This window comes from Chenopodium album, chromosome 22 (genome assembly GCF_948465745.1).
Source record: "Chenopodium album chromosome 22, dcCheAlbu1.1, whole genome shotgun sequence".
Lineage (NCBI taxonomy): Eukaryota > Viridiplantae > Streptophyta > Magnoliopsida > Caryophyllales > Amaranthaceae > Chenopodium > Chenopodium album.
In genome coordinates this window covers 8645823-8717752 of record NC_137855.1, presented here as the reverse complement: position 1 = coordinate 8717752, position 71930 = coordinate 8645823, and the positions used below count along the sequence as shown (strand labels likewise).

Sequence of the window (71930 nt, the reverse complement as noted above, 5' to 3'; positions counted from 1 at the left end):
GCAAGTTGCCAAGGCTCCTGAAAAGCCTAAGGCGAATCCAAAACCCAAGGCTGCAAGTGAGAGTGAATGCTTTTACTGCAAGAAGAAGGGGCATTGGAAACGCAATTGCCAGAAATACCTTGATTTCCTCAAGAAGAAAAATGGAGCATCAACCTCAGGTATTATGTTATAAACATTTTAACTTTCACTAAGGTATGTGATACCAAGTTGCAGAGCTTAACATTATGATGTTGCGCAGGAACTGCAAACAAGTGAAGCTAGCTTGGAGATGGAGCTTGAAGGTGCACTAGGAGTATTTAAGTGGCCAGAAATAGCTTCATAGTTTTATTTTCTGATTAGTTTATCATGACATTTAGAACAATTTCCAGTTTTGATGAGACAATATTTCGGTTTTCTTGTTTTGAATACTGATTTGGTTTTACTTGGCTTGGACAAATGTTGATCCATGACCAAGGTAATAAATTGTTTTCATCTTGCTAGATGTGAGTTAATTTTATTTATGACATTGATATAAGTAGATCACAAAAGTAAATTTTGATGATTCAAAGCAAACTTACTTAGTAAGGTTAGGTCACATAAACCATTTGCACATCCAAAGTTATGGATGGACTCTTATTCTTATATGATTATGAATCACTTGAGAATTAGAAGTCATACTTGATAAGGTAAAATGACCAAGTTACCTTTTAGTTGAAAGGGTAAAAGAGCTAAAATGACCTTTTGGAACACAAACATATGATGTGAGTGTACCATAAATTCAAGATTTAGCAAAAGGATTTAACTATTTCATTGCTCTTATTAACGATTTAAGTAAATATAACGATAATTACTTAATGAAATAAAAGCTGGAATCATTGAAATGTTCAAAATTCCAAAATGAAATGTAAAATCAAGTTTGAGATAAACAATTTAGCACCACAATATGATTGTTGTGATAAATATTTAACTCAAAACAAATGATCATCTAAAGGAATTGTTGAATTAGTTCACAATCCAGGAACATTACAATTAAAATGTATGTATAAAGCAGGAATCAAACTTTGCTTGCCATGGTTCGATCCAAGATTTAATGATTTACAAATATCGTTTGAGGATATGCATTAGAACAACAACAATTGCGAATATACTAAACAGAAACTTAACCAAAGCAGTAGAAAAGATGTCATAAATGTTATGGATTGAAAATGTTCCAAAGTTATCTTTTCTAACAGGATTGAGGGTTTATGAAATCTATGTAAAATGTTTACAAAGATGACATAATAAACCCTAAATCATAGGTGTTACTCCTACAATCGCGTAAAAACAAAATATTTGTTGCTCGCGATGGTGTCTTTATAGAAAGAAATGTCTTCCTACAAAGCCAAGTGGGAGTAAAATTAAATCTCGATGAGATTCGAGACGAGCAACAAATGGATGTGGATAACACTACATCAAAGACGAATGCGCATGAAATCAGCTAATTTGATAAAACATGTGTCGAAGCAAGCTAATTCAACTAGCGAGACTTCTATCGTCCTACTAGAATAAAAGGCTTCAAAGAGTTGAAGAGAATAATTCTATTGTTGCTCATATCTATCGTAGGTTACTTAGGATCGAAACAAACAGTTTGTTGGAATTCTAGTATAAAGTGGATTCTAAAATTTTCTTATTAGAAGGGTTAGAATCCATGCCTACAAGCAAGCTTTGGACAAGTGCCAACTCAGGAAGTGGCTTAAAGCCAAGAAATCCAGAATGGACTCCATGTCTATAAAGATGTGCTAGTCCATGACAGTTTTACAAATAGGGTCAAACCTATTAGTCATGTAAGCCTATTTGGATTATTTCTAGTTATGGAGATCAAAATCACCTTCATGAAATGTTCTTGATGGATGGCAATGAAATCCAGAAATTCCTAGAAAGTTTTGCAAACTTCAGAAATTCTTTTATGAATTGAAGCAAGCATCAGGGAGTTGGAACATTCATTAGGAAATCAAACAGTTTGATTACCTCGGAAGAATGAAAAGGAATCTTGTAAAGACAAGAAGTTTAGTGGGAGCAATTGGTCTTCTTAGTCTAGTATGTAGTTGACATACATTTCACATGAAATGATATATCAATGCTTGAATAAGTCAAGCAATGGTTAGAAAGATTGTTTATATATGGGAGACTTAGGAGATGTTGAGTACATATTGGGAATCAAAATCCACAAAGTGAATCTTGAAGAATGACTGGACCTAATCAAGAGACTTATGTTGATAAGGTTCTTCACAAGTTCAAGATGCAAGATTCTAAGAAAGGATCTTTTCCCATGCCTCATGGTTTTACACTCAGTAAAACTCATTGCCTTAAAAGCTAGTAGAGTTGAGTTGTAAAGGTAATGTACCTTATGCTTTTGCAAAAGGGTCCATTACATGTGCCATGAAATGTACAAAGCAAGTTGTTACATATGACTTGTGCATGTGTAGCAAGTTTCAAGAAAATACAGAATAAGCATACGGAAAGTTACCAAGAACAAATCCTTGAGTACTTGAGAAGCGCTAAAGGAATTTTTCTAGTTTATGGTGTTAAAGATAAACAAGTTGTCAAAAGTTTTACGAATGCAAGTTTTTTCCAAACAGGCAAGATGACTCTAGATTTTGATCTAGATGCACAATTTTGTCAGTATGGAGAAGTACAGTGAGCTTGAAGAGTTCAAAGCAGAGCACTATTGCATGCTCAATGTCAGAATATGTGTATTAAGCTATAGTCGGATAGTTTTAGAGGAAGTTCGGATTAAAATGTCATATGACTAAAGGGTCACCTTTGCCCAAGAACAAAGGAGCCAGGGTCACATCACAAATCCAAACAAATGGATATGAGATATCGCCTCAGTTATGAGATCATTGACCAGCGGGAGGTCAAGTTCTGCAAAGTTTTATTATGAGTGAGAAATCACTAAACCCCTTCCATAGACAAAGGTATGAAAGTCATATTAAAGTCTTGGATTGAAACAAATTATGTAAATTTAAGTTGTGTATGTTTGTGAAAACATATTACATAAGAAAATACATCAATTTGCAGAATTATGTTTAAAATAGAAATTGTCATTTCTCTTATTTAATTATGGTTTGAAATTAAATAAAATGTCCAAAATAATTATGAATTGATGGGCTCACTAGGTTGATGACCTTTTGAATGAAACCCCACAGGTGAACAAAATTCATATATTATTTAAGTTCCTAGTTCGAAATCATTAAAATGGACATAAATGATTTCAATGAATGGACTAGCATGTAAGATTGATTGGATAGCGCAGTTTCATGGGCTATAGGGGCATAGTGATGCTCGGTCAATCACTTGGATATGCATGAATGTTGCATGATCGAACTATTGACCTACTTTGAAGTTCAAGTATAGAGCTTCCGTATATATTAGTGGATTCCTTTGACATGAGTGGAACATTGATTTCATTCAATGGATGTTATGGCTGTGGTACACTCAAACGTCTGCCCGTAACTGGAGATTATAAAGGGTGTTTCCCGGTCATTTCAGAAGTTGAGTGGGAGGCTTGTTGCCACAAGATTGGATAGAGTCTACCTATTAAATTAGGAAATGTGTCATGGCCGCTTGAAGAGGGAGAATTCAGAAAATACGTGGCCGCGTTCAAATGCATTACTCAGTAATCATTTGGTTTTGTAATTCTAACTCAGATTTCAAGAAACGATTTGTAGATTAATATGATCTCGACATGTGATGCAATCATATTATCAAATCGACATATACATTGACTTAAGGAATTTGAATATTGCACCCTTGTCTCAGACAAGTGGGAGATTGAAGGAGTTATGTCTTCGTCGTGTGCAATTACTAGATATATAATTGGATCAAATTATGGAGATAATTAAGTCCGGACATTTGGGTCGTCGTTTTGCCATAGCTAGAGGTACTAACGATCTTTGGACTAGTAAAATAGGCCAAAGCCCAATTGGACGGATCCTATAAGGTCACACAAAGGGGCTAGATCGAGCATTAGAGGACGAGGCCCATCATGGGCCTCATCACTCTAGGTGGCCGGCCATATGGGGATTAGAAGAGGGATTTGGGCTTCAAGCCCTAGTCTAATTATAATAGGATTATAAATAGACTAGGTGCCTAGGTTTGCAAGTAAGAAGTTTACTGATCATTTTAGATCAAAACCCTAATTAGCAAACACGAAACCAACCCCTCTCATACTCCCTCTCTCACGTCACTCTCCTCCTCCCGGCGCCGGTGGTGTCTCGTGGTGGTGGTGGTTCGTGCGGTGGTCGGTTGTCCAAAAAGGTGGTGATCGCGGTTTTCCTCAATCACTCGACCAATCTAGTACTGGTGGACGGCTCATTCGAATCTCGTGGACTAAGTAGAGGAGCAACACTTGTGGCTCTATTCTCTCCCTGATTTGCCTGTCGAATAGCTTCGTGGAATTCACGCTTCAAAGGTATGATTATGTGTCTTGTGTGTTATGCATGCGATCCTTGGATTAGGTACTTTATTGAATATGATTCATATATATTATTTCCGCTGCGTAGTACCTATAAACTCCTACATATATATATATATTGTGTCACTTCACATAAGAGCCCTTTGAGTTCAAAATGTGGATGTAGCATGAGTCTCCTAGCTCATAACTAGTGCGAAGTGAATGATGAGTTTGAACCCATGACTTTTGTGTCACGTTGGCTCTGATACCATGTTAAAGAATCGTATCACTAAAAAACTTAAGTTGATAGTTGAATTCCAAGATTTGTTTTTATACTTTATTCTAAGTATCAGATCATATTCTAACTAGTAAATGAAAGTTGTTAAATGACTATTATTTCAAACTTACATTTTAAAAAAATGTAGGTTAGCCCCAGGCCTAAGGAAACAAATAAGAAACGACCCCGAAACAAATAAGAAGTAATCCTGAAACAAATAAATTTATCTGATGTATTATTTATCAAGCTTAGCTTATTCCTAGAACAATAACCATGTTAAAACTACATCGATGAGAGATTTAAAGAAAGAGGAGATTTATTGTCTTTCCAAGGATAGCAATCTTGAAATCTATCCCTAAGTAGGCATGGTTCATATTTATAAATGTACCACCAACAAGCATACCCACATACACTAGCATCCCTTTCATCAACATATATGTCAAACCACCTAACACTCTCATTTTCCCATTTGAAAATACAATAGTACAATGTTGTTCTCCAAAAATTTCTACGAAATGAAAAATGCCATGCATCTTGATAATGAATCACTTGCTCACCAAGATCACTATCACCAGATTTGCAATGTAAAGTTAGATCAATTCCATTGCCTAAATAGTTAAAGATGGTTATTGTTGACATGGGCTCTTTATAAATGGGATATCCATTGCAAGTTGATGCAACAAAAATTGTTGCAACTAAAAAGAATATTTGAGCCTTTAAACTGACCATTAATGAAGGTTTTTTTTTTTTTTTTTCTTTTTTCTTTTTTTTTTTCAAATTTTTTATTTTGGGCTAAATTAGATACGATTTTAAAAGCAAAGAAATCATGAAAAAGGTGTATATATTGAATACTCATGTTGGAAAACTTAAGGGACTTTTTATAAAAAGGATAGAGATAAAAAGGATAAAAAGGTAAGATAAGATATGCAATTATTAGATAGGATAATGACAGCTTTTTTGTTTTTTGGTTTTAGACAACCACAAGAATGAGTGATGAAAATCGATCTCAAGATCACATGTTGAAATCGGGAGAGAAACTTTAACCACTTGAGTTATCCCTGGCTCTCAAGATAAACCAAATAAATGTTTTTCTTTTTTTCTTTTTTCAGTAAAAATGTTATACTATAATGAGTATTTGGTATAAGTTAGAGATAAGAATATAAGAAAGTAACAAAATTAATATGCCCTTACTTAATATATTTTTCTCTCTTTTTTCTTTAATATATATATATATGTTTATATATATATATTTTAACATTACTCACCATTATTAATTAATAAGCCCAAGAAAAAAAAAATTAAATATAAACAATGAAACCAGAAAGAATTGCAAATAAAGTAATACTAAAATAGGCGTGGCTGTTCAGTGGAAAGAAGGTAAGATAGGAAAATTAAAATAAGGTTTAATGGAGTTGGGAGAAAAAAAATTTGTTAACCATAGTTAAATGTAAATTAACGTTTAATTAAAAGGAATGGGCATTGCTAATAACCTTAATAAAACTCATGGGCACCATAGAGAAAGTTAAATTTACAAGGGCACCATGTAGAAACCCAAAAAACACAAGGGCACCATGTAGAATAACCCTAAAAAATTTAAGGGAAATTCTCTTTGGTGAACTCCAATTTTCTAAGTGTAAACATTCTTACAATTATTATCAATGATAAACCTAATTTTTTTATTACCATTGATAAGTGTTATTTTAATAAAAATCCTTAATTATTAGTTTTTTATTTTTTTAATAATTAAATTACAATCAAAATATATTTAAAAAAAAAAAAACCCAAACCCTTCCCCACCCAACTTAGCCACCAGCACAGCAGTACCTTATGCCGGTGGTCACCATCTACTTCTCCCTCACCAACGCCGGCGCCCAGCTCCACCTTCGCCGGTGCCTCGGCCATGGATCCCCCACCTCCACCTCCTCTCTTTCTCTCAATCTAGATCCCCTATCTCTTCCTCTCTTTTCGCTTTCTCTCAATCATCAGATTCATCACTGCCCCACTACCGACCACGACCCCACACCAAACCACCCCAAAAACCAGCAAACCTCCCTGTCGACCCTCTTCCCTAGTTCGCAATCCCTTAAAACCACCCCAAAACACCAAGAAATACCCAAACCCGTTTAGGGTTTCGAAACCAAACGCAAACGGGTTTCGATTTTCTGGTGGTTTTGGGTGGGTTTCTGGTGGTTAAAACCCAAATTTGACCCTTACCCACCCTCGAAACCTTAGACGACGAAGTTTCGAGGGTGGGGGAGGGCTTGATTCGGAGTTCAAAGTGGTTGGGGTATGGTTTTTTACGGGTTTTGGGTTGGGGATTTTGGGGTTTTGGTTTGGGTTTTCTGGTGGTTATAGGTAGGGAGGGGGAGGGGTGGGGAAGACTGGGCGTCTCCGACTGGGAGGTGGGCACCTGGACGCCGGCAAGGAGTGGGCTGCCGTCGGTGGTTACAGAATCTGGGAGGAATTTGGGTTTTTATTTATTTATTTTTTTTTTTTTTTTGTGTACATGGTTATTTTAAAAGTTAACCATGGTTAAGGAATCAATTAATTATATCATTAGTGTTACCAATGAATTATTAAAGATAACTAGGGTTTACTATTGATAATAAATTTTAAGAATGTTTACCACTTAAAAATTTAAAAAATTGGAGTTCACCAAAGAGAATTTCCCAAAATTAAAATTGTGTCTCCAATATGTTATTTCACCTCTAGCCTTTTGAACAACCCTAAATCTTATACATTTATCAGGGCCGGCTATTAGGCTGTGCAAACAGCCCAATAGCACAGGGCCTAACAATTTTTGGGGCCCCAAAAGTCTGACAAACAAGCATAGTATAATTATGAATCAACGCCTACAAAATCATGTTATTTGGTATAAGCTCGTTAGAAGATTGCTATGGACCGATTCTCGCTGCCTATTGAATTTTTTTTTTTTTTTTCTTTTTCTTCTAAGTATTACTGCGTATGAGTTTCATCAAAAATTTTAGGCTGTTTTTTCTTTTTTCTTTTTTTTTTTCCAAAATTTGAATAGTTACCTCTACATAATTTAATGTAAAAGTGTCTTATATAATATTCGTATGAATTAGAGTACTTCAAATATTATTTGTGACTTAAGAAAATAGCACAGGGCCCCCAAAATGTTTAGGACGGCCCCGACATTTATAATTTATTAAGCTTACTTATTTCTAAAACAGTAACCAAGTTAAAACTACATCGATGAAGGACCTAAAGAGAGTGGAGATAATTGATCCTCATTCCAATCAAAGCATTCATAGAAATTAGGTTCAAGTAGGCAAGGTTCACTTGTAAAAATGTACCAATAACAAACAAACCCACATACGTGAGCATCTCTTTCATCAACATATATATCAAACCACCTACTTCCCCATTCCCAGTAGAAACTACAATAGAACAATGTTGTTCCCCAAATATTTCTACGAAACGAAAAATACCATGAATCTTGATAATGAATCACTTGCTTGCCAAGATCATCATCGTTAGATTTGCAGTGTACAGTTAGGTCCATTCCATGGCCTATATAATTAAAGATACTTACGGTTGTCTTGGGTTCTTTAAAAATGGGATTTCCATTGCAAGTCGTTGATGTAACGAAAATCGTGGCGATTAAAGAGAATACTTGAGCCCTTAAACTGACCATTAGTTCGAAGTTTTATATTTTTTGCTAAAATAAATACGAATTTAGAAGCAAAGAAATCAATGGAAACTTGAAAATAAAAAAGAAGGGAGGTGTATATAATAGGTAAAGACGTAGAGAACTCATGTTGGGGAAGTTGAAGGTTTATGAAACATGTGCAACCTACTTTTTTTTTCTTTCCTTTTTATTTAATTTTATTTTATTTTTGAAATAATGAGCAACCTACTTAAGCTTAGTAATAAGGGGAAAAAACAGCTACTATACCAATAAGAATTAGTAAAATAATTTGACAAGACATTCATTATTGGCATTGTTACGAAAATTCAAAATTTGAGTAAGTTAAGCTAATTTCTTCGAACTTTTTTGGTTAAAAAAAAAAAAGTTCAGCTCCCCTTTTTTTTTTAACAAACTTGCTACATTTTTACTTGTATATCATACTCTGTCATTCTTCTCTTATAGTCTCCATTCAATTCATACTCACAAGTCACAACTAATATTCATACTATTATTTATCCTCCTTTACAACCTTCACTATTTAAATAACGATTAATTTCACTATTTATGCGCTACAAGTGCATCTATATTCAAATTGTCCACCTTTTGGTCATTAATCCACATATTTATGCAAAAAGAGAGAATTTGATCAAAATTCTGAATTCAAATCAAAATACATACATTTATTATTTATCAAACATATTTCTAAAACAATTGTCAAGTTAAACTACATCGATGAGGAACCTATAGAAAATGAGAACTATAACCTCTCCAAGAGTCTGTAACATGTTAAATCATCAGGTGTAAGTGTAGTGTAACTAGCTAGCTTACGCAAGGTCTATTTGAAAAAATGTACCACCAACAAACCAATTCAATCGACCCACATACTTCATCAGCATCTCGTCCATAAACAAATACTATTCGTATATATATACTTCAATTCGTAAATTGAAACAATCATACTCCCATTTGAAATTATAATAGAACAATGTTGTTCTCCAAATTACCTTCAAATGAAAAAATAAATAAAACATGGGCCTTGAAAATGAAGCACTTTTTTTCTTCCAAAAAAAAAATAAAAATAAATAAATGAAGCACTTTTCACCAAGATCATCATCACTTGTAAAGTAAGGTCAATTATTCACTCACTTAGATAATTATTAAAGATGTTATAATTGTCTTGGTATCAAAATCAATCAATACGTACACAAATACAACATTATTTGATTTTTTTTTTTTTTTATTACGCTTATTCCTAAAATAGTTACCAATAACCTAAAAAGGACTTAAACTAAATCGACGAGCTAAGACCTAAAGAAAGTGGAGAAGTATCAATTTTCCAAGGGTAACATTTAAAATAATCAGGTCTAACTAAACAAGGCCAAGTTGAATAGATATACCACCAACAAACAAACCCACATACATCTTCATCTCTATCACCAACATATATATCGAACCACTTAACTTCCTCGTTTGCCCATTTGAAACTACAATAGTACAACGATCTTCCCCACCAATCACTATAAAATGAAAATTGCCATGCTCCTTGATAATTAAGCACTTGCTCACCAAGATCTTCGTCTTTAGATTTGCAGTGTATAGTAAGTTCAACTCCCTCGCCTATATAATTAAATATGGTTACATGCGTATGAACGCCATTGCAAGTTGGTGTTATTAAAATAAGTGTAATTAAGGATAGTAATACTTGGGCTTTTGCTCTCACCATTATTATTAAAGTGTATATATTTTTTGAAGCAAAAAAAAACAATAGAAACATGAAATAAAAAATAGTGAGGTTTATTGTCTATATATTAAAGAACTCATGTTGGGAAGATAAGGTTTATGAAACATGAACCAACTACCAAAAATGATTATTGATTCTTCATATTAATGATGGGAAAGAGAGAATGAAAAAATCATGTCTTTTTTATCTTTAATACTCTGTATATTATACGTAAATGTATGCCACCTGCAATTTCTAAATATAATATTGTAATATATTTTTCATATAAACTAAATCTTATGGTAATATGTGGTTGTTGTAAAATAAAAGAAGTACTCGACTTTAGGTTAAAAAATAATGCTTACTTAAATTAGATAGTAAAAGTGATTTTATCTATTGTACGAGTATTAATCATAACTTACCATTGTTACCAATGTTTATTACATGGTCTAATTTATACTTGCTTAAGGAAAATTGGAAGGAAAAACAGTAAGACAATACGGTGCTTCTATCACGTACAATACCCTAATTTCAGTTAACTAGATTATGTTTTTTGACACCAAAAGATATTTATGATATATGTACTTCGATCGTATCGTTTTGTCGTGTTTATTGTAAATTTTGTAAATAGAAGGTTTACTACTTTTACGTGATGCTTGTGATGATGGCAGTTTGGTTGTGTGGTGGCATTGGTGTATGGTGTGGTGGGATGGTGGCGTGTTAGGGACATGCAATACGCGGCCTAGCTTAAAGCCGGTTACTAATAATTTAGCAATAGCATAGCTGCATAGTGCTATGTATGCTCGTTACCAAATACTAATTACTTTCGTTATCATCTAGTATCTTTTACCTTTTTAGCTTGTGTATGGTAGTTGCGCGACTAAAAGTATGTTCTATCAAATTACTAATGCATTTTTGTCACTAGTGATGTTCTTCACTCTTCGGATTTGTGATCATATATTATGCAACAAAATGGATTTTTTAATCTTTCCTTGGCTCTATACCAAAGAATTTTTTTCCTATCTATATCATACTCTGAAATAGCTTAAAAATGTACTACTGAATTGATCAAAATTGGTTTTTTTTTATTTTTTATTTATTTTTATTATTTTATTTATTATTATTATTATTATTATTATTATTATTATTATTATTATTATTATTATTATTATTATTATTATTATTATTTTCTATTTATTCTCATTTTATATAGAGTGCTATACCAATAACTTCAATATAACTAATGGGGGTAGGAAAAATTTAAGCACGTTCTGTATAAATCATGTCTCATGTATCAAGAAGAGAAAATAATAATTGCATTAAAATTTGTAATGATTGTCCTCCTTTTATCATTAAGACATTAAAACACATCTTTTACAATGGCTTTCGCATAGAGCTAGAGATAGATATATAGATTGATAAAATATATTTATTACTTATTTGTATATCTTATGTTAAAAAAACAATTGCTATGTTAAAATTACATTGACGAGGGACCTATAGAAAGTGGAGAATCATAACCTTTCCAGGCGTAACAAGTTAAAGCACCAGGTGTAACTACACAAGGTCGATTTGAAAAAATGTACCACCAACAAACCAACCCACATACATTAGCATCTCTTTCATTTACATATATATCAAACCATCTAACTTCCGCATCTTCCCATTTGAAACTACAATAGAACAACGTTGTTCCCCAAAAATTAGTATAAAATTCAAAATGCCATGCATCTTGATAATGAAGCACTTGCTCACCAAGATCATCATCTCTAGATTTGCAGTGTATAGTAAGATCAACTCCTCTGCCTCCTAAACGTATATAATTAAAGATTGTTACAACTGTCTTGAAATAATATTCATCGTGATCACCGTTGCAAGTTGATGCAACGAAAATCATTGCAATAATTATAGAGAATACTTGAGCCCTTAGTCTCACCATTGAATCGAAGTGTTTATTTAGTAATGTAACTTTGATTGTGGAAGTAAAGAATTGAAATCAATGTAATGGAAACATAAAACTTAAAAAAGGTGAGGTCTATATGTACTTCATTGAGAGAGTACTCATGTTGGAAGCTAAGGTTTGTGAAACATGAACCAACTACCAAAAATGATTAAATCATCACATTAATGAATCAATGATGGGAAAAGAGAAAATTTAAAAAGCATGTGTTTTTTCCTTAAATACAATATTGTTTAATATAGAGAAAATACCATCACAATAAAAAAGAATTTCCTGGGCATGAAGGCTGCGAAATATGTATGCAACTAATGCAAGTATATTTGCAACCCACAATTTCCAAGCATATGCCTAATTTTAGAGCCACTAATTAAGCACAAGTCACAGATTTTGTACCAAGCTAAGTCTTCATTTGCCAACAACTTTCCTCAGGTCACTAGGGGAGGTGTCAAGGGCAATCTGAGAACACCCTAAAAAAGTACAAGGGCGGGCACTCGGGCAGGGTGTTGTTAGATTCATTAAATAAAGTGTTATAGATGAGATATTCGATAATTATAATGGAATCAATAACTTTTCATTAAATGTAGGTTCCACTCTTGTAGATTTTATTACGAAAATGTCATGATGATTGGATAATGTTGTTAACTTATTTACAAAACTACCACTTGATAATATATTTTGTTATACACTTGTACTACTTTTCATAATCACAAGGGTTTACGATATTATATATATATATATGTGTGTGTGTGTGTGTGTGTGTGTGTGTGTGTGTGTATGTTAGGCATTAAAGTCACAATACAGTTGAGCTTTAGATTGTGAAGCAAGCAACCAATTACTAATCCCTCCCTCCCTCAAACACGCTTCTCTATCTCTCCTCTCTCTTACAGTACGGACTACCAAGAAAGGTGGTTGCTCGGTCTTCTCCTCTCCACTCTGTATGTAAAAGGTAGATCGAAGCGTTCATTCTAAACTATTAGCATTAATGGAGATTCAATCCTAGCCCGTGGACCAAATAGAGGAATAACGTTTGATATTTCTGTTCTCTTAATTGTTCGTGTTCAATCGCTTGTGGAATCACGCTTCAAAGATATAATTATATACATGTTTCTTTGTGTGTTGTGCATAGATCTTGTTTAAGGTGCTTATGAATATGATTAATGTAATTACGCTTGGTGTACTTATTTCACTACAATAGAAACACTTGGCATTCCAGTTTTTCACCAAGTGTCGAACTACGTAGGCGACAAATAGGTATTATTGTGACACATATGATGCTAAGTAAGTAAATTTTGGATAGATTTTAAAAGATAAAAATGTTGTATAGAGTTTTATTATTGATATACTTTTAATATTTCATATATACAAAATTAATTAAAACTTTTAATAAATATCCTATAACTTGGTTCTAGTTATTTCTATCATAAAATCTGTTCTAAAAAGTTATTTAAAATAAGATCCATTTATAATACATTTAATTTAAATATAAAATAATAAAAAATCAGTAAAACTAAATTTTAATTAATAAAAAAAATTGTAGTTTAATTAAAATAATTTCAGTTCAGTAAAAATAATTAAATTTAATTTTAATTAAAATAAGTTCAAGTTAATAATAACAAAGGTATCAATCTACAAATAAAATGCATGTCCAAATATTTTGCCTTATCAAAAGGGATTATATAGCCGTAACATTTAAGCTGAAAAGTATATCAATAATTTTAAGTTTATCATAAAAAAAATTTAAAAACCACCGCAAACATGCCACTTGTTGAATTTACCACCCGTTTTTTTTTTATTATTTTTATTTTTATTATTTTTTTATTTACGAATTAAAGTTTTTCACCCACAACGTAAACGAATAGATTTCACCACCTCTTCTATATTTTAGCCTGCTTTTCGACTAGGGGCCCATGTGTCACCACCTATTGGTAAAAAAATAATAAAATTAAGAAAATAAATTAAAATAAAATCAATATTTTTTTTTAAAAAAATCCCCCTCTCCCCTTCTCCAGCCACCACGCCCAAACTAGCCACCTGTCGGACCATTTCCGCCCCCAAATAGCCACCTCCAACTAGGGATGGCAAATCAATCCGAGTTTGATTCGAATCTGACCTGATCCGAAGAAAAAAGTCTGATCCGAATCCGAATAGGAGGCTATCGGACTTGGACTCTTCGCAAAGTCCGACGGAGTCCGAATCGAGACAATATGATATAAGAAATAAAGTATATTAGGGACAATACAAGCAATTATAGATATATCATACATTTTTTTTTTAAAAAAAAAGCATTCGGATTATTCAGAGGTCCGAATCAACATATTGGATTCGGATTCGAAATTTACTAGTCAGATCGGACTCGGACTTTTCGAATTCGAATTTGGATCCGGATCTAGAGTTCGTTTCGTAAACAGATCGGATTCGGATTTAGCCGCATCCTAACCGAATCTGATCCATTGTCATTCCTACTTCCAACCATTACTCCTGCTAGGTGGAACCCCACTAATCCCCCACCCATGCCCTCGACACCCCCACACTACTAGAAAAAGGTCATTTTCCGACGGAAATTTTCCGTCGGTACAGGGCTGAGATCTGTCGCAAATCACTTTTCCGACGGAAATTCGTCGGAAATAGGGTCGTATCAGTTTTCGAGGAAAATTCCGTCGGAAATTCGTTTCCGACGAAATTTCCGACGGATTTAGTGTCGTAGGAAAAAAATGTGACTTTGGCTCATTGTCCGGCGTAAATCTCCTACGACACTAAATCTCCTACGACACTAAATAAGTTCGTCGTAAAACCAAAAGAGTACTTTGCAGAATGGTTGCAGTCAGTTTTCCTCCACTTGAGGACAAATGAAAGAAGCTACGTTGGATACTTAAAGATCAGCCATGTCACCATTCACAGGCTGAAAAAGAGGGGTAAACTGAGATGCAATACGAGTAACAACAAACCAGCTTTGACAGAAGCCCATCCCACAAGATAGCAAGATTGAAGTGGGTTTTGTCACACATCAACCCTTCTACTACCCCAGAATGGAATCCAACTTTTGATGACATGCAACATGTAGTACACATAGATGAAAAGTGGTTTTATATATACCCCGAGAAAAGAAGGTTCTACTTGTTACCCAAAGAGGATAATCCATATAGATGCCAAGTATCCAGAAGGTATTAGATCAAGGCTATGTTTATGGGTTTGATTTCAAGGCCAATATACAACCATAATAGGGTGATGACACATGATGGTAAGTACGAGATTTTTCCCTTTGTTTACTATCAAATAGCAAAAAAAAAAAAAAAAAAAAAAACAGCAAGAACATGTGAAAGGAATTTTGGAACCAAAGGCATTGTAGAATGTTAATAGGGAAATTATTTGGGAAATGCTTATTAACAAAGTTATACCAAAAATCAAGCAAAAATGGCCAGCAGATACGGACAAAAACATCTTCATCCAGTGGGACAACGCCAAACCCCATCAAATACCAAAAGATGAAGAGTTTGTTGCAGCGTGTACTGAAGATGGATTCAACAGACAATTCATACATCAACCGCCTCAATTCCCAGACCTGAATGTGCTAGATTTGAGCTTATTCAACGCGATTCAATCCATCCAATATAATTCATTCCCAAAAAACCTAACAAAGTTAATAGAAAGGGTTGAGGAGGCAAATGAGTGGTTTGAACCTCACGTAAACATAATCAGTCGGTTGACTTTACAAGCTTGTATGATTGAGATACTAGGAAAAACAAGGTGGTAACAACTACCCCTCTCCTCATAAAGGCAAAAAATGATTTGAAAATTTGGGATTGTTGCCTGGTAATTTGGAGGTGGAGAAAGAGTTAGTGGAGGAAGCTGTGAAATACCTTAATGAGAGGCTAATAGTAGCCGACCCAGAGAAAACCAACCAAGAAGTGGATGCTGATTAAGCATTTAAGCAAGAATTGACCAAGCAAAGACTGCCACACATAACCATTTTTGGCTTAAGCATACAAGAGGGGCTCAAATATGATTTGGTTATGTGTGTAAACAAAGGTATTTTGTGCATCTGTGTTTTTTTTTTTTTTTAAGTGGTTTGGATATTATGTTTTGAAGCTAAAAGGCAGGCAGTCATGTAGTGATAGCCATGGTCAGATAATTATGTCATTTTGTTCATCTATGTGTTTTTTTTAGTGGTTTGGATATGTTTTGAATCTTAAGTGCAGTAAGTCATTTAGTGATAGCCTACTCTAAGATTATTGTGTCATTTGTGCTAATTGAATGTTATGTAATGAAAAGAGCATTTTGAATTTGATCATGAATGACATTCTAGCACATTCAAGTCATAAGAAAATGGTTTATATGTTTATGTGCATATTGAATCAATCTTGAGTGACATCTTAAATCCATGAGAGAGAATACAATTTAATCACAAGAAATGAAATCCTGTTTGTTACCCCAACAATGTTAAAATTGGAGCAAATCAAACATGCCATTTGAAGATCAAATGAGTCTCCTCATCATTTTGATTTAGTAACAAGATTGATCTCTCAAATTGAATCATTGAGATCTCAGGGACTCTATGTTGCAAAAACAGACCACAACAAAGGGACTCACTTAGCATGTTTAAGATATGGTCCCTCAAAGAGTTTTCATCGAGACCAAATACGAACATTTAGTATTGTCATCATCCATCAACCACCACAATCCCAACAGGGACTCACAAAGCATGTATGTGCTCACAAAGCACAAAGCACAGGGTGTCACAATACCAGTAGCAACAGCAAACTCATTCACCAAAGCAACAACAAACTCATTTACCAAAGCAACAACAAACTCAGTCCACTAAATCAAATCAACAACAAAATTCACATACCCCCTTGGTTAGCAACTACTGTTATCGGCAACCAATCAATCACATACAAACCTCCTTCACAATGCAACCAAATAATTAACATATAACCAAGGACTCAATTTCACAATGCCCCAACAATTAACAATTACTGTAAAATTAATCAAGATAAAAAGGGTTCAGAAATCATTACCAGTGCGTGGAGGGTCAGTTTTCCCCTCATTCGAAACAGTAGCAGGAGGGTTCGTTTTTGCCACATTAGAAGCAACAGGAAGGTCATTTTTTGCCACATTCGAAGCAGCAGGAAGGTCACCAGATCTTTGTTTTTTCGCCCTTTCACTGCTCGTGGGTTTTGTTTCTTCCAAAACCCTCTTTTTTTTCTTCTCCTCTTCTTTAGCATCAATAGATTTGAGAACTTTACCCGCAACGGTAAGGGAATTTTCACTCAAAACATCACCGACTTCCCAGAATTGTAGTATCTTTTAGGCCACAAAAACCCATCTTCCAGCGCATTGTATATAGCATCAAGCAACTCAACCTCCTTTTTATCCTTACTTGCGAAAATAGTATAGGCAAGAGGCTCGTAATCTACCATTTTTGTGACACTCAAAAAACGCAAATCTACTCATTTTTTTGTACCAGAGAAACGGATGAACAAGGAGGCTTGAGAGAGAAAGTGTGAGTGAGTGAGATAATAGATCTGCTCGTTTTTGAAGAGAGAGAAACAAGGAAGATTTGCTCGTTTTTGAAGAGAGAGAAACAAGGAAGATGAAGAACAAGTAGAGTTAGGGTTCAATTTCTGGAAATAGCAATTGAAGGCTTCATGAATTAATGAGTTAGTTGCGAATTGGAATAAATAATTAAATTTGGTGGGAATTGTTAGATAAATAATGTTTGATTAGTAATTCATAAGTTTACAGTTTAAATTCTAATTGGGGTTATTAAAATCTAAGTAAGGGTATATATGTAATTTCATTTAAAAAAACTTACTAAAATGGCAAAAATTGGAAAGTTGCAATAAATGTGTGGCGGATGTTTTTCGGAAAAAGTTGCAAAAAACTTGAAACGGAGGTAGTAGAATTCTTGATATTGGAAGTAGCTAGAATATGGTTCGCGAATTTTCTAGAACGTCGTGGATACAAGAATGATGGAGGAATTTCTAGAATATTCCGGCCATTTCTTCCGTGCTCCATCTACACCTATAAATATAGGTCACGGGCATTCAATACAGTACATAAACACATAAGAAGTCATACCATACACACTAGTCTTCCTACATACTACACCTCCTTGTACTATTTACCTTCTTTAGGAATCCACTATTCCTACTTTATCCATTTCTCTACTACTTATCTTGCCTTTACCTATCTCTTAATTATTTTATCAATCTCTACCTCTTTAATTTGCTTCCGCTGTGCACTCACCAACCCTAACATTTTTTTCTTAGCATAGCCAAGTATGTGCGATCAACTTTGATGCCGAATTTAGTAAAATATATATGTTAACACCCCTCCACTCACGAACACGCACACGCACACGCACACGCACACAAGTAATCATGCGGCACACACACAAGCAATCATGCACATGCACAAACAATCTATAGTCTAGCTTTTCACCAAAAATAAATCAAACTTAACAATTCTAGTGACCATTTCTAGAAACTAGGTAACGAAATTCACCATTGCTGAAAAATCAAGATTTTGTTGTTTAATGTTGATAAAAAAAAAATTAGAAAATTAAATCAATTTAAAAAGGACAGAAGAATTTATACCAGTAGATCACTTTAGGGACTTGCATGATAAACTAGCTAGTAGAAAAATCTAGAGAAACGAGGAGCAATATTAACCACTCTACATGTATCCGGAAGCTTCTAGATCATGAACCAATATTCCATTAAAATAATGGGTTATAAAATTTGGGTCATACCCAACAATACTCAATACTATGGATTTTACTATGTTGGGTATATCTTTTAATTGATCAAAATACGTATAATGGAGTAATTAAGTAATTAACTTTTTCTTTAAAAAATAAATAAATTGGACCATATTTTGTAGGAAATAAGGTGATAATGTTGTGGACTTTGGGCTGCTTGATAAACTTCTTCATAGATTGCGGAACATAAGTTCAAGGTGTATAATGTTGTTAAGTTTATGTTACATGGTTGAATTGATAGTCTATGGATCTATTTTAATGAAGAGGGATATACATACACTAATTCTTTTAATTCCAGAGCATACTACGTGCGTGTAAACTTGTTAATTTACACGTTAAGCAGAAAAACACTGAAGGGTATAATTCTTCTACATTTCATTATAATTATTATATAGTTTGATGCAATATGTTGAAATCTAATTTATTCTTTGTAGGTGCGTAAGTCGCATGTAAGATTTAAAAAATACCTTCAACTTTTTGAGCAGAAAAGTCAATACCTTAATAAAAGTATTTTGTATGTTAATTTTAATTAGTTAAATTTGCGATCAAATTTTAATTTAGATATGGCTTAATTTGTCTAAAACATGTCTTATCTAATGCAATTAGAACAACTTATAAATTATGAAATTCACAAGCCACCTTACAATCAGGTTAACACCTCTATCATTTTTCTTTAATGTCAAGTTTGTCATATATAATTATTAGTGAACTAATTAATTGGATGAACATTAATTGCAATTAGTAACTCGAGATGCTGATACTTGAAGAAGGTGGGACTAAACTTGTATTGCATATAGTGATGAATGCAATTAATGAATATAATTCCTGTGGAACTATTTAGAATGATGTATATTGTGATGCTTTTTTTCTACTTTTTTTTAACAAAGTTGTATTGATAAACTTGCAAGCGTTCCTAAAAACGTTTATGTAGCACGTCATTACTCAATATCCCATGGCATCGCGTCATGTGGGTGCTTATCGAGCGAGTCGATCACGTGCTGATGTGAGGGGTGCTCGACTCAACTCGAAAACCTTATACATGTGCTCAACTCGTACTCGCTAAAGTTTCGAGCAAATAAAACCTGCTCGACTCGTGCTCGTTAAAGTTTCGAGTCGAGCTAGTAGCTCACAATCTGCTCGCGAAAATTTTGGTCCTTCTATTATTATATGCCTTTATTTATTTTTTGTTCAATTTACGAAGTATATTGTTTTCCTTATTATGTATAGATACTAAACACAAATTTTTGTATGCGGCTGGCCACATGGTGCGGCAGGGGTTACTTGTATGGTGTTACTATAGGTGTTACTTGTTTCTGGGGTTACTTGTATGGGTGTTACTGGTTTTGACAGGGGTTACTTGTAGGTGTTACCTGTATTCTGGGGTTACTTGTATGGGTGTTACTGGTTTTGGCCAGGGGTTACTTGTAGGTATTACTTGTATTATGGGGTTACTTGTATAAGTGTTACTAGTTTTGGTCAGGGGTTACTTGTAGGGTGTTATTGGTTTGGTACGAGATTTTGATCTGGGGTTACTCAACCCATTCAAGTGTTCCATACAAGTAACCCCAGAATACAAGTAACTCCAGAATTGAAACAGGTAACCCAGAATACAATTTTTTTTTTCAACAGTTACTTGTACGATGTTATTGGTTTTGGTCAGGGGTTACTTGTAGGGTGTTACTAATTTTGGTCGGGGTTACTTGTAGGGTGTTACTGGTTTGGTATAGGGCATACGTACAAGCAACCGTTGAACAAGTAACTCATACAAGTAACCTTGAATAAGTAACTCATACAAGTAACCCATGCATACAAGTAACCCTTAAATAAGCTAGTAACTCATATAAGTAACCCTTGAATAATTAATCATATAAGTAACTCTTGAATTAACTCATACAAGTAACCCCTGAATAAGTAATCCATACAAGTAACCCCTTAAAAAAACAAGTAACCCCTAAAAAATACAAGTAATCAGTAACTCCTGAAAAAAAATAAAACAAGTAACCCCTGAATAAGTAATCCATACAAATAACTCTTGAAAAAAAAAAATTATAAGTAACCCCTAAATAAGTAATCATACAAGTAACTCCTGAAAAAAAAATACAAGTGACACCTGAAAAATACAAATAACCTTGACAATACTAGTAACTCCCATTATTTTCGCTGACTTGGCAGCAGGCCACACCATGTGGCCTGCTGCACCAAAAAGGCACTATAGATACTATTAAAAATTTACTCTTTCCTTTTTTATGATATAAATTAAGGCTTAATAAGTGTCAAATTTATTTAAAGATAGTAACTTTGTTTGCAAATTCTATATTAATAATATATTATCGAGTTGCTCACGAGCTTATCGAGTCGAGTTATAGCTTGCTCAACTCGTGCTCGTTAACATCTCGAGTCGAGTACAAATTGCTCGCGTGCTGCTCAACTCAATTAGCACCCCTGGCGCCATGTCACCACTCAATAATTTATGGCAATATTAATTAAAAACGCATATAAAGAGGTTTGAACTCCTAACTTCATGAAATATACATCACATGCCTTACCATCTTAACTACCAATAATTTATGTTTTATTTTTCCACATAAATGTATTTAAATGCAGAATACAAAATTGCATCCAAACTCTAAAACAAAGAGACACATATTATTCTTTATGTTCTCTTCAATAATCAACATTACATTCATAATTAGTAATACTTCAAACACTTAATTAAAAAAAAAGGAATTTACTCAAAGTAACATCCCGGGACAACGCCCGGATGACACACTAGTTTTTCATTAAATGTAGGTTCCACTCTTATAGATTTTATTACAAAAAATGTCATGCTAATTGGATAAAGTTGTTAACTTATTTACAAAACTACCACTTGAGTAGATTTTTTTTATCTCGTTGATAAAATGGGGCTTCATTGGGATACACTACTACTTTTCATAATCACAAGGGTCTACGATATGATGTTTATATGTATGTAATGACTAAAAGATAAGATCATTATGAGCATAATCCTTTACCCGCCTTTGATTGCATTACCATTAATCCACTTCTTTCAACAGGCTAATGTAAAAAAAGAGAGAAATTGATTAATTACACTTATTATATATTAATCATATTCCTAAATAGTTTCCGATTAATCTTATTCCTAAATTAATTTCCAACTTATCCCCCACGAAATTACATCGACGAGGGACCTAAAGCAAGCAGAGAACTATAAGTTCTCCAAGGGTAACATCTAAAAGTATCGCCTACAGCTAGGCAAGGTATAATAGGAAGAATGTACCACGTACAAACCGTCTCACACACTTCAAAATCTCTTGCGAAAACATATATATCAAACCACTTAACTTCCTCGTCTTCCCATTTGAAACTACAATAGAACAAGGTTGTTCCCCAAAAATTAACATAAAATGAAAATTCCCATGCCTCCTTGTATCCAATCACTTGCTCACCCAGATCGTCGTCACTCGATTTGCAGTGTAAAGTAAGGTCCTTTCCCTTACATGTATCTTGGGATCAAAAGCATTGCCATCACCATTGCAAGTCGATGCAGTAAAAATTATTGAAATTAGGGTCAATACTTGAGCCCTTAATGTCTTCATCAAATCAAAGTATTTTATTTAAAAAATGGTAACAAAGAAATCAATGGAAACATGAAGATATATTAAATAAATGATGAACGTCGTAATAGGTCAATATATATTAAGGAGTACTGACCTTGAGAAGGTTAATAAAGCATGAACCAACTACCAACTAAATAGATCAAATACACTTATTAATCTTGCTCCTAATAGCCAATAGGTCACCCTTGAAATTACATCGATGAGGGTCCTAAAGAAGACGGAAAATTAAGAGTATTCCAAGGGTAACATATATAAACAACGCGTGCAAATAGGCAAGGGCCAGTAGGTAAAATATACCACGGGCAATGCATCCCACAAACTCTCACATCTCTATCGTTAAAATATATATTAAACCACTTAGTTTCCTCATCTGCCCAACTGAAACTACAAAAGAACAATGTTGTTCCCCATATATTCGTAGAAAATGTAAAATACCATGACTGTAAAATGAATCACTTTTTCTCCAAGATCATCATCCCCGGATTTGCAGTGTAAAGTAAGGTCAATTCCCTCACCTATAGAATTATAGATTATTACCTCTGTCTTGAGTACAACAGCACCACGATCACCATTGCAAAATGTAGCAGCAAATATAATTGCCATTGAGAATACTTGAGCCCTTGATCTCACCATTGAATCCAAATTTTTTAACAAAAAATTGATGTTTTGGATGCGAATAATCAATGGGAAACATGAAATATAAAACAAGGGACATCGCATGAGCTCTATATACTTCATATATCATACAACGTATTAAGGAGAGTGAGGTGATATAACATGAACTAACTACCAAATAAGATTGATTCATCAGTGATCAGGGGAAGAGAAAACGAAGAAAGCATGTATTCATTTTGTTGACAATGGTTTTGTTTTTAGCATGTTAGAGAGGTAAATATATAACAAGCAAATTTAAAAGAAAATACCATCACAAGAAAGTATTTCCTGGGTATGAAGGCTGCTAATGTAAGTGCATGCAACCCGCAAAGTAAGCACAAAGTCACAAATTTTGTACCAAGTCTTCATCATCAACAGCTTCCTCAATAACATTGATGCAAGAGCCAACAGACATCCCCTTAGACATGGCATCAGCAAGCTTTGCTCGAGCTTCTTCATGGCGGCGTAAGAGAAGGATAGTATTCAGGACCGCCCATCTCAACTGTGAATCCGCTTTCTTCTGTGTGAACCCCAAGCTCTTGAGCAATCCATCCAACTTTTCAGAAGGAAAAATGATTCAAATATTAGGAAAATACAGATATGAAACCCAACAGCACAATAAAATCAAGGTTTATGAGTTAGTTTGATTTAGGCTAACAGGATCTGTTTAATTTAGGCAAACAGAATTTTACTGTGTGTTCGTGAAGGAATGACAGATGCATAACAGTTAGTAACGGAGGCACTTTGTTCACTGGGGGGGGGGACAATCAAGGGCAACTGGGGAGCACCCTAAAATCTAAGACATGATGATTAAATCAATGTAATGACCAGATAGATAAGTAGGATGAACCTTGTTAATATCAGTTAAACCTCCTTCTGCATATCCATATAATAAGTACTCTGTTGCTACACCAGCCAATGCTATACATGAGAATCTGTTCAGCATCTAATCAAAGACATAATACTGTCATAATCATTAGTAGTTTCCTGTTAATTAATATGAGGTTTCTCCAGAAAAAATTGAGTAGAAGGGAGCCTCATAAAAGCTTGTACCAAGAAGAGATCAATCAGATCATACCGTAGATGACATCTTTCCTGCATTGGTCTGCAAAGTACAGTCACAAATTGATTCAGAATTTGAAATTCAAGCAAACGAAGCTCATCACAAATAAGCAAGGAAAAGACGTTCAAATGTACCAAGCATAAGCAAGTTGGACAAGCTAAGACATGATAGTTCAGAGGGATAGTTAAAAGGGAAGAGAAATCAACAGGTCATAGAGAGAATAACTTACTTCCTCGACGAACTCAAAGTCAACAAAATTTGTTCCTGCTTGAACATTGAGAGACCCTTCTTTGTTCAAAGCTTCTAAACTCGAAAGTGTGTAACTCTTCGGAAGGATGCCAAGCAAGTAGGCAATTAAAAAGTGCCCAGCTTCATGCTGCAGTTGAAAATTGATCTTGTGGTCAACTCAGGGATAGCAAACACTTAATGGAAGGAGCAAAAGGACACTCTATAAGGAAACATCTACCATATTTTAAATCTAAAAGATAGCGTATCCAAGAAGAGTACACTTATTAGCGCCAGGCATCAAGAAAATAATCCATGTGCTTACTTGAATAACCCGGTTGTGGTACTTTTGACTGATAGTATGACCAATTGTATCAAGAGCCAAGCCGGCAATTCCTCCACCAAAAGAAACCTGTTAGAAGCCACAGATGAAAGAAGAGACCACAACATTAAAATATTGTGTTACATATAAAACAAAAGGTATAATGAGTGCCAAGCACGTCAAATTTAGCAACATTATGTGACATCTTGACAGTTGACACTACTACATAATTGGAGTGAATAATAGGAATCATGAATAACTTGGTTTGTCTGGGATAAGGGATTAAAACTTTTAATGGGATGGCACAAACAGATATCAACCTCCTTACAAAAAAAAATAACCCATTGATTTTGCTTTCTCTAGGCAATGAAAAATTGAAACTCTAGGCAATGAAAAATTGAAATGACTCAAAGAATTTCTCTAAGCACAATAACCTAATAGGCTAATACAGTGACTCGCTCCAAGAACAATCTTTTCATGAGCCTCTACTGTTAACGTAGAAAAGAATTTATAGAGTTTGAAAATAAAAAAACACAAGTTACCAAGTCTAATGTCCAGAAGAACAACAATCCCAAAGAGATATAAAAGAGTTTCTGGGGGTTAAGATCAAAGGCGTTCCAAGCAGCAACACCACCTAAAACCGCAGCAATCTGCAGGTTTCTTTCAATTGAACCAAGAGTCGTATCCACGGGTGATAAGAGAGAAGCAGCTTCAATTCCATTCAGCTTCAATTCATCCAAAGTATACAGTCTCTGAGGCACCTGCACTGCACATCACAATTCCACTTAATAACACAATATAAAAGTCCGAATCCATAGCATCAGGATTCAGGACTTGGAGACAATAATCAGATCTGTTTTAAGGATCCAACCATTTTCAAAAATTACTCCATAACATTGATCATATTTAAATGGTTCAGGGCTTCAAACGTACTCATACGAGTCATACCCATATCCAATGTATCACGTCAAGAGTCAGACATAGGCCACACGGGTTACTGAAGCTCGACACAAAGATTCACATGTTCAAAAGTTTGAACTTAATGCAAGCAATACATATCTCAATGACATAAATCCAGAAACATGCAACCAGCTACAGGACCCCCAACAGACAAAAACAAACTGAACTAACAAACTCCATGGTGAAGAAACATTAAAAAGTCTATTATTAATCCCAATCTATATATTATCAGAAATTCAACCCACAAAATCTAAGGTTAAATTGGAAACACAAATGTTTTGCAATTTCATCTTTAGTTAATCATATAGAGCAGCTCCATCCAATTAACCTCAAAGAAGTACAATTTATATAAATCGAGTGTAACCAAGAAATTAGAAATATATACAGTCTGATTTTTTACTATGGAAAAAATCCAATCTTTGTAAAATTATACAATTATGTTACAAAACACACATACATACAATCATAGTTGTAAAATATAGGGTCACATAATCTTAATTTGTTTTGCATATTAATCTCATAAACCAATCAGACAATTCTAGTTACAAAATGATACCAAAAATGAAGTTTAACTGAAAGAAATAATCAAACACTTCACCAGAAATTAATTCTTAAAATCATAGAAATATCAAAATTTAGAGTACACCCAATAAAGAAATAGCATAATTAACAAAAGGGTAATACTGAATTGAATTCATATGAAAAGGGTTAAAGGGGTATGATCAAATACAATTAAAGTCATAAAATTGAATTAGATAGAAGGAGAAAAAGAACCTGGCGAGCAGCGCCGAAGCAACGGAGGCCACCAGGTTGAGTGAGGGACTGCTTGACAAGAGAAAGGGCGGCTCTTTCATCTCCTTTGGCTAATTCATTGTCGAGTTTTTCCAAAATTTGCTTTCTCACACTTGCAATTCCTCTGGTTTCTGAGGTGGGTCCACATGTTATTTTGAAGTTTATTAGGGTACATGACATTGTGATTGTGAATCCCATTCATTCGTTTAGTTTCGATTGTTTGTTTAAGCCATTGGGATTTTGGGGGTGTAGACGACTTCTTGGTTTATCCACAATTAAGGACTACTGGTTCTAACTGATTTTAACCATATTTGTTTCAAGTCTATTTTCAACATTTTTACTATACTAGTCTCATTGAATTGCATTTTTTACTATTGTGTTTCTTAGTTTGTGTGCAAATAATACGGCGTAATAGTGTGAAGACTCTAAGTGTTACTCGTAGGATCATTTGGAAGTGGAGGTGGTATATTGTTTTCATTTTCTTTATTATGTGTTTGGATTATGAGTCACTTTTTATATGGAGAAGTCTATTTTATTTGGTGATTATTTTGGGCCAAGTAGTATACTCCGTATCTTATGCCCAAATGTAAAGACTTTTTAAGAAGTTTATTTACTTTGACTTTGGGGGTGTCTTTTGCTGTGGAATTGGATGGGCAACAGAAAGTCTTTTGTTGGCTCACTTGTATACAGTTGAGTGAGATTAAGAGGAAGCAAAAATTAGTGAGAGAAACACATAGAGATTTCAAAGTGTGGCTACTTCACATTTTATAGTGAGCAGTTTCAAAAGTCACTTCTGATAAAAGCTCATCCATGGTCCAATTGGTCTAATTTTGAACGTTTGTTAGGACATCAAGGGTATCATCTTCGATGGTGTGATTGCCCTTTGTTGCTACAATTTGTGAGTGACAGATTTCTGTTTTTTTGGTGACATATTCTCAATTTCTAAATTCATATATCAACTCTTATGATTGTTGTTGTTGGTTAAATTGTTGGAGAACTTCCTCACTAATTAAAACACAACATACATTAGTTATCATCGAAGAAGGCAAAAGGTCATATGTGATATGTAAACTAGTGACTAAGCTCCACATGTATGGCAATTTACCCATCCACGTATGTCCATAATCAAGTATCCCAACATAATTCACTTCGTATTTTTTTTATTTAAAAAAAAAAAAAAAAAAAAAAGAAAAACAATTCCCGCCAGTTACATTTTCCCGCAAAAACAACACTTACACAAACCCCTCTCCTACCAACCGCCCAAAGTCTTAAAAAGCCCTAAAAATTCTCACTAAAATTGAAACCCTTGTCTTTCTCTCTCCTCGCCGGCGGCAATGGCGGATTCCGGTCAAATGACGGATTCCGATCAAATGACGGAGTACGAACGCAAGAGACTCGAGAATATCAAGCGCAACTCCCAAGTTATGGCTTCTCTCAAGATTCACTCTCATGTTGCCGATCTTTCCGCCGCTTCTAAGCGTCTTAGGTCTTTCTCTTTCCTTCCATTTTTAATTTATTGCCTTTTTTTGGTTGATTTGTTTGAATTTTGTGCTACTTGATGAAATTTTGTTGTTTAATTTGAATTTACAGTGAGGAAAGTTGGTGTATTTTTCAGTTTAATTGAAAGGTTACTGATTTATCTTCATGCAATTGCAACACGTTTGATTGATTTTGAAATAGCGGTTGTTTTCGGCTTTGTTGAATTTGAAGTTTTTTTTTGTTACTGCCATTTTATCTGTTGATTTATTTGGTTGTTATGCTTTTTAGTGAATTTTATACTCCGTTAATTTGAATTTTCAGTGAGGGAAATTGCTGCCATTTTTAATTTAATTAAAAGGTAACTAATTACGGAGTAACATTTAAGCAATTGCAACGTGTTTATTGAACTTGAAATTGCTATTATTTTCGGCTTTGTTGAATTTGGATTTCTTTTGAAATTGATGTTTATTAATTCTGTTTTTGATAGTTGGATTAATAGAAATGTTATGCATTTCTTTCTGCCCATAATTAAAGGAATTGTGTTGAAATAACAAGCTTTTACGTCTTTATCATGGTGCAATGTAGTTTTCTTGTTGGTTATCATTGTGGGAAATTTGGAGAAGTTAAACATTTACCAAAGTTAATTTAGAAAGTGTAGTATTTTTTTAAATTGTTACAACCTAAATTAGAAATGTGACATATTTACTAAGAACGGAGTTCGGAGGGAGTTTTTTTAGTTGTTTTATACGAAGTATCTGATACGAGTATGACATTAAATCTAAGTGAAATACAAATACTTACTCAATAAACTTACTTTTGCAAGCAATTGAACTATAGAAGTATATGTGAAAAACTAGTCTAAGTTTCTCTAGTTGGGTTATGGGTTGGGGGTAATTAGGAGTTTGTGTGGTTTGTATGAGTGTTAATATGTGAAATGGTATGTATCACAGAGAGGAGAAGTCATACAAGCAGAGCTCTGAGAAGAAGCCCAAGCCTGATAGTACTCCAGTTGTGATTCGCCGTTCCCTTCGCACTCGAGGAAAGCCTCCTGATTTTGTCTGGCCTACCTGAAGGTTCTAATGATTCAACTGCTAATTCCTCTAGGCTATCCAGTTCGCCTGAATCAAATTCCGTGCCTGTGGAATCTCCTAGTATGGAACAAGCCTATGAGGGGAAAGGTTCACCCCTGGCTCTGGTAAAAAAACTCACTAGACTTACAAGAAAGGTAAAATCAGAAAATGAGGATGACCATTCACAGTGTGCCAGAAAGATAAAATCAGAAGATGGGGATGACCATTTACAGTCTGCAAGAAAGATCAAATCTGAAGATGGGGATGATCATTCGCAGTCTGCCAGAAAGATAAAATCTGAATATGAGGATGACTATTCACAATCTGCCACAAAGTTTGAAAGGGTTAAGCTGGAGGAGCCTTTTGCTCCACTCTCACTGAAATTAGAGTATGATAACATAGCCCGTGTCGTGCCAGGAAGGATATTTTCTGTTCAGTTCTTTCCAACAACAGAGATGACTATGGTTGTTGTAGGGAACAAGCATGGGCAATTGGGATTTTGGGATGTTAAACCACAAAAGGGGGAGGAAGAAGATGTGATTCATCTTTATAAACCACACGTGGCTCCTATTTCCGGGATTTCTGTGCACCCTTTTGCTCTATCGAAGGTAATCACTTGGCATTAATGTAGTTTATTTGGATTATATGTTAATGGTCATAGTTATCAGTTGTTAGTTGTCAGTCTTTTGTAATTCCCATTAATCCCTTTTTCATGCTTGATTGAAGGTTCAAATCATACATTTTTAGCCATAAAATGTTTTACTCATATTTTTTGTTAATGCATACATGCTATTGTAGGTTTCTAGATTTCAAACATAACCTAATAACCTATTATTCTGTTTTTTCAACCAGTTTGTAGGCTTTTACCTTTGAACGTATATTGGAATTTTTTTGCTAAGCTTGTGTTGTACTTAAAGGCAGAGTTATTCATCTGCATTCTGATTTGGGATCTTCAACTTTATCAGTGTTTGAACCCTGTCTGTTTTGTTTGTGATATTTTTTTCCTTCTCATCCCTGCACATTATCTATCTATAAGGGAGATACCATGAAAAGTGCAGACACCATTGATGTAGTTTAACCAACTTCTTCTGAAATTTTGTGCAATTGTTTCTAGTAAAGGGAAAATATAAATTTCATGTTGAAATTTTATATTTGTGCTTCAATATAATGATTTTCATGTTGATATTGAATACCTGTATGTTTGAAACTTGAACCTTTGACTTTTGACTGATCTTTGGGATGATTTGTGTCATTCTTTAATTCTGTATTTCAATTTTCTTTATTTAATTTGTTGATTTGGTAATGATGTAAGTTTGTGTGCAGGTATACTCTAGCTGTTATGATGGGTTTCTAAAGATGATGAACATTGGGAGGGAGAAGTTTGAACTTGTATGCTCAAGTGCTTATGAGTCTGCTTTTTATTCACTTGCACAGCAGCCACAGGATGTGAATACTGTTTATTTTGCTGAGGGTCCAGGGGGTTTAAATATGTTTGATGTAAGAGTGGGGGAAATCTCGTCCTCTTGGCCCTTACATCAGGGAAGGATAAACTCCATTGATTTTAGCCCATCAAACACCAATTTCATGGCAACTAGTTCTACAGATGGGTTTGCTTGTCTATGGGATCTAAGAAATATGAAAACCAAAATCGAGGATAAACATCCTGATCGCAAAGCTATGCGGACTGTCAAGCATACACGAGCTGTACATTCTGCTTATTTCTCTCCATCTGGTCGTTGCGTGGCAACAACAAGGTATTTGACCATTATGGTAGCTGTTTACTTAGTTTTAACAACTTTTTCACAAAGTATTCTAAATTTTTAATTTTTCATGCTTTAAATCTATTATTTGGAGATATTATGCATTATGTTAGCACAAATGCTATTTATGCTGTTAATAGATGCTGTGAGCCTGTGACTCAGTAGCTGAAAGCTGACGTCTCTTCTTAAAACTTGTACATGTACTTAGTTACATATTTAAAGGTTATCCTGTCTGATTTGTAAACATTTTGGCTTCTCTGATGTTGGAAACTCGACTCAACTTTTTTGTTTGTCAGATTAAAGATCTCTTCCCGATTCTTGTCTCAGGAAGTTAGCTGTGAGATTTTGAGATTTGAAAAATCCCTTTTGTTATTTCATTGACCATTCAAATTTAGCTTTAAAAGTGTGGTTAGTCTGATTGTATGACTTGGATGCCTGTTTTCTCGAGCAAGCTGTTTTATGAAAGTGTGAAGTACCTTGCTTAATCTTGTCATGCTTTGGATGGTATTTGTAAATTTGTTGCTCTTTCGCTTCTTATGTCTATTTTCTTCTCTGTGCAGTGTGGATGACAATATTGGTGTGCTTAGTGGTGTAAATTTTGAGGATACATACATGATTCCCCATGATAATTGGACGAATAGATGGATTTCTTCTTTCAGGTATAACATTCTTTATATCAGTACTTCAGTAGAACTGCTTGTTTTAAATAGCAACACTTCTTGCTGTACATTGCTTGCATTTGCAAATTTTGCCCATCAGGTGATGTGTATTAATTTGTGTAACTTACTGTTTATTTTTATAGCACAAACTGCATGGTTTTGGCATCTGGCTGATAATTTGTCAGTACTTAAATGTCTGATATATGTTTAAACTGATGCTTAGTAAGTCCATGCATGATGCATTAACAGAATTTGACTTTTCTTCATGTAACTGCTGAAACCTCTGCCCTTTCCGTACTTGTACTTCTATCCATTTAAGGTAGTTCTAAATATATGAACTCTTTTGCTGTTTGATGTGAGCAGGGCTGTATGGGGTTGGGATGATACACATCTTTATATAGGAAATATGAAAAGGAGAGTCGATGTGCTATCAGTGACACAAAAAAAGACGGTACATTCATTGGCAAGCTCTCATATGTCTGCTATTCCATGTCGGTATCATGCTCACCCCTGCAATGCTGGGATGCTGGCTGGTGCTACTAGCGGTGGTCAGGTTTACATATGGACAGCATCTTTATGATCAACCTTATTCAGCAATTTTGTACGTAATCTGTTCATTGTAAGTTGTAACTCATGGGACTATGGGACAATTCCTGTGAATGATGATCTGCTGTAACAAGCACAATGCCTGGTTAGTGTTAAGTTATTAATTATTGTTGATTTTATAGGGCAACTCGTTTCTGTATCTTAATTCCACTAACATAGTGTTGTCTGCTAAACGAATCTAAAGAAAGAATGTTAAATTAGCAAATTCACAAACAATGGTCCATATTTGTACCCATCTTTACATTTTGATTTTTTTTGTTGTATATAATTGGTCCATTTTCTTAATTAATTGAGTCAACGGACCGAGTATCCGATCTTAAATACTGACTTTTGAAAACTAAATGTTTCGTTACATTTGTCCAGTTTCTTATTATCTTTTAACTAATATCAATACCATTATGCCATTGAATGGATTGGTTATTACATCCCTTGTTTTCAATTATAAGTTGACGGAATTCGATGTAGTTCGAGTATTAGGTTGTTTTTTCATTATAATCAAGACTTGTCTAAGCATTGTAGGTTGCTACGATATGTTATGATTGATCATACTTAGAGGATAAAAACGGAGTGTTAGGAGAGCCATAGAGCTTATAGAGCAAGTTAGACCTGTTTTGATGTGAAACTCCGGTATAACAATGTTAAAAAATTACTCCGTACTGCATACTTCGTATATGAATAAGCTTGGCCTAGTGGGGGAAATAGTAGGTGATTTGGCTTTTTTGATCTCACGTTCTAATCTCCTCTTATGCATTTGAAAAAGACCACTATAGCGGAAAATAGATAGTCCGTAGGTTAAAGGTAAAGTGTACCGATACACGTTTCTTATCCCCTCAATGAGCTTCAAGATAAAACGATATAAACCATTAAAAAAAGAAAGGGAAAGCACTAATAGTAAACACTAATCGCATTAGTATTTATATGATGGGTTGAGCACCAAAGTAGGTCTAGTGTGTAGTCTCTTTGATACTACAAACTTTGCTCATTAGTACATCATTTCTTTTCGCTTCTTTTCTGAAAAAACGTGGCTAAAGGACACTGTATAAATTCTTTCGCAAAAAACAAAGCATGGCTTATTTCATAAAGTAATTTCATTTTTTAGTGCTATAACTATAATGGCACATGCACATCAGCACAAAGTTTTGTTAAAGATAAAAATTACAAGCATCTCTTTTTCAAAAAGCTTATCACAATTTTCTTCATTTTTGTAAAATATAATTAGAATAAGGCTGTTCACGTAATCATTTGATTTAACTGTTATTAAATCTGGTAATAATCCCATGTTCCAAACTATTTGATTTACTAGCGTAGAGAGTCATGAAAGACAAGTAATGTCGACCGGTGTTTGATCATTGAGTGTATTGTACCATCCTAGAAGATACAAAGTATGGGAATATTAATCCGTGGATCAATTAAGTTAGCTGGTATCCAAATGTTTACAACTTTTGCATATTTATTTTTTCGGGCTCCAGTTAAAGGAGTCCCTAGTTGGACCCGATCAAAAACGCGCTAGTCCAATAATTGGTGAAGGGGTACACACTACAGAGCCCAAGATGGATAGATCATCGCTACTTCCAATTCCACCATAGACCTACTGGCTATCCTACCATCAATGAATTTTCAGAATGGTCCATGCAAACTATACGGAGTACTGAGTAGTACTCTCTAGGTCCCATATTCTTCCTACTTCGTGCATTTGCTTATTAAATCTTGACGGTGAATTATTGTTTGTATTAAGGAGATATTATTAGTTTTTATATGGTATATTTTCTCTGTTTTATTAAACTTGCAACAAGTTGTGCACTATTTACATACTAATTTAAAGATATTAATGATTAAAATGATGCATTGACAAGCTTGAAATAAAAAATATTGCATACAAATATTGTTAAAAATAATGTTAAAAAGACTGGGCCTAAACTCTTCAGTTTAGTTTAGTTCAGCTCAGCTTCAATAAGTTCAGATCAGTTCTTATTTTAATTTCTGTCTCTCATAAAATATTCAGTTCAGCTCCAATAAGTCCAGTTTAGTTTAGCTCAATTCAGTCAATCAGAACAAGCCCTTTGTGTAAGGCTATAAGCTAACCTTGAAATTACAAAGTAAATTATCTTTCAAATTTCAGTTATGTTAGTTTGATAGCTCTAGCGCTAATAATAATAATAATAATAATTAAAAAAAAAAAAAGTCAATGTTGATAACATACACCTTGAAAATTTTAATGGAGCATCTTATTTGAAATTGAAGAGTAAACGCATAATATACTTACATTGTAGTGTATATTCCATTCGCAAATATTATGAAAAAAAGGTTATATTTTGAATGAACAACTGTATAATGTGTATATCTTTATTCTTTTTTTTTTTTTTTTAATTTTCAGGGAAATAATGTGTATATCTCTAAAAAAAAATATGAAATACTCCATGTAGATTAATTAAGGAGTTTTGAAAGTGGATAATTCATATAATTCGTTATAATATTAATTTGACAATGAAAAAAACTACCGAGTACTATTTCATTGGTTCATTTATTGTTAAAATGACATCTATCAAAAAGAGATATGCATATATTTGGATGATGTGACATAAAATAAAGTTCTTAACAATTTGTTTTATTACTATTGTCCTTATCTTCATGAACTTTTTTAAATTAAAAAAAAAAAAGAAATGAATGATGAAATAAAAAATAAAATAAAATTGAAGTACAATTGTCAAGTGTTAGTGGTATGTTAGTAGGTCCACATATGGTTAGCATGTGGAGAACAAAAATTACTACCATTTGATTTTTTGATTGCTCGTTTTGGGTATTCTAGATTTGCACCTTTGTGGTTTATGATCATCATTAAGTGTGTAGTAGCAACCAGGAAGGAGGCTATCACGTGATCCATTTTAATCAATGGTCTCAATGTCACGTGCAGGCAATTAATTTTTGGGGTTAGCTGTAATTGAGGAGACAGTAAAAATCAAGTTTTTTTTACAGATTTTTTTTTTATGACCCACTTGGCCACTCTTTTGGACTTGGGGTTTACTCTTTTTATGCACGCATCCGTACTAGCCAATTTGAATTCTCGGCTCGAACATTAATCCCATACTTGATATAAACCCGATTTTATCCACAACTAGCTAAGTTTGAGCTAAATCCATATAGATGTATTTTTGACTTGATCGAACATAAATAATTTATTTATTGTTTCAATATAGGAATGCTAATTGAATTGAGCAGCTCGCGAGCAAGTCAAACTCGGCTCAGTCAACGCTCGGTCTAAACGCGACTCAAATTCTACTAGACTTGAGATATAACAAGCTATAATTCGATTCGATAAACTCTTGAGCAACTCGATAATATATTTTATTAATATAGAATTTACAAACAAAGTTACTACCATGTTTAAACAAATTTGATACTTAATAAGTGTTGATTTATATTATCAAAAAAGAAAGAGTAAACTTTTAAAAAGAAAACAATATAAATTGAACAAAAAAAATAAAGGCATATCATTATATAGAAGGTCAAAACTTTAACGAGTAGATCGTGAGCTACTCGACTCGACTTGAAACTATAACAAGCACGAGTTGAGCATGATTTATTGGCTCAAAACTTTAGCGAGCATGATTGAGCACATGTAAAGAGTTTTCGAGTCAGTACCCCTCAGCGCGTGATCAACTCGCTTGATAAGGACCCCTATTTCAATTAATGAGATAATTAGCAGTTTCATGCACACAATATATATACTTGTTTAATAAAATCGATCTCGATAAAATTGTAAAAGTAGTGTAATAGTTTTGTTTATAAAAAATGCATACAATAAAATTAAAGAAATCAAATCTTGTCACCAAAAAAAAAACTAAAAAAAAACCAAAAAAAAAAAACAAAGAACAAGAACTTTGGATACTCCCTTCGTTTTTAAATACTTGCTCCGTTTCTCCGTGTGCGGAGTTTTAGGAGAAATTGGAAAAAATTATAAAATATAAAGACAGTGGGGTTGGTGGAAGAATAAAAAATTTTAAAAAGCAAAAGTATTGGAGAAATTAGAGGAGAGAGAATATAAAATTAATAAAATATGATTTACGTAGGGTCCACTAGGTGAAAAAAATGAATTAAATATTGTAAAAACTTTTCAAATAAGGAAATTAAGCAAGTATTTAAAAACGGCCGGAAATGAAAAGTAGAGCTAGTATCTAAAAATGGAGGGAGTATTACATAGTTCGCTAATGAGTTAATTTATCAAAAGGCAATATCAAAGGAGAGTTTCATCGATCTTATGATGGTGTGGATTATAAAATAGTGGCTAGAGGTTAAACCTTAAAGGTGTTGATATAATACGCCCACAACAACGAGCCCCTCACGATAGTTGCTCAAAGGGGGCTAATCTGATTTAAGACATATACCCATACCTAACATATAAATTCAATTCCGGGAAATTTAAAAAATATTTTGATCAAACCTTATTGAATTCAAAATTGACTTGACCAGATACTAAACTAGGCGAACCAAAGGTTGTGGTGTGGAGTTAAGCCATGTACCATCAAAATCAAATATTGACCATTAATTTCTCTCAAATATAATTAATGAAAGTGATAGAATTGGAAATTATTCGATTAACATGCTAATAGCTTATTTTGTAGCAAGTAGCTACAAATCACTAATTCATTATCTATTTGAGCGGAAAACGCCAAAATGTAATCACAAGCCGAAAACTGACAAATCACATAAAACAAAACCACAATAAAAGTTAAATCCCTCCTCAAGATTTTCATCGCCATCGAATCTCATACATTCAGCACAATTCGTCAATCCCATACATTCAACACAATTCGTCAATCCTTAACCCCCCTCACTTTCTGAATCAGCAAATCTTTAAGACTATTCAAAACCCCCATATCAAGTCACTTCCCCAGTCTCACCCCTCGACCCCCTCCCTCCTAGCTCATCAAAACAGACCAAGAGGTCGGTATTCCTCATCACTTACCAAATCTTCAAAACCGTTCAAACCCCCTATATTAAGTCACTCTCCCAGCTTGCCCCATCAACCCCTTCCCTCCTAGCTATCTAAACGGACTAGGAGGTCAGTATTCCTCATCGCTTACCTAATAAACAACACAAACACTAAAAAATCAAAAACCCATATCGTCACCAAATTTGTTAAAATCTGAATTAATATCCAACTTTGATAAGGCCCTACAAAAATAGCTTCTTCAACACCTCAAAAAAAATAAAACTTTATTAAATTTCTCTCTCCTCTTTGTTTTTGTTCTTCTTCTTCATCTTGTTGTTCTTCAATAGTGTCCAAATTCAATTCGCCCCACTTGCTAGTTAGCCGTGGCATATGCGTTGTCACTATTTTACGCCTCACGTTTTTATCCTGCACACCCTCTTTCTCTCTCCTCCCCCTCCTCTTCTTTTCTTCCCTGTCTTTGTCTCCTCTGTTTTGTTGCAGAACAAAGAAAGAAAAATTTAAACCCCTTTTTTATTTTTATTTTTCAATTTTCAATTTTTATTTATTTTCCTTTAATCTTAATCAAGTATCTTTACAAATTGCAGCTACTTCCACACTGGTTATTATTCTGCCCACTTTTTTTTTTTTTTTTTCTTCTTTATTTATTACTCCTACTTTCAACAATTCAACCCCCATCATTTCTTAATTAAAAAAAATAATAATAATTAATTTTCTGGGTTTTGCTGCTTCTTTAATTTTCCTGTCCTTTTCACGCGTTCTGTGTTAGATTTATGTTGAATTTCTGATGTTATCTGAGTTGGGTTTTTGGAGATTTTATCTGGATTTTTGAATTCTTCGCAAGATTCTCTTTCTATGGCTGGAAATAATGAAGTTAATGTTAACGAGTCTAAGGTAATTTATCACCTTTTTAGTTTATTAATCTTAATTTTGGCTTATTTGATTGTGTTCTTATTTGCCCAGATATCTTAATTTTTCTGGGTCTGATGTTTTTTCAGTTTTGCTGGGATTTAATTTGAGGGATAATTACTGCTATATGGTCAAAAAAAATTGTATCTTTTTGTCTTTTATGTGTTTAATTTGTTTCTGTTTTTGTTAATTTAGTACTTTAGTAGCAATTTTTAGCATTTGGGGTTTTTAGGTTTAAGTCTTTCTCAAACTGAATTGGGTTCATTTTGTTGGTGGGTATGACTAATTATAGGGTTTATATTCTGCAATTGAGTAATTATAGCAATCAAGCTAATTTTGCTAATTCTGTACTGATCAATTTGAGCTAATTGGGTAATGCCTTAATGTGGAAATAGAGATGTTTTTGCACGATTAATGTTGAATTTGATTTGGGATTTTGTTAATTTTGTGTTCTTATGTTGAATTTATTTGTTAAAATGGCCAGGGAAGTTGATATTTGTTCAATTGTTTGTTTTTTTTGTAATGTATAGAGGGTTGTACCACTGAATACATGGATCCTGATCCAAAATTTCAAAGTGCATTACAATATGCTTCGGCGTCCTGATGGCACCTTTAATCGTTACCTGGCCGAATACCTTGATCGTAAAGTTCCGGCTGATACGAAGCCGGTTGATGGTGTTATTTCCTTTGATGTTATTGTTGATCGTTGTACAAGCCTCCTTTGTAGGGTGTATCGTCCAGCCATAGCTGAAGAAGTAGAAGAAGAACAAGAAGAAGACCAAGAGCAAGGGTCCACAAAAGTGTGGAGTATTATTGATCTCGAAAAGCCTGTTGAGTCGGATGTTGTTGTTCCGGTGATAATCTTCTTTCATGGGGGAAGCTTTGCTCATTCCTCCTCCAATAGTGCTATCTATGACATACTTTGTCGGCGGTTAGTTGGGGTTTGTAAGGCTGTTGTAATTTCTGTGAACTATCGGCGTGCCCCTGAAAATAGGTATCCTTGTGCCTATGATGATGGATGGACTGTTCTCAAGTGGGTGAACTCAAAGAGTTGGCTCCGGAGTAAGGACTCAAAAGTACATATATACTTGGCCGGAGATAGTTCTGGTGGCAATATAGCTCACAATGTTGCTGTACAAGCAGTTGATTCTGAAATTGAAGTTCTTGGAAACATTCTTCTCAATCCTATGTTTGGTGGACAAGAGAGAACTAAATCAGAAGATCGTTTGGATGGGAAATATTTTGTGACTTTGCAAGACCGCGATTGGTATTGGAGAGCATTTCTTCCTGAAGGGGAAACTCGGGACCATCCAGCATGCAATCCATTTGGTCCCCATGGTCGAAGCCTCAAAGGATTGAAGTTTCCTAAGAGTCTTGTGGTGGTGGCGGGATTGGATCTTATTCAAGATTGGCAATTGGCCTATGTAGAAGGGCTGAAAAAAGATGGTCAAGATGTGAAGCTTCTATATTTGGAGGAGGCAACAATTGGGTTCTACTTGTTGCCAAATAACTGTCACTTCTACACTGTCATGGATGAAATCCGGGACTTTATGGGTCTTAATGGGTAGCTAGTTCAGTCAGAAGACAAAAGAAAGGTTAATACAAGCCACTTTGGGGCACCTCGCTCTTCCTAGTGTGCAACTTACTATGTGAGTAGTGCTAATTATTCTCTTTGATATCTGTTTAATACGTATGGGTAGATAATTAGTTGCTGCCTTCAGTGGTCAAAGCGATGATTGCTGGGCTTTCTTGCTGGTGCAGAACGGCTTAAAACTGAATTTTAGTAGTGTCGTTTGGTAGTTGTGGAATTGCCTCAACTGGGCAATTTCCATTACTATATGGGGTTGATAGTAGTAGTAGGTCTTTACAGAGTTGTGAGCAATTCGGGGCAATTGCTGGTTGTTTCTTTTTGCTTCTGGCCGAAAAGGTGGAGAAGCAGATCACTAGACAGGCTGCGGTGCTCTGCCGAATGGAGCTTGCAACTACGCTAATAGTAGTATAGTACTAATTAAGAACATGGGCAACATGTTTCTTCATAGATACTGTAAAATCTGTATGTGTATACATATATATATATATCTTCAATATATTAAATGTAAAAGTGTGCTGATCAATCTTATGCTATTTTTCCTTCTAATTTCAATTCTCTTGTTTGATGTTCTGGAAACTCTTTACTCGGCAACTTCTGTTTTCATGCCTGTTTGTTTTACTGTGCAAGCTGTCATATCTGTATTTGGGATTATTTGCTGGAATGAATTCGCGCATACTCTCCCTTTTTAACACGGAGTAAGGGCAGAGGTGCAGGCGAGTTTTGAAGTATCATTTGGGGTATTACTTGTATGTAAGTATGTTAGATCTAGTGAAGTTTAAAAAGACAGTTTTTGAATGTTTATTCTTTTTCATCTTCTTTTGATTTGCAGTGTGCCTAAATGCAACCCCTGTAAGCACACAGTTGAGGCGATATTTTTATACCAGCCGACCTCTAAAGTTGTAATTCACTGTAATTAGAACCAACTGCTTTGCAATTCTGCATCCCTTTAAAGTTGCACAATTCCTCGAACAGCATCAAACTCTCACACCCATCAGATCAAAATATCCAACTCCGTAAGTCCGTAATAGACACAACTCAGTACGGAGTCCTCCGTACCGAGTATTAGCAAAACCATTAGCTCATGGTTACAATTTAAATCTTTTGGAACTTCTAATGAGTCTAATTGAAATGATTGGAAAGACAGACAGGCAATTATTCTTACTTAAATCATCATCAATTTGATGTGATTAACATTTGTCACACTCACTTTTTTCTTCCTTTTTCCTCAATGAGGAGGGAGGGCCTGAAAACTGAATAGTGAATTTGTGTGGTCTGTGAAAGCTAGCAATTTGAAAGTGTGCTTTTAAACATACAGAATATGATTTGATTGTAGTTGGATTTTTTTGGCATAGTAAAGCAAATTGCCAAACAAGTTACATTGATTGATTCTTACTTAGTTGAGATTTTTGACTCCACGTTATACACTTCTAAACCTTGTAATAGTAGCATACAACACCCTACACTCCCCTTAATAATTTCATCATTGTTGGTGGTTGGACTTTGGATTTATTCATAGGACAATGTATATCTCCCTTTCTCAAATTGCAAACAGCTATTATAATTCCGTACCATTTGTTCCTTTGTCATTGTCAATGCGAATACGATTATACCCGTTCTATTATGTTTCCGAGTACACCTAAATGAGAACACGGATGAATTTAATTGCAACAAACAAGAATACAAGACGCATGCATTATCATTGTCATCTAATTTTCATTATTATTGCATTGCAAATTTACTTTTCATCAAAAGCATACTAGTAATAGTAAGTAAAACAAAATTAAACAGTCATTCTTTCATAGAAGAAGAAAACATCCTAGTTTTCAAATGTCAACTATTTTGTCATTCTAAAGTTTTTTGTTTTAGCAAAAAAGATTTTCACTATTCACCAATTAACGAACCCTTGAAGCATAAGCAAATGAAACAACAGCAGCCAAAATTGTTGTTGCAGAAGAAACCAAAGTCCAGAAGCTTTTCTTCTTCCTTTCCTCCAACAAAGAGTATTGCAAACTCTCCATTTTCTGTTGCACCTCTCCTACCTTCTCATCCCTCTTCTTAAAAACCGACCTCATCGCCTCCAACTCCGACAAAATCGGTTTCAATTCACCACTGATGCTCCTCTCATTCGCCGCCTTGTTCCCTGCATCATCACCTCTCTTCTCGTTTTCCATAGACAGTTGGTTGACAGTGTTTCGCACCATAGACACCACCAACTCAAACATCTCAGTTTTCGCCTTCATTGTATCCTCTAACTCATTGACTATCCCCTTGTGTGTAGCCAAATCCTTCTCAATCAACTCCTTGTCTTCCTTCAGTTTGTTATACTTGCTAACAGTCTCTTTCTTTTCTCCTTCAAGGGTATCACTGACAGTCCTTAATTCCTCAATCATATTCTCCAATCTTTTCGAAATTTCCGATACCTTAACCTCTAAAGTCACCCCAATCTTCTTCTCCTCATCTAAGGCCTTCTTAACCTCATCCCTTTCCTTAGTAACTCGGCTTAATTCACTCTTGTGATCACTAATCTCAGAGGCTAATTTCTTGTTCAATTCGACATTATTCGAATTCGATTCTTTCACCAATGACAACTCTCCTTGAGCCTGTAACAACTCATTCTTCAACCCACAAACTACATTGTTCACCTCCTTGAACTTACTTTTCAATTCAACAAGCTCTTCCCTAACTTGATTTGCACTCTCAAGCTCCTTTTCAACCTCTCCCAACCTCGCTTCGACACTCGACTTCTCACCCTTCAACCTCTCAATCTCCCTCTTCTTCTCATTTCTTCTCTCAAGCAAATCACTCAAACCCTTCTTAGCCTCCTCCAATTCCCCCACTGTCACAGCATTACTCTTCTCCAATTCGAAAAACTTCTCCCGCCATTTCTCCTCATCCTCCCTAACACTCAAAACAACACCATTCAATTGCTCAATTTCCTTCTCCAATTCAGTGATTCTCGCATTGTTCTTCCTCCTCTCATCACACAACTCATCATTCGCCCTCGAAACCGCCTCCTTCTCGCCGCTCAAACCGTCGATTTCTCCCTTCAAACCCTCACAATTCTTCTCCATCAACCTCAATTCACTCCCCATCCTCTCAATCTCCTCCTCCTTCTCCTTCACCGCCTTTACCGAAACCTCATACTTTTCCTTCAACCCTTCCAACTCCTTAACAACCCCCCTCTCTTTCGATTCCGCCACACCAATCTTCTCCCTCAATCGATTAATCTCCACAGCTCGAACACCCAACTCATGATTCATCTCATTTCGCTCTCGAATCGCTTGATTAACACCTTCCTTCTCTCTCCTAATCTCATTCCTAAGATCATTCTCCAATTTCTTCATCAACCCAATCTCATAATCACCATCAAATTTCGCCTTCTCCATTTCATCTCTCTCCTTCACAACAACCCCCATTTCTCTCTCCACTTCCTCCAACCTCTTCTCAACCCCTTCTTTCTCTCTCCTCAACAATCCCACCATCTCAGACTCCATGAAAACAGACTCAACCTCCTTCACGACCTCCGCTTCAGCCCCTTCATCCTTCACCCGAGTCAACTCAGCTCTCAACGCTTCAACCTCCGATTTACACCGAGTCAACTCCGAGTCAAGCGATTTAATCTCCTGCCGCTTCTCAACAGTCTCCTTAAGAAGCATTGCATTCAAGGAATGCAAGCTTTTGAGCTTATCCTTGTCATTTGCAGAAGGGTCATCAATGGCGGCGGTAGTTTGATGGTTGTTTTCCTCCATTTTTGTGGGATTTTGTGGGGTTTGAGTTTGATGGGTAGGTTTCTTTTTGGCCATAGTAAAGTGGGTCAGAATCAAATAAGGATCTTGTTAATGGTGGGGTGAAGAAGATTGAAAATGTGAGGTGATTGGGAATTTCTAGGGTTTAATTGAACGGCTGATAAAAAGAGGAGATAAATAAAGTTGGGAAATTTTTGAAAGAGTGAGAGAGCAGGAGGAGAGAGAAAAGAGGGGTTTTAGGTGAAGTAGGGTTTTTAATTTTTGATTTTTGAAGTTGATGGAATTGGATGGATTCGATGCATTTCAAATTCAAAATGAAGTGCAGCTTTCGAGGGACATTTTGATTTTTTTTGGGTGTTACAAGCACAAATTCTTACCTACGAAGTACATACTAGTGTAGCTAAGCTATCTACACCAACCATATGTATGAACATGCGGTGCTTTAAAATGAACATACTTATTTTTTTCCCCTTACTTTATATCTTAACTTTATTTTATTCTTTCTTACATACTTCCTTTGTTTTTTTATAGTTCCAACACTTCTCTTTTCACGCTTGTCGATGTATGTTTTCAATCGTTAATATCTTTAATTATCAATATGTAAAAATCATAAAAATTTGATATTAAAATTTTATAAACCGAGACGAATCCAACAAGATCCTACATGACTTTATTTTTACATAAGTATAAACCGTCGAAACTAGTTAAAGTGAAACACATGAATAATTTAAAAGTCAAACTGTTGCAACTATAAAAAAACGGACGAAGTATATGTTAATTTTCTCTCTCCTTTGTTATAATCTCATCTCAAAATTTTCTTTCTCCTCTTTTTTTTTTGTTTTTACTTTCCTTATAAGTTAATTAAATCTCTTTCTTACCTCACTATCCTTCAATCATTAAACTTTTTAGTTCTTCTAGTTTCAGCAATTTCCAATTCTGTCACCATTGTAGCAATCTCTATTGTCGCGATCTGAATCAGTAGGTAATTTTGAGGTTCTTTTTATATATATGAATACTGTAAAATTAATGAAATTTATCAATCTTGCACTTGTAATTCCTAATTTATCATATTATAGACTGATAATTATTGTTATTACGATGAATTAAGATTAAATTTTAGGTGGATATTCAAATTTTAAGAGTTAAAATAATTACAACGAATTTGTGTTTAATTTATGTAAAAAACAATGAACATGTAGTACTTTAAAATTAACGTTAAATACAAAATGAACATTTAGTACACTAAAAATGAACATTTAGTAAGTAAAAAATGAACATATTATAAATATCTTTATCTTTCATTAATCATTATATACAATGAAATTGAACTTATGTATATAAAAATCATGTTCATTTTTTATATACTTAATGTTCATAATTTCTTTTGATGTGTTCTTAATTTTACGTGTTCGTTTTTATACTTGATGTTCTATTTACTTAATGTGTTCATATAATTTTATGAAACGTTCTTTGTATCAAGTATGGTAAGCTATTCTATGATTATACGATAAATGTTCATTTTTAACATGCTAAATGTTCATTTTATTTATATGTTCACTATTTTTTTAATTTAATGTCCATATTTATATTACGTGTTCATTTTTTTTATTACGAAATGTTCATTTATATGTGTATATAATTTTTTCTTTACTAAATGTTTATTTTTAAGGTCGTGGTTCAACAATTATATGATTATAGGATAATGTTATTCATTTTTAATATACTAAGTGATCATTTTTTTTATAAACATTTTCACTTTTTAGTACTAATGATTCATATATTTAATTTACATGTTCATTTTTATTAATAATGTTCATTTTATTTATGTGTTCATATTTTTTTATTGGTTACAGAGAATCAAACGAAAGCCGGTAACAAGGCCTTGCTTCATGCCACGTGTTTATTCACTTGATGGCCTCTTCTGGCATTTTCACATTTTACTGAATTAATTGGAGATTAACTGAATTGAACTGAATAGAGCTGAAATGAAAATTTTATGAGAGAAGAAAATTAGGAAATGAACTGAAATGATTGGGGCTGAACTGAAATTAAGATGAAGTGAACAGTTCCTTCGTTTGCCATTTTTTATTTTTAAAAATAAGACAAATTTGCAAATTACAGCCATTTAAAGTTAGTATTTTGCAAATTGCATTCATTTAAAAAAAAAAACAAAAAAAAACAAATTGCAACTCAAAAGTAGTTATAAATTGTAAATTGCAAACTAATTCTATTTTCTCATCAGTTTGCGTATCGAAAAATATTCGATTAAAGTTTTAGCGGTCATTTTAAACTTTAGGACCCAACTTGAGTTCGGAATTGGCATAAAATTAACATAAACGCCTCGTTTTTACAGCAAATTAAGATAATTCAAACCCTAAAAAATTAACATAATTCAATTTTTTCATCGGTTTGCGTGTCAAAAATTAACATAAATTCCTCGGTTTTACAGCAGAAAAAGCAATTGCTCTCAAATCGATACATTTTTTGTTACGCAAAACAAGGCATTTGCGTCATTTTTTCTAAACTTTTAGCTCAATTCGAATTCTTAATGCCTAAAATGGCCTTAAAATCTTAATCGAATATGTTTCGACACGCAAATCGATGAAAAAGTTGAATTGGGTTGCAATTTACAATAAATTTTGGGCTGCAATTTGCGAATTTTCTTAAATGACTGCAATTTACAAAATAAAAAATTTAAATGGTTGCAATTGACAAATTTTCCTAAAGATAAATGAATTATGGAAGATCTTCGGCCAAAATTTACAAACGAGTGACACTGGATGTCAAGATGTCAAGGTGTGACAAAAATAAACTGTGAAGCATATGTTGGTAGCATGACTGGCTTAGGGGTGGTGTTGCGTGATGACGAGGGAAAGAGAGTGGCTGCTGCTACACACCAGGAGCTGGCTGGTTTGTCACCAGAAATTGCAGAGGCCGCAGCATGTAGATATGGACTCCAAGTTGCTCTCAGACTTGGATACTCACACGTGCCATTGCAGAGTGATGCTTTAAATATTGTCCAAGGAATTAAGAAGGCAGGAGGCTTTACTCCCTTGTGTATGTTGATTGATGATATTTGTTCTCTCTCTCAATGTTTTGCTAGTTTTTATGTTTGTCATGTTAAGCGAGCGGGTAATAATCTAGCTCACCATGTTGCTAGGTGGGACTCAAGAGGTTGTAATGAATTTATTTGTTTAGGTTTGTTTCCGCAAAGTCTCTTAACTTTAGCGGAAATTGATCTCCTTTAATGAAATCCCACAAGCGTTCCCTCAAAAAAGATGTCAAGACACAACTACATAAGTGGACCACTTTGTATATTCTGAAAATAAAATTTTAAATCACCCTATATAATTATTACTCCGTCCGTTTTTAAATACTTGCTTCATTTCTCCATTTCTTCATGCATGGAATTTTAGAAGAAATTGGAGAATGTAATAAAATATGGAGGTATTGGGGTGGGTGAAAGGATTAAAAATTGTATAAAGCAAAAGGAGTGGAGAAAATTATGATTTATGTTGTTGGATCTACCAGGTGAGAGAAATTAACTAAATATTGTAAAGCTTTCCAAATAAATGGAGTAAGTATTTAAAAACGGCCGGAAAAAGGAAAGTGGAGCAGGTATTTAAAAACAGAGGGAGTATTTGTTTCCAAATTATTGTCCTCTCAATTGAGGCTTATACTGTATATAAATAGTAAAGGCTACACATACAATTGTTGTATGTGGTCCCTGCATACAACCTTAATTTGTCATGTTTTTATTAACTAAAATAATGGGCCCAAGTTCCATATAATTCAATGTATATTTTTTTTTTGAAAGAAATAATTCAATGTATATTTGACTCTAGATTTTCTTCCCTCGTATGATAATGTGTCAATTTATAATGGTGTTGTATGTAAGGACAACGTGCAATGGATGTATATTTATGAGCAAGTAGAAATGGAGGAATGTTATATATTTGTTGGTACATAACATGCCAATTCGTAAATATTTTAAAAAATTAACATTAGTACCACTGAGATGTGAATGTATCATTGTTATTGCAATAGTACTGTAAATAGTTTAAATTACACTAAAGATTGTTACAGTGGTATATTTTTAAAGCTAATATATATCACTAGGTTGTGAAATTATGTCATTTCGAGTGTAATGGTATAATAATAGTTCTAATAGTATTAAAATGACTATAGTGGTACAATTAAAGCCTGAAAATTAAAGTGATAATATGTGGTCCCATCACCTTTTTGTTTTACTAAAGCCCCGTTCAGTTCACCTTATTTTTGTTGAAGTGAAACTATTTTTACTAAACTGAAATTATTTTTGCTAAACTTAAATATTTTTGCTGAAATGAAATTACTTTTATTGAAGTGAAGTTATTTTAGCTGAACGGAAATTATTTTACTGATTTTCTATTGTATTTTTTCTTTAAGCTCACTGAATTTTACTGAACTGGACCTATTTTTGTTTAACTAAAATTGTATTTACTGAACTAAACTTATTTTTACTGAACTGAAATTATATTATCTGACATGAAATTATTTTTACTTAATATTATTTTATTAAGGTGAAGTGAACAGGACCTAAGTTACCATTATTGCCCTCTTATGTACCAATAGGTACATAACTTTTTTTTTTTTTTTGACAATGCCTCTATGTGTATAAGTTCTCGTATATAAATATCACATAGTACTTCATTCATCTCAGAATAACTAACTAGTTTGATTGACACACTTATTAATGTACAACTAGTGAGTAGCCCGCGTTGCTCCGGGTTGTTACTGTTGTGTAATCAATAAATTTTTTTTAAAAGGATTTTTAAATTAATTGTCATTGGCTAACTAAAATTGAGTTTTTTTTTTGTACATATTTTTTGATTGAACCTTGTGATTTGCACTTATATAAATTTTTTTACATATTAATAACATAATTAATAATTGGCTTAATTATATGGTGAAATAGTTATCGTTGTTATAAGAGGTTGAGGGTTCGATCCTCCTTACCCTTATGTTTTTATATGGAGTAATGTTGGTTGCTTGAGTTTTGTGAGATTGTTTGAGTGATGTTGGGAAAATGACGTGGCGCAACAAAAAAGGGACTATGTGTCACATCGACGTTCTTAAAATGCCAAAAAGTTGATACTGTATGATAAGGTATACATAAAAATTAATTTAAAAATATTTTGGACGACAACATTTATTTTACACATATAGGTTAAATATATAGTTAAAATAAGCACTAATAAAAAAAAATAAACTCTCAAAAATAATACCCTCATATAGTCATATTACTCGCATCGATTACTAAAAACGGTCGTTACACTTTACTCGCTACAAATCCTAATATTTCCTTTTTCGTAAATTTTTTAAATGAAATTACAAAAACACCCTTATATTTATTTTGAGGGAAACAAAAACACCCTAACAAAAAATTTTTTTAACCTCAATTACATACGTTAAACATAATTAATTAAAACTCACCTAATCTAATTAAACTCATCTTATCTTTCTAACATCATCTTCTCCATAATGTTTTTCTCTCCTCCTTCATCTTCTTCCTCATCCCTATTACTTTTCTCTCTCCTCCTCCAACCCCAATCTCATTAATTGTTGAAGAATATCACTACCCTTTCATTATAAGTTTCCATATCTGATGTTTTTAGGGATCTTCGTGGAATCGCTAGTGGTTTCGTATTTTCGCTTGGTGGTTTGTGAGTTCGCTGGGTGGTTTGTGGGCTTGCTAGGTGGTTTCGTGGGTTCGTGTCGAGTGCTTTTGTGGTGCTAGGTGGTGGTGTTGGTACCGTTGGTTCGTGGTTCATGTTTCATGGTGTTAGGTGGTGGTGGTGGTTTCGTGGTGTTGGGTGGTGGTGTTTAATTTTGGTTTAATTAATTATTTTTTGGGTTGGATTAAGACTAATTACATCCCCTTACTTTTTTCAATAATTACACTGAAGATCTTTTAATTTGCTTAGGAGTCTGCGCAACTTATGTTTGTTGCGAGTAATATGTAGCGGAGTACAAACTTTGAGCGGTCCGCTAAAAATAAGTCACACTTTTGATTATTTCTAAATAATACTCTCTCCGCCCCTTTACATAGTTCTCATTTAGACTGTGCACATTTGCCAATGCAATATTTTGACCATAAATATAGTTACTTTATAATAATTGAATATAACTAATCTATACATCGAGACGAATCAAATAAGACCCAACATGACTATGTTATGTCTTATACAAGTATATTAAGAGTAATTTACCAACAACTTATATGACCGGTCAACATTTTTTTTAATAAAACGTTTAACAATATAATTACTTCTAATCAAAACTTTGAGCATGGTTAATTTCTCATATAACTCTTAATTAAATAAATCCTAATTGAATAATTAATTAATTTGTGTTAAAAAGAAAATATTAATTAACTTCTTCTTCGTATTACTTATTTTTTTCGAATTTAATTAATTAGGTTAGAGCCCGTGCGATGCATGGTTTATATAAAACTTATTTTTAATTTGTACATTTTAAAAATAGATGGCTATTATTAGGGTTGTTCATCGGTCCAAGACCGGACCGACCCAGATTGAACCGAAGATTGAAAATTAGAAATTTAAGAACCAAAGACCGGACCGATTAAGATTGGACCGAACCCGGACCGAAAGAATCGGTCCAAAACTCAGACCGGACCGCTTTGAACCAATTTAAGAATTTTTTAAAAAAGAATACTTAATTTTTAATAAAGTTGTGGAAAACATGATAAAAGTAAATGAAAACTATATTTTCACGCCATTTTTACGTCTTTTTTTTTATATGTTTAGTACAAAAAACTTATAAAGTTAAAGTTTTCTAAGCTTATTAAGGATAATTTTACCATTATTTAAGGTTTCACGCATATTTTTAATAAAAAATTCGGATCGATATAAGACTGGTTTTTATAGGGTTTTGGTCCGAACCGGAGACCGAAAAAATGAATTTCAAGACCTGATGAAGACCGGACCGATTAATTCGGTCTGAGGAGGACCGGTCCATTTTTTTAAGTCAGGACCGATTTATGACCCTTAGCTATTATACATGAATATAAATAAGAATTACGTACATTTTGTAATTTTGCAAATTCGATTTTCATCAAAATTATGATATAGTATCCATTTAACGTCATCTAATTTATAGTTCAATGTAGAATGTCATTTAATTTATTAGCGTGCTATTTAAAATTGTTTCAATTTACCACGATAAATTGATAGATTTTAGTTGGAATGTATAAGCTTTTAATGTTCGAATTTCAAAAATGTTAAATATGATAGCTCTTAAAAAAATGACATCATAATTGCATTTATCCGGGAATTTTTTTATTAAGGGTGGTGACGTCAGCATCTTCAGTTTTAGTAATAGCTAATAGACTTCTATAATTATTTATTAAATAATATTATTATCATTTTTTTTAAAAAAAAAACACCCAACCACCCATCTTCAATAGTTCAGCCACTCCTTCCCCCAGGCTGTCGCCACTAAACCACCTAACTCCCCCTCGGGCCGGCCAGCCAACCAGCCCCAAACCCTTTCCATTTCCCTTCCCGGTTCTCTACACAACCCCTTCCCCCTCACTGGATCCCAAAACGCCCAACCCTAACTCAAACCCGAAATCTAAACCCTAACGATTTGGCAGTGGTTTGGGCTATGAGATATCGGAATTGAGTTGGGGGTTTCGAGTTTGGGTTGTGTCGGCTTATAGTGGAGGAAGGGGTGGGGATCAATGTTCTGACTAGGGCAAAGGAAAGGGGGTTAAATTGGAGCAAGGGAAGGGGATAGGGGTCGAATCGGGGCAAGGGAAAGGGGTAGGGTTGGTCGGCTAGGCTGGTTGCCTGACCGACATGAGGGGGATGGATGGAGTCTGGGCGGCAACTGGTGGTGGGGAGGGGGTGGCGGCTAGGTTGGCATGTGGTGGTAGGTGCTTTTTTTTTTGTTTTGTTTTTTTTTTTTTGAAAAAATGGTTTTTTCATTTTAAATAAGTAATAATAATGTTTTCAAAGACTAATTAGGAGTTCTAATAATAATGGGTGGTTTTTTTCATAATATTAATTAATATTATTTAAATCTTATGATAATTAAAAACATTAAATAAATTGTAAAGAAAATTACGGCTTTTTCACCATATATCCTTGAGTTTTATCTTAATTCATTATATATTATCAAAAAATTTCAAATTCACCATATGACACTGAGTGTCAAGAAAATGTCATCACATACCCATTTTCGTCAACTCTGTTAGTCACTTAGATTAATTGTGCCTCATCTCAACCCTTGATTGGTTCTTATTTTAATTATTTAATTATTAAAAAAAATTAAAAAGTAAAATATTTTAACAGAAAAAACCCACGATTCCCGGCCCCAACTCAGCGACCATCCCCGCCATCTCACACTGCCCCAGCCTGCTCCCCACCTCACCGCCGGCACCAAGACCCTCCACCGCACTGGCGCCTCCCCTCCACCCAAGCTCGCGCTGGTGTATGTTGACCCCCCTTCCTCCTAAACCACCACCAATTCCATCCCTTCCTCCCCCCTCTTTTCCCCCTTAAACCACCTTGACATCCCTCCCCCTCCTCCATGATACACAGTGAAAAATCCTAACATACCAACCTCAAAGACATATTAAAATGATTCTTGCCCCAATTTACAAAAAATGATCGATGATTTGAAAAAATTGAACATCGTTTGAGGCTAGGGTTTGGGTTTTGATTGTTGAATAATTTTGAGAATTTAGACAAATTTCAAGTTAATAATTAATTTACTTAGGCAATGGTGTTGTAGATTAATTAAATGAGATTATTAATGCAAATAATTAGAGTAATTAACCTTGGTAAAAAGGTTGAATGAAGAACCTTGGTTTAAAGGGAGAAAGCTCAATTAATTGGAAGAAAAAGGACTGGAATTCTGCCACCCTCTTAGCCGCCCGATCGGGCGCGAGAGGCTCCAGAGATTGACGCCCATAATCGCCCGGTCGGGCGGTGGCCGGCCGGATCAGGCGCGGGTCTTGGGTGTTTGGATTGACGTTTAACGTCAGTTGCTTTCGTGAGAATTGAGTGGTTTTGCTTTGTTATTTGCCTTTAATATATGAAAATTAGATAATACACCAGGATGCACCATGCTCATGGTACACCCGGATAAATAAAAAAAGGCGGAAAGAACATATAGTGTTTGATAAAGAACATACTTATGTTTGACAAAGAACATACCTTTAATATGCTCTTTGAGTGTGATCAGTGTGTTCTTTTAATAAAATAATATTTTCTTTATATTATAACTTATGTTATTTAACATATGTTGATAAACATATATGTTTTTTTGGGTTTAATAATACAAAGTATGTTCTTTGAATTTGGCGTGTATGTTCTTTAAGATCGTAGTGACGCCCAAATTCTATTTTTATTATCATATGTCATATTTAAATTACTTTTGTTATCGTATGTTCTTTGAGTTTGATTAGTGTGTTATTTAGGTATTTTCTATATGTACTTTACAATATAAATTATGTTCTTTTAACTTATGTTATTTTGAAATTTGATATTGAAATCTTAAATTATTTTTAATTGAAAATAATATTAGAGTGTAAATTATTATGGAAAGTTGAATTTTTTTTTGAAGAGATAGAAAACTAATTTTTGGGGAAATGATATCTTTGGTAAGGATTTTTTAAAGAGGTGATCAATATTGACATGACTCACATCCCGACCCGATCCGGCCCAAAATAGGGCTTGAAAAAAGCTCGAAAACCCGCTACTTTTCTACGGGCTTGGGCACGAGAAATTATGATATGGCCCGGCCCTACTCGGTTTTTTATCACCTCTAAATTTTTTCCGTTAATAATGTGTAATTTTTCAGAAAATTTTATTAAGTTTTTATCTCGTTCTTTTTATTATATCTTTATGTTCTTTGGTAATGCATGTTTTTGTCAAATATAAACATGTTCTTTGTCAAATACATGTATGTTCTTTAAAAAACACGGGATGTTCTTTCCGCCTTTTTTTTATTTATCCGGGTGTACGATGAGCACTGTACACCCGTGTGTATAAACCACGGATTATTATTTAGTTTATTCTAAGGATGAAGCCTAAATATATTTAAAATCTACAAAGTGAAGTAGTGTTGCAAACTAACGGAAAATTAATAAAGTTTGAGAAACAATATAGGAGGTGAATGATATAAGCCAAGTTATTTCCAATCTATAGCTTTAGTACATGAATCTACTGCGGAATGTACACTAGAACAAAATGGTGTAGCGGAAAGGAAGAATAGGGCACTACAAGAAATGATTAATTCTATGCTGTCATATTCGGTTTTAAGTGATGGATTTTGGGGTGAAGTCGTTTTAACGGCTTGTTACGTGTTAAATCGTGTTCCCATGAAAGAAAAGAATGTTACCCCATATGAGCTATGGTACGTACAAAAGGAAACCAAACTTGAGACATCTCAAAGTTTGGGGTTGTAAGGCAATTGTAAAATGCCGAAACCTAAACTTTAAAAGTTAGGTGCAAGAGGAGTTGAATGCATTTTATAGGATATGCGGTATATAGCAAATCCTATAGGTTCTATGTAATAAGAGCAAATGACTTTGGTTGGTTCACACCACCATTGAGTCAAGGGATGCATGGTTTGATGAAAAATAGATTTTCTTCAATTCCTAGATTTAAGGATGTAACTCTGAATACCATAGCTGGAAGTTTTGATCAAGGTTTCATTGATCAAGAGGTGGATGACCAAATTCATTTAGAGAAGGCATCTACATTATCATCATCACAACTAAGGATAAGCAAGAGGGCAAGGAAAAGAAAAATCTTTTGGTCCGGATTTTCATGTGTATTAGGTTCAAGGATCAAGGGATGAAGTTTCATTACAACATCCATACATTTTTGATGTAGAAAATGATTCTTTAACATATCAAGAGGCTATAAAGTCTCGAGATGTTCCATTTTTGAAGAAAGTAATTAATGATAAGATGAAATCTATCATGGGAAACAACACTTGGGTATTAGCTAATTTACTACCTAGTTTAAACCAATAGGTTGCAAATGGATCTTCAAAAGAAACTGAGGATTGATAGAACTGTTAAAAGGTTCAAGGCCCGGTTAGTGGCATAAGGTATATGCCCCTGTAACTAGAATCTTAACATTAAATTTTAATTGCTTTTGCGGCAATTAAAATCTAGGGATCCATCAAATGGATGTCAAGATTGTGCTCTTGAATGGAGATCTAGAAGAAGAGGTTTATATGTGACAACCGAAAGGGTTTGTTGTGGAAGGCCATTAGGCAAAAGTTTGCAAATTATTTAAATCACTGTATAGGCACCTAAACAATGACATGAATAGTTTGATTGGTAATGTTGTCTAATGGTTTTAAGTTAAACAATTTAGACATGTGTGTATAACAAATTTCATGACAACAGTTAAGGTGTCACAATTTGTTTATATGTAGATGACATGTAGATCTTTGGATGGAATGGATTTGTCACAAGTTGAAATGACAAAATCTTTCCTTAGTTCATAGTTTTTCATGAAAGACATGGAAAAGCGGATGTCATCTTAGGTATAAGAATACAGAAAAAAGGGGAAGTTGATCTTGTCATAATATTATTATATTGAGAAAATGCTCAAGAAGTTCAATGTTAATAAAAGTTCGATCTTTCTTTATTCAACACCTATGGATTCCAGCATAAAGTTATTACCTAGTAATATTAATGCTGTGTTCACAACTGGAATTTGCTAGAGTTATAGGATGTTTTGTTGTATGCCATGTCAAGTACTAGGCCGGATATCGCTTATGCGATTGGTCAAATGAGTAGGTTCACTAGTAATCCTAGAAGGCTACATTAGCAAATGGTTCATTGTTTGTTGAAGTACTTGTTGAAAATCGTGGATTATGGTTTGTGCTATAGTAAGTATTCTTCGGTTGTTGAAGGATATTCGGATGCAAGTTGGATCTCAAATAAGAATCTTTCATCCACATGTGGATGGGTATTCCCATATGGGGGAGGTGCCATTTAATGAGCATCTAAGAAGATAATTAACTTGCATTGTAGATTTTATAATGACAACGGAGTTCATTGCATTACATTCCGCTGGTAAAGAAGCAGAATGGTTGAGGGTTTTAATGCATGATAAGATTCCTTTGTTGCAAAAGCTAATATCACTAACAGTGATGATTTGAGATAACAATGTAATTTTTGGCTAAGGCATATAACCAAGTGTATAATGGTGAGTTAAGGTATATTAGTGTAAGGTATTGTTACATCCAAGGACTTAACAAGGATAGTGTAAAAACTATTGTTTATTTTCGTACGAAGTTAAATATCGCTGGTTGCTTTAAAAGCATGGGTAAGAGATGTTAATAAAGGATGGCAATCTTTTCAGATTAGAGCCCTATGATAATCACAATTAGGAGAATCTCAACTTAACGCCCATATGACGTTGGGTCTTAAATTCAATGAGATAAATTCTCTTAATTGATGATTGGGAACTTGTTTATCATTCAAGGTTAAATTCCAGTTTTACTGTGATGAAAAGAGGTTGTTTTAACTTAATAGAATTCCTGATATACTGCTCGGTTACAGGAGCATGTTTGGAAGTTTACCTATATAAGTACGAAGTTTAGCCGCTTCAAGAAGCTATTGGGGCATAGCTAAAGATGCGCATGGGCCGTGCCGGCACGTGGGCGGCACGGGCTCGGCATGATTTCGGAACAAAAATCTGGGAATCGGCACGGGCATGGCACGAGGCAAGGTGGCCGGCTCGTGGGTTAGCACGCCGACACGACACGTGGCACGACCTGGCACGGCACTAGTAATTTAATTTTTATTATACGTATTGTTGTTTTTTGCTAAATTAATGAAATTATTTATATAAACTTAAACATAATTAGATAAATAATTTATATAACCTTAATTAAAATAAGGTTCTTTTCAAAAAAAAAATAAATTAAAATAAGGTTGTTCAAAACAAAATATATTAACATTAACATAAACATAAATTAATAACATTATTCATATAAAATTAAGCTGTACTAAAAAATATTTATATATCGTTTTTTATTTATGTTCATTTAAAAAAAAATTGGCACGGTTTAGCCCGCGGCCTGGCACGGCACGGCCCGTCACGGAGCCGGCAAGGCACGCCCACCACCGCGGCACGGCCAGGCATGGCCCGCAGCGGCACGGCACGGCCCGTTGCCCATCTTTAGGTATAGCTTTGATGTACTTATGAATAGATATGGACACATGGCTTATAGTGTCAAGTTAATATGTATTTAAGTAATTAATCTTGTGTGTGTAACATCTCTAAGTTTCCAATATGTGTTGCTTTTGGTTCAAACGTTTTACGATACCAAATGGATACGGATTCTTGAATTGTATGCTGCACTAAGTGGAAGTTCAAGTCTGTGTACACTTTCGTTTATGCATGAGATTGTTTTGTGATGATGATGTTTTTTGCAATGAGTCTAGTATAATTCTCAAAATGGAGAGGATTGTTGAATAATTTTGAGAATTTAGACAAATTTCAAGTTAATAATTAATTTACTTAAGCAATGGTGTTGTAGATTAGTTAAATGAGATTATTAAAGCAAATAATTAGAGTAATTAACCTTGGTAAAAAGGTTGAATGAAGAACCTTGGTTTAATTTAAATGGAGAAAGCTCAATTAATAGGAAGCAAAAGGGCTAGAATTATGCCACCCTCTCAACCGCCCGGTCTGGGTGGTAGCCGCCCAATCGGGTGCGAGAGGCTCCAGAGATTGATGCCCATAATCGCCCGGTCGGGCGGTGGCCGGCCCGATCAGGCGCGGGTCTTGGGTGTTTAAATTGACGGTTAACGTCAGTTGCTTTCGTGAGAATTGAGTGATTTTGCTTTGTTATATGCCTTTAATATAAATATGTTCTTTTGGAACATATGTTGACAGACTTTTTAGAGGAGAAAAACTAAGATTCCTTTTTCTTCTTGAAAGTTTATTGCAAAGTTTAATTATCATCATCATAAATCCAAAGGCTTAATTACATTGTATTGTAATCTACTTGTGATTGCAATTGTTCTTCGTTGTATCTCCTAAGTAAATTTCCGTTATATCCGGTTGTAGTATAGGGTCGGAATTATACTTTTGGGAAAGTGATTCTGTTCACGCCTCAAAGATTATTTCGGTTAATTTTGTTTGCTTTCTTTGTGACCCTTGTTAAACACAAAATCCCCAACATTGATCGGAATTGTTTTGGAAGGGGAAGTTGAAAGCAGAGGAATTTAGAAAGGAAGGGGTGCGGCACCCGCACGGGGGTAGTGGGGGGGGGGGGGGTGGGCGACGCCGGCACGGACGAGGGGGATATGGATGTCAGCGGCGGTGCGGGCATGGCTAGGCTGAGTCTGGGAAGGTAGCTAGGGTGGTGGTTTTTTTAGTTTTATAATTTAATTTATGTAATTAATTAAAAATTAATTAAATAATTTAACCCATCAGAGGCTTCCACGTGATACAATTAACCTTAATGAGGTGTTAGTCATTAAGGCATGTGGTGATATTTTCATGAAACGTCAATGGTATATGGTAAATAAAGTTAAAACTCAGGGGTATATGGTGAATTAAACCAATAAAACAACAACACTTCATATAACCTATTAAACATGTCACAAACATGTCATAATTTGTTTAAAGCGGACACCATCCAAAGTTTATATTATTTAATAATAATTAACAGTGTGTTTGGAACATTGGATATTAAAAAGGAAAGGAAAAGAAGGGGAGGGAGGGAGGGAAGAAAGATGAGTTTTCCTTCCAAATCTCTCCATTGATAGAGAGACGAATTTCTTAAAATTTAGTCTCTCCATCCATTTCTCTCCCCTCATATTCCTTTCCTTTCTCATTTAATATCCATATAGATTACTAATCCCTTCATTTCCCTTCTCTTCCTTTCCCTCTATTTTCTCCAATCCAAGCATACTATACAAGATTAACTTGCTTTTAGTGAACCGTTTAAAGTATGTACTACAGTAGTATAATTTTTGACAAATTTTTCAAGAAAGAATGAAATTAAGTGGTGAGGAGTGATCATCCATTTATCCCATGGTTTGAGTAAATTAAGGGAGTGAAAATTTTCAATTAAGATAACAAAACAACTTTTTAAGGATTTACCAAAACATAATACATGACAACAATTTGAGGATGGAGAGTACAGGTAAATGTGGCATGATTTAATTAATGTGGTTGGATTAGAAGTCCAAAAAATATTACTCCCTCCGTCCCTAAATTACATTCCCTTTTGGAAATTTACACGGGAATTAAGAAGGGAAGAATAAGACAAATAACAATAATTAGATAATGCAATAGGAAGTACAAATATAGATGAGTTATTACTCATGACATGTCATCAATCCTTTGCAAAAAAAAAAAAGGACCAATCACATGCTCCTAATTGAAAATTTTTAACCAATCATATTCATTGTAATTTGGCACAAGGATTATGAGTGAGATTAGGTAAGCATGAGTGAGAAAGCATTAAATATAAAATAGAAAAAGAGAGTTGATTTACTAAAAAAACTTACCAAAAATAGAAATGAGGAATTTAATTTTGGAATACCAAAAATAGAAAGGAGCAATGTAATTTAGGGACGGATGGAGTATAATTATATCCAAACCCATCGCAAATTATAACATGCACAAGGGTGCATGTACTTCTGTGTGAACCATTAATTAAACAATGCGTTTAATTGGATAATTCACAAAACTTCAATGTTCTTCTTTTCCTTTTGTATTTCGCGCGTCTTCCTAGCTCGTCTATTTCCTTAATTTAATCTGTCCAATTTTCTGATTTTCTGTCTTCTCTTCTTCTTAAAATTTCCTCCACTTTCTTTCTCCTTTATTTTTCTCTTTTCTCTCTCTACTTTGATTGAATTCCTTCATCACTTTGTAATTCAATAAGTTGATCACCCTGCTTATATAAATTCGTTCATCGCCGTTAAAATATTGAGCACCTTGGATGGCATTCTTATACACACCTAACGAGATCGGCAATGTATGTCAGAATTTTTTTATTACAATTGATATTAATTTCTAATTAGGTCAGATGTTCTTAATGCATTTTAATGATTTTGCAATTGAAATGGATTTGATTGAGGTTTTGATGATTTGGCAATCTGAACTACGTACTCTTTCAATTATTAGTTGTAATTTGGTCTGCTTTCTTGTAATTCATTTTTGCAATCAGTTAAGCTTTGATCTAAGGATTAATGAGTTTTGTTTGATTATGAATGTTATGTTCATAATTTGGTATTTTGAACTTTTTTTTGTTAAAATTATGAACATTTTATATGAAGAAGAAATCTATTCTAACTCTATGAAGAAACAAGTCAGAAATCAGAACTAATATAGAAGACTTTTGAGCTATAATGGTTATTCTTTTTTATTTTAATTGCTTAATTTTTATGATTTTTAGTTTTATTTATAATTTAATTGTTGAATTGATGCTTTAATTGTTATTTATGAATATATTTGTTTATATCATGTTTTGAACATTTTGTCTCATTTAATTCGCATTTTCCATTGTATTTATTATCAAAATTGTTATTAGCAGTATCGTATTATGAACATTTAGGTTACTTTAATGAACCTTTGCGTTTTACATAATTCTCTAAGTATGTATATATGGTTTTTAAAAAATATTTATACACGTAATTATGAACATTTTTTTCCTGTATTTGAACTTTGTTGTTTTATTTTTGAACTCCAGTAATGGTAATTATGAACTGTGTTTATTTATTGCAGTTAGAATGTATGAAGTTGTTTATAAGTAAAGTCTGAAGGCTTTTTAAGCAGTGTCTTCAGGTGCAGAAGTTTTTGAAGGGTGTTCAGTGGTTTGTGGTTGGGGTTCATAAGTTTTTGTAGGGGGTTCAAAGGTTTTTGTAGGGTGTTCAACGGTTTGTAGTTGGGGTTCAGAAGTTTTTGTAGGGGGTCACGAGGTTTTTGTAGGGTGTCTAGTGGTTTGTGGTTGGGATTCAGACTTTTTGTAGGGTGTTTAGTGGTTTGTGGTTGGGGTTTAGAATTTTTTGTAGGGTATTTATTGGTTTGTGGTTGTGGTTTAAAAGTTTTTTACGGGGTTCTCAAAGATTTTTTTTACGGTGTTCAATGGTTCGTGGTTGGGGTTCAGAAGTTTTTGTAGGGTGTTAAGTAGTTTGTGGTTGGGGTTCAAAAGTTTTTGTAGGGTGTTAAGTAGTTTGTGGTTGGGGTTGGTGTTCAAAAGTTTTGTAGGGTGTTCAGTGGTTTGTGTTTGAAAAGGTTTTTGAAGGTGGTTAAAATGTTTTTTAAGGGTGTTCAATGGTTTGTAATTGGGATTCAAAAGTTTTTGTAGGGGATTTAGATGTTTTTGAGGTTGGTTTAGTGTTTTTTGGTGGATTATTAGAAAATTCTTGGGATAAGTTTTTGGGGGCTTTTATATTGCTTTTAGTGTTTTATCAGAAGTTTCTGGGGGGATGTTCAGAAGTTTCTTGAAGGTGTTCAGTAGTTGGTCTATAATTAAATATTAAATAGCAAAAGAAGGAAATACACAACATCCATATAAATTTATTTCATACCAAAATAATTGATAAATTTATACACAAATTATTGCTTCATACAACACATATATATATGGACATAAAAGACAACGTATATGAACATTAAACAGAAAATATATGAACAAAAATATGAAGGTATGGAACGATTAACATTAGAATTGTTAATTTTATCGCACAATCCACCAAGATTGGTCAAAAAGCTCAAAAAAAAAGGCAAATATCCATTTTTTATTTTACAAAATACAAGAAACTTTATATTAAAGGGGATAGAGAAAATAGAGTTCAATTGTTGAAAATTTTAGAGCTTTTAGTCATTTAGAGGTAAATAAAAGGAGATCAAAATTGTCAATGAGGGAAACAAAAAATAATTTCCAAAAAAAAAAAAAAAGGAGAGATTAAAATTCAGATTTTCAAAGAAAAAAGATAACATCAAATTCAATGGTGAAAAAGAAATGTTGAGCTTCTTACTATTGGGGGTGGACTTCTTTATGTTGGGCGCGGATTCTTCTGGGCTGGGCGCGTATTGGGTGTAGCGCACCATGGTGCATGTAATACCTACAAATTTTTACCTAGACTCTAAGGGAACACTGTCTGCACCCCCCCTCCGCGTGTCCCGCCCCCGCCCCTACCCCTTTTTATTTATGAATTTTCTGTAAATTTTTTATAATATGTTCATTTCTGTATTGGTCAATGTTCATTTATAAATCATTAGATGTTCATTTTTATAATAAGGAGTTTTTGTTCAAATTAGTATATTTTGAATTGCATTTTAAGAATTTTTTTATCAATAAAAATGAGCAAATTTATTTATATGGATTGGTGCGTTCAAATAATTTATATTATTAGAAGTATTGCATCATCCAATGTACATTTTTGTTTATCCGTGTTTCAACATATGTTCATTTTTGTATCATTAAATGTTCATTTCAAGAGCTATGTGTAAGTTTTATAGTAAGATGTATGCAAATACATACGTCTTAGAATTGTATTTATATAAATAAAGAGTTGTTAAAAATAATTTCCAATATAAAATATATTCAATTTAATTACAATAATAATGCATTTCCATACAGTTATATTATTACATGTAATTGTTTCATAAACACGAAAGTGAACATTTCCATCATCCAATGTTCATTTATGTTTAATGTATGTTTTATGTAGTAAACTATAGGATTATTGTAGTTGTATTTGCATATAAATGTTGTACACGTGAATTTCAATGATTTTTATTCTTTTAAAGACACTCATATATATTTTAACTAGTGAACATATTTTAAAATTTGTTAATTATTTTGTATTTGTAATAATTCTTTTAAAGACGCTCATATATATTTGTGTTTATGTATATATATATTTGTTATGAATATTATATATACTTTGGGGAAACAAAGTTTATTTCCTTTTTAAATGTTTGCTTTTTGAAAGATGTGATTTGTAATAATACTTTGGGGAAAAAAAAAGTTTATTTCCTTCTTGTTAAAATCAAATAGAAATTTTATATTACCAAAAATTGAAATATCGGATATTAAATACACAACTCAATTCTACACATATTATTATACACAATGAATTCTCGATCCAAAATCGAAAAATTCAAGCTAGTGTTATTGTTGATTTCCTTATTTTTGTCGTCTTCCTTTTTTTCCTTGCTATCGTGTGGTGTAACTCACTATATCCACAATTCTTTGTTTATCTAATAGACAAAAACAAGAATTATTAGTTAGATTTGAGCAATAATAAGTGTTGAAATGAACCAATATTCATATGAATATGAAAATATAACAATTGAAATGATCGATATGGAAATGAACATATATTAATATATAAATGAACATATATATGTGTAGAAATGATCATCTATTAATATGGAATGAACAACTATTAATACAATGATGAACATATTTACATAATTGAATATGAAAATGTACATTTATTAATATATAAATGAACATGCATTAGTTTAAAAATGCCTATGAAAGATATCAATCAATGAACATGAAATATATACGTGAATAACTCTTGAAGCTATCAATATGTGATTTATCATACATGCATCTGAAAGAGAGACATAGGTTGAAACTCAAAATTTAACCAAGCATGAAATATTTGAAGAAGCTGACCAAAATATAAATATTTATCAAAATTCTAGTAATCGTATATTAATATGTGAAAACCATATAATTTTATACGATTGAACATCTACCAAAATACAAATGAATATTCATCTAAAATAACTTTCCACTCCAAACTATGAAAAAGAATTAACATTTATATATACATTGACTATGTAGTAATTATTTTCCACTCTAAACTATGAAAAAGAATGAACATTAATACAATGACTATGTAGTAATATATTTATATTAGCATCTATTAACATGTGAATGATTGTGTACTAATACATAAATGAACATTTATTAAAACGGAAATGAACATGCAGTAACAAAGAAACACTACGAACTAATTTAATTAATGCTTACATTTCTCCAGATTCTTTGATGTTCTTCTCTGAAACAATATCTTTCAACTGCAAAAAAAAAAAAAAAAAAAAAGAAGGAATATTTCATAGTTCATACCCAAAAATCAAAAGGCACTTGTTCAGATTACTAGTTTTTAATCGAAAATTAGTAAAAATTACTAAAATGCAATAGTTCATACTTTTTTTTTGTTTTATACTTCGATGATGATCCTGTAACACAATTGCAACAAAAAATTACTAAAACTAGGGTTTATACTCTTTTTCGAATTGAATATGAACAAAATCACTTACTCCTTTGAATTTCAACCTTGATTAGTTGCAGTAACTGAACAATTTTTTCATTATTTGTCATAAATTCATAGAAATTTCCAGATTTGAAAATGCAAAAAATAGACGTAGAGAGAAAATGTAGAAAATGGGTGAGGAGAGAGAAAGTGAAATGATAATGGCTTTTTATTATTATTATTAATATTATTATTATTATTTTTTGGGTATATATGGGTGGGGGAAACATACTGTTATTACTATGTAATTACTGTAAAAGTGAGTATTTGGAAAAAGAGGTGTTAAACGATGAGTTAAGGGAGGGGTGTAGGGTAAGATGCCTAGACTAGAGTCTAGCCATATATAATTATGTAATACCGATTGCAAACCCATTGAATAAGATTGGACTTTTTGGGTCTGATTGGATTGCATTATATTTAGATGATCAACTTTTCTTCTATTCTATTACTCCACTGATACAATATGCTTGCAACAATTTTTGACACATATGAAGCTATCATTAAAAAAAAATTCCGGACTAAACAATATAAAATGTCTTTTTTTTTTTTTTTAATATGTTGTATTATTAGAAAAACATGCATCATTGTAATATTATCATGTATCCTACTTTTAAATATTTTCAATACAATTAATCAACAATAATTTTTTCCTCTATTTTAATATTAACAATTTTCTTATTGACAATTCAAAAAAAAAAAAAAAAAAAAATCAATTTTCTTATTGACATTGCATTTGTTTATTCCACATGAGTTGTTTTATTTTTATATTATATAATGAATTGATTAAAGGAAAATATATTATTATTGTGCAGGCACTAAGCTAGTTTGGTGAATAAAAACATAATTTTCTTTAATAAGACTATTGAAAATTGAAATTAATTCAAGATCTCATTCTCTCCTTTTCTCTCTCAATAACCTTTTGAATCATACATTGTTGCTAATTTGCCACCATTGCACAAAAACACCAACATAATATAGTTGCTCACTTGCCCGTGCCTTGGCTGGGAAGAGGCAAACTTTTTCTACCTCCGTTACTTTTTAGATGTGATAAAGGGGTGTGATTGTGACACAAAAAAAATTCCTTTATTACAACTAAAAAGAAAAGGATGTAGTAATTGAATACGAGAGAAAAAATATATATGGCAAGGGAAAGAGGGGCCTTAAGAATTATTTTGTAATTGTATCGTGGTTCATGGATGCCCAAACTAAGGTAATTGTTGAAACCCAGTGTATCCCATTTGTGAGTGTCCCATATTGGAGAAAGAGGAGGGATGGTTCGACTTTATAAGGTAGAGAAGTAACTCCTACTATTGCCAATTGGTTTTAGTATGAAATCTCCAAAGTCTTGTTTGTGGACCAAACTCTCCTCTTTCTTATTCAGGTTACCCAGACCCCTTTCATATTATCTAGTACATAAAAAAGAGCATAATCAAGGAATTGTTTTCCCAACCAGAAAAACAACCGTTTATGCAAACCAACCATTGAACCAATTATGACATACCTTGAATAATCTTTTGACATTCATATACATTAGAAATTTTTACCAAAAAATAAATACTATATTTTAGAAATTTTATGTGAACATCCAAAACTTTGCGTCAAAAAAAAAAAATGTGAACATCCAAAACACAAAAGTCGACTCTTACATTTTGTTTGGATAGAAAGAAATGGAAGGAAAAGAAGAGAAGAGAAAGGATGGGGGACAAATTCTCTTGTTTGGGTAAAGGATTGGGGGAAGAAGGAATAAGAAGGAGAAAAGGATCCATTTTCCATCTCTCTTTAATAAGCCTACTCCTTCCAAAATTGGAGATAATTGGAGGAAAAAATGAATCTCACCTGCCCCTCCCTTTCTTTTCCCTTCCTTTCCTCCTTTTTCCCTCTCCTTCCTTTCCTTCTTTCTTAGATATCCAAACAAAGCGTAAGTCTCTTATCATATAGGATGAATTGCTATCGTTAGGTTACAAAGATAATGAAGTTATGAATAAGTTTGTGGACTAAACTATAGTACATACCTTAAATAAACCATGTTATTCTTGTAGGTCATTTTTATTCCTAAAATTATAACTTAGGTTGTGTTGTTTTCACTACTAGTAGATAGAACCGACTCTTCTTAGACCTAGGTGGCCTTCAAGGGTTGGTAAGAGGAATTACAGCATTGAAGAAAAAAAAAACTCCGTAAAAGAATTCTATATGTAAGTTAAATTTTTTGAAACCAGCTGTTTATACTCTTACTAGAGTTTAAACTAACAATGAAGTAGACTTTAATTTATGAAAACGGTTGGAAAGAATAAAAGTCAAACGAATTCATTAAACTTCCAATGCACACATGCATTGACTTTATTTATTTATTAATTTTTTTTTAATAATAAAAAGGTTCCTAATTAAAAAAAGAAATAAAAGCCCAATATAAGAATTTTTTTTTTTTTTTTTTTTGAAATAAAGCCCGATATGAGAATTTAAGAATAAAACAGTATAAAAAAAAAAAAAAGAGAGACCACACTACTATGCTAGACGGGAGAAGGGAGGACAATCGAGACAGAAGATAAAAAGACAAGCTGGGTTTGTGAACGAAATGCTCAACAGTGTGTGCTGGAGTATGAACAAGGAGGTGCAGAGTAGTACCATCCGAATTCTTTGCAATGGAGCACCGAAAACAAGCAAAGGTCAAAACATTAAGTACAACAACACTATCAAGGGGAATTTGCAAATTTACAGTTTACATCAATGTCTAGTTATAGACCTACTTTACAAGTTTATACACTTGCAAAAATCTACAAGCTAGGTATGTTTAGCCGAAGTATGTTTGCTACGTAGCTTTGGAACAGATCCACGAGCTTTGACAAGTTTTTCCTGTAGCTGAATAAAATTTATCAAGCATATAATTAGCAGCGAGTTCATATAAATGATTGTTAATGGAATTCATAATAATACTCACCATTAGAAAGCCTCCTAATTCAGCCTTCGCCTCTACCAATGCATTTCTTGCTTGTGCCAAGCACTTAATGCAGCTGTAATCCAACAAAAGTTGTTAAATCATTATCATTATTTTAATTGATGTAAACAACTTGCATGATTCAGACAATGATAACATACTTTTTATACCAAGTGTCCTCAAAAAAAGTGGCATCAAAATAGATCAAAAAACTTTCAAAAGCACTATGCAAGCGATTTAATCCTATGTAGAAGCTTCGATCTCTGATATCACGGACTTTATCAAGAAAATTTCCATCAAATTGAAGAATGGATTCCAAATCATGTTCACTGCATGAAACTTAAGCATTAGTCAACATTTAAAGCATATAATTATGGAAATAATAGATTGAATATTGTATAAAAAAAACTAACAGCAATGACGCAGATTTATCAAGCAAAGAACCAGTTTCATCAAATAACTGGTTCAGGGTAAATGCAAGAAATCCAGGATTATCAGCAGAGTCATCAAAAAGACGAGTAACGATTCCCTGTTTATTACACATCAGATAACAGAAATCAGGTTAATTAGAGATAATTGAAAAAATAATTTTACCAAAGTTGATTACTATAGTACTAAATTAGTACCTTATCAAGCAACTCTTCGGCAGATGAAATGAATTCCAGTTGATATCTTGCAAATGAAGCACCTATTTCCTGCATTAGGCAATCAGTTAAGCTCTGATTGTTCACTAGCAGAACAGTTTGCATGCTAGTTGTAGTTCTATGTAAATACCGTATTGATAGGGAGCTTGATAGGTAGATTAACAGCTGCATCAATACTCCTTAGCTATAAAGAGACACATAATTAGAACATGTTCAAAAAACGACATGATATCTATCTAATTGAAGTAATTGAATAGATAAATCAAAAAACTTTGCTCACAGCAAGTACAGGTTTCATTTTATCCTTAAAATTCTTAGAAGCGTGGACTAACTGTATCCAACTTTCAGCAAGTCTGCACAAAGTTCATCAGAAAACCAAATTTTTAGTGTGAATGAAATGTAGTTTGTGAAGACTTAATCAGTCTATAGCATAGATTAGTACGAACCCTTCTTGTCTCTGATCTTTAGTAAGAATCCGAAGTGAAACACACGCACTTAATATAGCTTCTGCACCGACCCTGCATTGTTTAAAGTGTAATGTATTGTTAACCAAGTTCAAAAAATCCTAACAAGAAATGCGTATACTTTGCAGTTCAAATATTCTTTGAAAAACACTGCCAAATTGTTTAATACTTCTTGATTAACCATCACTAACATACACTTATACGAATTTAACCATTAATAATGATAACACTGTTGAAAAATCACCTGGAACAGGGTTCAATTAATTCCCCAAGAAATATTTTAATCAGTGAGAAGTCCTTAACCTCACATTTTCTGCATTATAAAACATTCAAATTCAGTAAGAAAATTAGAAAATTCCAGAAGGACATGACTTAAATAAGAGATTATGAAAAAAACTTACACAAGCTTTCCCAAATCATGCAATTTTCCATGAACAAAGTTGAAAAAATTATCAAAAATCTCATTTACAGAATTTGGGCTGCTTTTCAGTTGTAGTTCAGCAAATGTGTTGTTTAATATACCCTGTTTAAAAAAAAAGAAATTACAAAAAATTTAATGGATCCAAGGTATACTTGACAGTCAACACTATTTCCATAGAGAAGTAATTTACCTCATCAAGCAACACTTTTATGTGATATTCGTACAAATTTTGCATCTGTGTGGCCTCATGGTTATAATTTACTTCAGTGGCCTCAGATTTATAATTTGGTGACCTTCCAGCATTATACTACAGAGTACAGAAACACAGCAAATGACATTAATTTTATCGTTTAAGCTTAAGTCAGTATGTATGTCAAGATATTGCGATATAATGCAGTTATGTAACATTACTGAATCACAAAAGTAATGATACAAGTGCTCACCTCAAAAAAGAAACTTAGTTTCCTGACAATGTTGAAAAGTTCTTTCTTTGCTTCTGCCAAGTAGCTGGGAATTCTGATATATGATATAGATCCTCAGCGAATTTCTTGATATTCACATAATTTTTAAAAATAAATAATCTTATGTAATAAATAATGTACAAACAACATACCCTTCTATGTACTTCGATTTCGTACAAGTTAAAACTGCATGAAACTCCTTTTTCAAGATGTTCGCACCGATGCTGCATCAAGAATCATAATAAATTCACACACACATCAACATTGATAATACAAGTATTAATCACCATTTTATGTCAACAAGTTTAACTTTTCATATCAGACCTTATCCCATCTTGATGACCCCTTCTACCACACCCCAACACACATTCACAAACTAGAAAAACTAGAGTGAAAAAAAAATACCAGGAACTGTGGCCCATTGCAACATGGAGATCCATATACATCTTCAAGGAGTCAATTTCGTCTTCTTCAAAACTTAACAGGTTAGTCTCCAAATCATCAAGGAGTATTGAAGTGTCTTGTACAACAAGAGTCAAGAAATTGTTGAAATCTTCAATTGTACTTTGATTTTTCAGAAACAGCAGATGGCCAAACTCATTATGCACATCTCTCTGTTATAGAAGAAGAAAAGAAGAGATTAACATACTTAACTAGTGAGAGAAAGAGATCAACTGTAATTAATCAAGTAGTACCTTATCAATCAAGGTATCAAAAGAAGGTGGAAGATAAATGACATTCGATGGAGGGATTGTCCAACCAGCAGTTAAGAGTTTTTGTTCAATCTACAAAATAAACAACACATGACATTAGAGAATGAGAATATGCTAAATCTGAACGCTCCTAGCAAGAAATTAGCAGCAAATAGTTCTTGGGGAAGAATAGGGCTTGGCACAAGGTTTTGCTTGGACAATAGGAAATGGATCCAAGGTACAAGTAGGCATTGAAGCATGGGTAAATGATCAGGTGCCAGAGATATCTCATCATACAGTTCACTACATTTTAAATCTAAAGGTGAGTAACCTTATTGACCAGACAAGCAGGTGAACGAGTGAATTATTGTGGTTTAATATTTGTCTAAGAAAAAAAGAAAGACATTAGGTTGTAGGACACCATTGTTTTATTCGAACTTTTTTCAAACATCAAATATAATTACTAGAATGTGAGATTGATCCATCATGACAACAAACAGCAATGCAACATACCACAGTACTAAGTAATTACACAAGCTTTAATTGCTAAAGTTTGTATGAAATGAAATATTATCTTACCTCAAACAACAAATGTAGTTTCTGCTTCACATTGATGAATGCAGTCTTTACTGTTACCAAACACTTTGAACACCTATATAAATAGGAGTAGATATTTATGAAAAAAATTAATCCCAACAGCAGCACATATTTGCATAAAATACAAGTACATAATTATATTATAAAAATCATTTATATAACACTTACCCTTCGGTATTTTTCATCAGGGCGCAAGACAACATTGTTTTACATGCATCTCGTAAAACTTTGATGCCAATGCTGAAATTTTACAGATGCAGGATTGTTATAAACCAATAAACAAAGACTGAGCCATTACCATTGCTATAAACCAATAATACTTTCATGACGTATAACTACACATAACCCATAATCCAAACAGATTACACATTTAACTACTTAATGAAGAGACTGACCAGGAACCATGGCCCATCAAGTCATGGACATCTTTAAAGAGCATCAAATAGTCTAGATGTTCTCTATCACTGCATAATAAACATTAAATATCAATAATTAGATAGGAAAAAGAACAACATTACTAACATATTTACGCAAGGAAAGAGAAAAAACTGACAGGTTATGTTCCAACTTTGTGATGCAAATTGAGATTTTTTGTATCACGGAATTCAGAGTATTAAAAAAATTGACAGGATCTTTTAAAAACATCGTATCGTGGAGATCATCATAAACATTCTCCTGTTTCAAAATAAGAAAAAACACAGATTACCATAAAATACTGAAGAAAATTAGACAAGAAATCCAAAAAAAATAAAGCCTAATTTGAAAGAAACAGAAGAAAATGGAAATTGTTGAAAAACTGCATCAATCCACCATCAACAACCATAAAAATATCAACGGCACATCCCAACCATCATCACAAAATCACCATTTCATATCAAAGCTCCAACTAGACATAACACATCCCAATAACCAAACACAAAATTAATTGCCAAATCTACGACTTTTGAGCAGAATTCACCCATTATGAACCCAACTACCCAGATATTGTAATCATCTCCTCCAAAATAATCCCTGACTATCATTAATTGGGGATAATATATTGAAATTTAAACCGGAATTCAATAACAATTACATGGTTTTCAGAATGACAAGAATTAAGAGTGTAAGTGCAAGAACCCTAAAATCGAGGAGAAAAAATCATACCATTCAAATTAATTATGAAAGAAATAGCAAATGTAAAGAACCCTCAAATTGGGGACAATATATTGAAATTTAAACCGGAATTCAATAACAATTACATGGTTTTCAGAATGACAACAATTAAGAGTGTAAGTGCAAGAACCCTAAAATCGAGGAGATTCCCAGAAATCAAGAACAAAGATATGAATTCAACATAATCTATGAGAACAATTAAAAGGAAATTGAAAGAACCTAAGATTAAACTTGCAGAATAAAAGTTAACTTAAAATCACGAATGCTTGAAACAAGATTTATCTGAAAATAAGAAAAATTCGTACTTGTGCAATCAAAAGATGTAGTGTCTGAAGAAACTTTTTCTGCAATTGCGTCTGATTACAATTATCTTCAGGAAGTTCGTCTATCTTCCTTGCCATTTTCTTTGTGATTGTGAATTTTGCGATGATTATGAATTAATTTGATTACGACAATGCGTTTAGAATGTTTACTTACGCTTGATTACTGTATTATAGTTGACTGGTTGTACAAGTGTACAACCAACAATTATATAGTGACGGAGATTTGTTGTGTTTTTTTTTTTTTTTTTTTTGCACGTTTGATGTGATTTTTTTTAGCACGTTTGATGTGATTAATTTCATTTTTTTTTTTTTTGACAAAGATTAATTTCATAATGACTAGGTGTGTAGCCACGCACGGATTTATTTTTAAGATTTGTGTCTTATTATATAAAAATAATAATAATAATATGGTAAGTTACACAATAAATTTTCACAAAAAAATTATATATTATTCAATGAATTTAGAACGATAAGTAAGATCAAATAAAAAAAATAAAATTAAAGGCATACGTCTTTGTCAATTAAAACCATGTCCAAACTAATCAAACTATTCTGTTTCCGAAAGTTCAAAACATCAAAAAGCCTTGATACGCGTACTTTAATTTTCCAATCATTTTTGAAAGAATTAAGTTCTCGAATCGACGAAGTAAACCTAAGAAAACAATGCAATGAAAAAAATAGTTAAAATTTTCAATAACAATGATGATAAAAACAGAATACTA

The 71930-nt window shown here is 33.4% G+C and overlaps 6 protein-coding genes, 1 long non-coding RNA gene and 1 pseudogene across 10 annotated transcripts; 3 read left to right on the top strand and 5 right to left on the bottom strand.

The window, feature by feature from the left end:
• Positions 1-23222: 23222 nt before the first annotated feature.
• LOC145604990 (uncharacterized) lies at positions 23223-26682 on the bottom strand. The gene is made up of 7 exons (XM_081660990.1): positions 26402-26682; positions 25210-25428; positions 24671-24757; positions 24350-24496; positions 24136-24162; positions 23908-24003; positions 23223-23613 (listed from the first exon to the last, which is right to left on the bottom strand). The coding sequence occupies exons 1-7, from the start codon at positions 26615-26617 to the stop codon at positions 23401-23403; spliced, it is 1005 nt and encodes a 334-aa protein (XP_081517116.1). The 5' UTR covers positions 26618-26682; the 3' UTR covers positions 23223-23400.
• A 1048-nt stretch (positions 26683-27730) lies between these two features.
• LOC145605971 (DNA damage-binding protein CMR1-like) lies at positions 27731-32205 on the top strand (annotated as a pseudogene). The gene is made up of 5 exons (XR_014105174.1): positions 27731-27905; positions 28849-29576; positions 30292-30722; positions 31289-31387; positions 31751-32205. The product of XR_014105174.1 is annotated as a DNA damage-binding protein CMR1-like (transcript).
• Positions 32206-37056: 4851 nt separating this feature from the next.
• On the top strand, positions 37057-39987 carry LOC145604808 (gibberellin receptor GID1C-like). 3 transcript variants are annotated; one of them, XM_081660767.1, is made up of 3 exons: positions 37057-37835; positions 37940-37980; positions 38381-39987. In XM_081660767.1, exons 2-3 carry the CDS (start codon positions 37978-37980, stop codon positions 39416-39418), a joined length of 1041 nt encoding a protein of 346 aa, XP_081516893.1. In that variant the 5' UTR covers positions 37057-37835; positions 37940-37977; the 3' UTR covers positions 39419-39987. The 3 variants fall into 3 exon arrangements, with proteins under 3 accessions (XP_081516893.1, XP_081516892.1, XP_081516894.1); XM_081660766.1 differs by lacking the exon at positions 37940-37980 and having other exon boundaries at positions 37061-37835; XM_081660768.1 differs by lacking the exon at positions 37940-37980 and having other exon boundaries at positions 37062-37835; positions 38335-39987.
• A 1159-nt stretch (positions 39988-41146) lies between these two features.
• Positions 41147-43470, bottom strand: LOC145606004 (uncharacterized). The gene has a single exon (XM_081662068.1). It carries the CDS (start codon positions 43242-43244, stop codon positions 41334-41336), a length of 1911 nt encoding a protein of 636 aa, XP_081518194.1. The 5' UTR covers positions 43245-43470; the 3' UTR covers positions 41147-41333.
• A 2497-nt stretch (positions 43471-45967) lies between these two features.
• LOC145603886 (uncharacterized) lies at positions 45968-46435 on the top strand. Its single transcript, XM_081659859.1, has one exon. It carries the CDS (start codon positions 45968-45970, stop codon positions 46433-46435), a length of 468 nt encoding a protein of 155 aa, XP_081515985.1.
• Positions 46436-66241: 19806 nt separating this feature from the next.
• Positions 66242-66638, bottom strand: LOC145605674 (uncharacterized). The gene is made up of 3 exons (XR_014105129.1): positions 66616-66638; positions 66458-66530; positions 66242-66378 (listed from the first exon to the last, which is right to left on the bottom strand). It is a non-coding gene; the product is annotated as an uncharacterized LOC145605674 (long non-coding RNA).
• A 142-nt stretch (positions 66639-66780) lies between these two features.
• Positions 66781-68884, bottom strand: LOC145603885 (uncharacterized). Its single transcript, XM_081659858.1, has 12 exons — positions 68850-68884; positions 68597-68668; positions 68427-68499; positions 68174-68290; positions 67964-68085; positions 67807-67875; positions 67545-67616; positions 67379-67451; positions 67229-67282; positions 67081-67149; positions 66868-66983; positions 66781-66793 (listed from the first exon to the last, which is right to left on the bottom strand). Exons 1-12 carry the CDS (start codon positions 68882-68884, stop codon positions 66781-66783), a joined length of 885 nt encoding a protein of 294 aa, XP_081515984.1.
• An 822-nt stretch (positions 68885-69706) lies between these two features.
• On the bottom strand, positions 69707-71286 carry LOC145603884 (histidine-containing phosphotransfer protein 1-like). Its single transcript, XM_081659857.1, has 5 exons — positions 71191-71286; positions 70287-70408; positions 70129-70197; positions 69902-69973; positions 69707-69788 (listed from the first exon to the last, which is right to left on the bottom strand). Exons 1-5 carry the CDS (start codon positions 71284-71286, stop codon positions 69707-69709), a joined length of 441 nt encoding a protein of 146 aa, XP_081515983.1.
• Between the last annotated feature and the right edge of the window lie 644 nt (positions 71287-71930).

Excerpts from the sequence above, each read along its gene's own strand:
- LOC145604990 (XM_081660990.1), bottom strand. The coding sequence starts at position 26,617 with ATGGGATTCACAATCACAATGTCATGTACCCTAATAAACTTCAAAATA. Across the intron at positions 24,758-25,209 it reads TCTTCTGGACATTAGACTTG|GTTTCTTTTGGTGGAGGAAT; the intron begins GTAACTTGTGTT and ends GGCTTCTAACAG. Across the intron at positions 23,614-23,907 it reads GTTTAACTGATATTAACAAG|TTGGATGGATTGCTCAAGAG; the intron begins GTTCATCCTACT and ends CCTTCTGAAAAG.
- LOC145604808 (XM_081660766.1), top strand. The coding sequence starts at position 37,797 with ATGGCTGGAAATAATGAAGTTAATGTTAACGAGTCTAAG. Across the intron at positions 37,836-38,380 it reads TTAATGTTAACGAGTCTAAG|AGGGTTGTACCACTGAATAC; the intron begins GTAATTTATCAC and ends TGTAATGTATAG.
- LOC145606004 (XM_081662068.1), bottom strand. The coding sequence starts at position 43,244 with ATGGCCAAAAAGAAACCTACCCATCAAACTCAAACCCCACAAAATCCC.
- LOC145603886 (XM_081659859.1), top strand. The coding sequence starts at position 45,968 with ATGTCAAGATGTCAAGGTGTGACAAAAATAAACTGTGAAGCATATGTT.
- LOC145603885 (XM_081659858.1), bottom strand. The coding sequence starts at position 68,884 with ATGGATCTCCATGTTGCAATGGGCCACAGTTCCTG. Across the intron at positions 68,291-68,426 it reads AACTAAGTTTCTTTTTTGAG|TATAATGCTGGAAGGTCACC; the intron begins GTGAGCACTTGT and ends TGTACTCTGTAG. Across the intron at positions 67,876-67,963 it reads CATGATTTGGGAAAGCTTGT|AAAATGTGAGGTTAAGGACT; the intron begins GTAAGTTTTTTT and ends TTTATAATGCAG.
- LOC145603884 (XM_081659857.1), bottom strand. The coding sequence starts at position 71,286 with ATGGCAAGGAAGATAGACGAACTTCCTGAAGATAATTGTAATCAGACG. Across the intron at positions 70,409-71,190 it reads TACATCTTTTGATTGCACAA|GAGAATGTTTATGATGATCT; the intron begins GTACGAATTTTT and ends ATTTTGAAACAG. Across the intron at positions 70,198-70,286 it reads ACAAAGTTGGAACATAACCT|TGATAGAGAACATCTAGACT; the intron begins GTCAGTTTTTTC and ends TTTATTATGCAG.